This window comes from Homalodisca vitripennis, chromosome 2, assembly GCF_021130785.1.
Source record: "Homalodisca vitripennis isolate AUS2020 chromosome 2, UT_GWSS_2.1, whole genome shotgun sequence".
Taxonomy (NCBI): domain Eukaryota; kingdom Metazoa; phylum Arthropoda; class Insecta; order Hemiptera; family Cicadellidae; genus Homalodisca; species Homalodisca vitripennis.
In genome coordinates, this window is record NC_060208.1 from 147,084,473 (window position 1) to 147,156,561 (window position 72,089).

Consider the following 72,089-nt stretch of genomic DNA (forward strand, 5'->3'; position numbering starts at 1 on the left):
TAATCTTATTATGTATTTATGAAGAGATTATATCAGCGGTGCATATGACTAGATGGACATTTTGAAGGATAACAAAAGTAAAAATCTATTATGAAAGAATGTTCTACTTACATTTCTAAAATATCTTACATTTATAAGCAATGTCATTAGTCAGACGACTTCAATTGGACATTATTATTAACTGTATAGAATATACAGAATATAATAGAATTGTAACGTTTGGTATATAGTTTTGTGTAACACCGAGAGCAGAGAATGGAATAAATTCCTCATTCAATTTCCTGATTTGAGCATCGCTAAAATTGTATGCAAATTTCAATTTTGTAGCTAATTTCTTTCCCGATATGTCCTGTGTGCAGACTGGAAGACAATCGTTTGGCGAAAGTGTACGTGTTGTTGCAGTTAGGTTACACAGATGTGCTAACATGTCGCATGTTAAAATCCATATACTAATATTCTATTTGTTTAAAAATTATTTTTTTTAAATTTTCTCACCAACTTCTCCTCCATTACAATCCCCTTGGAATTTGGCTAAACGATTATGCGCCTTTCATTTTGCCAAAAAATTTCGAAAACAAACTTAGCTATCGTGGACCTGAAATTTTGCATGCGTAAAACGGCATACGGTGTGACGTGCCGTACTCCTACCTTACTTAAAGGGTTGTTATCCGCTTGGTACCAAAATAATCTATGCTGAGTGTATGTAATGAGGAATGTTTTATTGATTTAATACAGAAAATAAATTAAAGATACCATTTATTTGCCATTTAATCTGAAGGTAGATCTGGTAGACCTACAAATTTGAGAAAAAGCTTAGAAAAGAACTTAATTCATATTTCGACTTCTAAACTCAAATTGATTAACATAAAACGTTCAGAATTGTTCGATGGTTTTAATTTATAACAAAAGTTTTAACCATTGGGACATGTATTTTGTAATGAATTAAAATATTAACCTTTATTTTACATATACTATATTTTAATTTGTATAGCTGCTGTATTGGGAGTACTAAGTATTAGAGCACTTTTCTACTACTGCATTTGTTCACATTTAGATACATATACAATCCTGTCTTTGCTCTAGTCTTCCTAGATAATAGAAAGTATTAGAAGTATTTTTATATTTTACATTCAAAAACTGAATATTCCACTTAAATTATAGTTTCAAGATAACAAGAAGGAGGTCAAAATACCTACAATCGTAGTTTATATTCATTTTGTATAATGTTACGTCACTATAATTGTTTAAAAACCATGTGGGCCCATGCAGAACAAATGAGTGGAAACCAGCCAAATAGTAAGTTAACGTGTACTAATGACACAACGCCCAAGTAAGTAAGGGCGTGGCACTGAGGTGGCGTGTGCGAGAAGACCGAAGTTTTGCAATTAATTAACTCGCGGAAGAATTATCCCTCATCCGCCCAACCCCAAACTGCTCTGCATTATTTCAACCACTTGACTCCAAGGCTCTGTTCCAGGCAATGTCACGAGAGTCTCCAATTACGCAAAACCTTGGGACATTTTTAGATATTCATAGGCACCCTTCCTGACTTTGGATTGAGGGATGTGATTAATCCACGCGAATTTCGCACGTGTAGAATTTTAATTTAACTGAGAATTATTTTCATACATTTTAAGAAATACTATGCCCAAAAACCTGGTTAAGGAATTAAAAACTATACATTTACATGATAAAGGTAAAGAAGGATAGATAAGAATAAGGCAAAAACATTCTTAAACACCACCTATAATTTATGATTGAAGAAACAATTTTTTGTACACAAACGTATTAAGGCGCCATGAAGGTACAAAGAGCGACTTAAAATGGTGCCACCGTTAAATCACGTGACTATCCGGTTTACCCACGCTCCTTGCCCGTTAAGTGCGAGAAGGAAATTAATCAGCGATAATGAGACATGAGTTTATTCTGTTGGTACATTATAAAACTATCCATTGTTACTGCACTAATACTATTATATCGGTGAATTGTGTTTCTAATAAATCAAACAAACTGTCACATAAACAAAAATAGTTGATAAATTCTCAAAATTTGGGTATGTCACTTTAGGCATGGGAGTTGCATACAAAACTTAAAATAATAAAATACAGTTTTCAAAGTTTTTGGGGGTTAACTTCTGTGACAATTGTTTGAAATTCTAAAACTCTGCCCATCATTTTTAGGAATATGGATGAGAAATTAATTGTGGCTATACTGATCAACTTAATTTTCTGGAAAAATATAACCCCGGATTTGGCTGACTTGTTATGAGTTTATGAAATGCCCCAAGGCCAAAGTGCCCTAATTAAATTTGTATAAATGGCAATAGCTGAATAAAATTTTTTCAATTAGTTTATATAAGTATTTATATACTAATGTTTTAGTCTATCCATAACGTAATGTAATGTGTAAATAATCAAACATTTCTTAACAGTATAATAAAACAAACTTAGCCGCAAATCAAAACACAAATATAATTAATAAATCAAACAGTTGTAATAGGACATAACACCCTGTGCACCTTATCTGGTACCTTACCTGGTATAATATAAAATTACATTTAATATTCTGCAGCAATAAACAAAATAATTATCTACTAATTATTAACTAAATACTATGGCAAATGTCCGGAAACATCCTGTTTCCTTCACAATCCTTTCATCATCAAAAATAACCTCCAAACAAAGTATCTACTTTAGGTGTTCTTTTCCAAAGTAACTTTAAATATAATAAAAATATTCTTGACTGACTTATATAACTAAATACAGACACCGTAAATGCAAAAGGCTTTTGAAATTGTATTTGTACTTACATAAAATGGCCAAACTTACAATTTTATTTTTATGTAATAAAATTATATGTTTGAACAAACTAAAATCATGTCAAATTATGCAAAGAGGTCTGAGGTGTATATAATTTATCTTTTTTTATATAGTATATCATATATGTCATACATTTGTTTTTGGATTTTATTGAATAGACTTAAAATTGTATTTTTTCTTCCATCAAAACTTAAATAAGTAAACTATATAATTATAATAAAAATCCATAAATATGAACTTAACTGTTACGTTTTTTATCACTTTTCAATGGTTTCTTTCTTCATTTTCCCAATTCTCCAACTCCACAGTTACATCACAGAAAGACGATTTATATTTACTATTTAGTTCCATTCTTAGCAGTCAGAATGGCTTCTGAATCATTAATATAATTACTTTTAGTAATATATTTGTTAAATGTACATGATGTGTTTCGGCATTAAGCCATATTCAGAGTGTACCTAAACGTTGAACCTATTATAAAACAAATAAATATCTACATATGGAACACTCACATGTGCGTTAAATTTATATATAGTATCATACCTGTAGTTGTAATTTTGGTCTGTTCTTGTAACATTTTAGGTTTATCAAAAATTAGTTTTATGTTGTTTTTCAGAATTATATTAAATATTTTGAGGCTCTTGATAAAATTTAAATAAATCTGTTATTTTTCCTTTGTATTTAATATTTCTCCATTCTATTAATTTCTAAATCCCCATGTTATTTTCATTGTTTTAATTATGGTTAGCTCCTAATAAATGTTCAGCGACATTTGATTCTATTCAAAGAACAATATAACAAAGCCAAAAAGTGTCTATGTATATTAATTATATCTTTAAAATGAGAGATCTCCCATCTAAGACCAAAAAGAAAAGTGTTGGTGTTTGGAGGTTAAACTTATGAGGTAAACTCAATATTCTTCACTGTAGCCGCTTGTAACAAGCAACAAAAAGTACTAAAGTACTTTTAAAATTTGTTTGTTTTAAAATACAATTAATTGTTTTCCAACTTAATTTTTAAAGTCATCAAGAAACAACTAATTTTTTATCTCTTTAATAATTTTATCTAATAAGTCAAATGCACTAGGAAAACAGACATAGAACGCTTTAGCAAAATCTCCACCATACTCAAAGGGTAAGTTTGATATAACTGAAGGATCAGGGTTCAATGCTCCAAAAACAAACAAAATTCAAAGTGTTTGAGACAAAACAAACACTTTGATGGCTGTAACATAAAACTGAAAGGCATTCCAGTGTACAAGTATTTATTCTAATTCTTTAATGTGTATTCATACATAATTTTGTAACTATCAAGTGGTTAGCAGTCAATATTAATAATAACTACTATCAGACCACACTTGCAGTGGTGACTTTTAGAACCATATTTGTGAACATCTGTGCTAAAAATTGTGTCTGACCACATGCAGCTGAACACTAAGTACTATATTTATATTTTGAATCACACATTATGGTCATCTATTGTACTGTTGGCCACAATTAGTTCTTAGTTTGGATAATCTTGGTAGATAGTGTAAGATAAAATAGGCTACTCAAACATTGTGTTAGCTGGTAAACAGAGCACACTTAAAACAAGATCTGAATTTGGTGTCAAACAACAAATAAAGCATTATAAATAATAGTTGATAGAGCAGCTGTCAATGCTCATTTTCTATTTAAGTCAGCAAATCCTGTACACTGTAGAATGATTGCCTCAACAACCAGGCAGTCAGTTTTTTCTTTAATTGCTTCCATCTGGTATTCCAGATTTTTTTCTGGCAGCTTGTTGAGGATTTTGCAGTGCCTTGTATAGTGTTAGTGCATAGCTAATTACATTTCTAACCTAGCAGTGTGCCTACTTTGATGTCATGAGCCAAAGCATGCAGTACAGTCTCCAGGATATGAAGTGAGGTTGCTGTACGATTCCTTACGTCTTTAAAGGCTTGTCTCCAACAACTATCTCTTCTGCCTAGACCAGTCCTTCCAACATTATTTCATAGGGTAACACACACTTCATATTCGTTATTATTCAACCTCCCCAGATAACAGTTAATTCTGTGCTGTAGCCAGGCCGTACTCAGCTTTGGCGAGCCCTGGAAAAGATATTCAGCCGGGCCCGTCATGTCTGTTACCCGACTCCATACAAGTATGGTGGGGCTGGTGTTTATATGTCCTCCACTTAATATAGTTAATAAAACATTCCACTTCAGATGGCCTAGAAATCGGGTAAGAGCAACCCTTTTTTATTACTTTAGATAAGGTTGACAGCAAACAAGAATGGCCTGTACTTTGAGAGTTCTAACTTGCCACCCTGTTTGTGTTAAATTACACCAAAGAACAGGGAGATGAACAGTGATAAATAAATATTTGCCTTTCAGGGCTGATAATAATACTCCAATGAATGATACTGACACTTTACCGGGGACGAATATAACTGACTCACATAAATAGCCTTATGAGGAAAACATATGTTCCAATAATGTTCCAAATAATAATTCCCTTAACTTGACAATTAAAAATCTTGGCTCCACGAATGCTGATGACCAAGAAATCCTTGTCTCAACAAAAATTGTTGGCCACTGGACAAAGCTCACTGGAGGACAATTTTTATAGCAGAATTCACCACTCTTAAATCAGAAGTTGGTGTTTAACTCCATTAAGTTTATTTTATTTTTGTGGTTACTACACAAGAGTAACTAATTGTTTTTTCATAAAAATGTCTTTACAAAGTTTTGGAGGGGGGCATTGCTCCTCCCTTTCATCTGCCACTAAATGCATGAGTTCCGGGAAAAGGAAGACAACAATGTTGTATTAGTAGAATGCTTACCACATGCATAAGTATCATACGTTTCTAACCAAGAATCTGGAAAGTGATAAACAGACCAGGCAGATCTATAGATTGAAGAGGTCAGATGTAAAAATCAAAACAAATTATTTTAAAATGAAGCTTTACATGTGATAAGGAGGACTATGGCGCTATTGAAGTGGAAGGTGAGATTTATAGAGGGAATCATCCCTTAAACTCATCGCCCCAAAATGTGATCAGAGCCCCTTCCAGATACTCTGTACAATAATTGCTGAACCTGTTTTACCCAACGAGAAATAGCTGAATTTCTTTTACAGAAATACAGACCATTACTAGGTGATAACAGAAACTACAGCAGTGAACAAAGAAAAGAAGGGAAATTTTAAATTTCAGCCTTAGACTTGATCTTACAAATAAATGTGTACAGACACATCACCAGCAGCAGCTAATTTAGTTGCACAGAACAGTTTTTAGACATAGGCCACAAAATAAAAAGCTGACACAGATCATGACATTGTAACAACCATAAAGAAGCACATAAATTACTGTTTCCCATCAGCATGTAGACAAAATTTCGAACAACATAGAAAGCATAAACCATGAGCTTAGTAGTATCACCAGACATTAATATTCTCACTGAACATTGGATGCACAATTACGAGGGTACTCTCTTGCCAGCGACTATAGTGCTGAGTTACCAATAATTGCCACCACATACAAAAATCATGAACTGAAAAATGGACATATACAACTCTGAATACCAAAGTCAAAGTGCCTCCATATTCTTAGTACTCATTGGATAAATAGCAATGTTGACAAAGCCAAGAAACGCTACTAAAATGATCTTCGAACACAAAGCAATCAAAAGATAATCATGATCAATGTCAATATAGACTCTCTCAAAGAACTCCCTCAATAGACTGTGTATGTACAACCATAGCCCAACATTGTATTGATATTATCTTCTACACAGGCCTTTTAGAGCATTCTGGGCAGTATTGCAACATTAAGATAACAAAACATAAAAAAGACACTGACCTCTGATTGTACGTATATACTTCAGAAACAGAAGTCTAGGAAATTACAAGCAGCTTCTGATACAGAAGTGGGAAAGTGTGACCAAAGTGACCAAACTTGCACCAACCTATTCAGTACTATAGCCTCTGCACTAATACAACATGTCCTTATAAAATCTCTGCAGGGCACAGTAACCAAACTGGAGTACTGCCAATCAGCTGCCTTACCCTTACTTGCAGTCCTGTTACTCCAATGGTAGCATGATAAACCTTGGAGGCTGAGTGCTCAGAATTCCATTGAAACCCCAAAATATATTATCTTTTATTTTAATAGTTAAGATAATTAATATTAGCGAATTACAATAATTATTTTAATAATAATGTTCAAATAAAACATACATATCACAACATATTATAAAACAAAGTCACTTTCTCTGTCCCTTTGTATGCTTAAATCTTTAAAACTCCACAACGGATTTTGATGCGGTTTTTTTAATAGTTAGAGTGATTCAAGAGGAAGGTTTATATGAAGTAAAGTATAAGAAAAGTTACCTGAAATATTTTGAAATTCAGAAAAATGTACTTTTTACGTTTCATAATCCAAATTAAACTGGCACAAAACAGCTGTTCACACCTTCAGTTTTATGTCGATTAGCTGAAACATCTGCTTACATTTAAATTCAATCCAATATTAAGTATACAGTGCTTGATCAGTTGTGTAATGCAGATAGTAAATAAAAGGTTAATATCAAAATTTTACTCCAGATTGCGCCAGTGATGAATTTAAATCATCTAATGCATTTTATATATTATTTAAACACTGTTATAAAACCAACCTTAATGAACAAAGTTATGAATGTTTTCACATACATTGCTTTAAACTGGTGGGCTTCCTTGACATTGTGATATGGCATTTTAACAGTGGCTTATGGGAAAACAGAGACATTATTACTAACATGCCTCGACGTAACAACTTTTATTTTGAATGTTGCGTAACCCTAATAAGGATTTCTCCCTTATACTGAAAGTACATAGGAAATGGGTAGGACTTCTCCCTAGGCCGTAATAGGTCCTACGTATGTGTATATTTTCTTCATTAGGACAACACAAAAAACCATGTCCCTGGAAATATTTTAAACTGTAAATAGATTACAAAAGCCGATAGTAGACGATTTTGAAAAAAGTAGATTTCGGAGAACTGAATAATCGAACTATCTAGAATTTGATCGAGGAAATACTGCAAGCTGAAATGTGACATAGTAAGTGAATTAAACGATCTGAAGTAGGCACTTTTTAACCGAAGTAGGCTTCTCGGTCCTAAGTAAGTATATATTTTGTCTTGGTCAGGACAAGGCAAACTCTACTATGGTACTGGAAATATCTTAGACCTGAAATATGTGATAAAGGCTAGAAATTAGACGCTTTTTGACCGAAGTAGATATCCGTGACCTGTGTATTTGTATTTTATTGATCAAAATAATAATGCAGGTTCAGCTGTGACATTGCAAATATAATTAATCAATTTGAACCAGAAATGCTCTTCCACATGCAAAACATGATACATTAATTAAATTAAACTCTGATAATATTCACCATAAACTTAAATAATATCTACTTGATGTATCCCTACTACCATCATTTAACATCATAAGTGCTTTTACTAAGTAATATAAGGACTTCGGTTCTAAAGATTGCATGCGAAGCCGTGGGTAACAGCTAGTATAATAATAGAAGGGAAATAAAATCTAGTTTTTGGCCATTACATTAGATTTCCCTCTTGCATTCACTGCTAAAATATTTTATATTTTAATATTTTTAATCAAAGTACATTATAATAACAGTAAGTTACATTAGGAATTTCACTGGACAAAAAGTAAATGCATTTGTTCATACAAAATAAATACTTAACTATTAAATTGAGTCTGTTGTTTTTTGTTTTTCTTCACAATATCACGAAACAAACAAAACATTATTTCAAATTTTGCTTCAGACATCCTACTATCTTAATAATATTATAAATGTTAGTGCTTTGATTGTTTAGCTTTCACACATAAACCATTCACCCAATTGTACTAAAATGTTATACATGGACATTGTTAGGGTTCTTAGTATGAATATAAACCTATTTTTCTTTTAAAAAAAAACCACTCTGGGCTACGCTAGTCTCTAAAATAGCAAAAAATCCCATCTTGATCTCTAAAGTTATATAATATGAATTGAAAGAACCTGTAAAATGTAATCAACTGTTCTGTGTAAACATTGGTTTCTAACAACAAAAACATATGTTTAATTAATTTAACCACTACTTTCTATTTCATTAAATTTATAGTGAGTAAATTCTCTAAGAAGTAACCATTAGTTATCACTCCGTTTTTAGATTTCAGCGTTTAGGTAAGTACTCATCTACCTTATAACTCCACCTCAGAAAATCTTCTAAAACATAAGATTGTCAGAATTTGACTCCGAAAACTCTCTTTGAATTTGTCCGCAAGAAGTACACTAGATTAAATATCACTGGACTGTGATTTGAACTAATGTAACAATGCCAGCTCTAAAATGTTCTAAAATATTTTTCAGTTTACAGTCAAACCTTAATATAACGAACCTCAATATAACAAATTCCTTGATATAACATATTTTTTAAATCCCCTAGAAGTCTCCGTAAGAATCAATGCAAATTTCACATCTACATAACAAATAAAGCATACTCACAACCTCGATATAACGAATTTTTAGTAATCTTGGAAAAAATAAATCACCCTCGGTATAGCGAATTTTTCGTTATTAGAACCTCTTGTAGCGAAATTAACCTCTATATAATGAATTTTCCACGACTCCATCTTGTTATAACGAACATAAACAAACGTCATAAACATCGTTTAACAGTTATGCTGGGAGCAAACTGCACAGGGACTCATAAATTAAAGCCTTTAGTAATTGGAAAAGTGAATAAAAACCACATTGTTTTAAAAACGTGAATGAACTTCCTAGACTACATGGCGAATACAAAGGCTTGGATGAATCGTGACACTTTCAGTGCATGGCTTCAAAGTGTTAAAGATATGAATAAGAAAAAGAAGAAAATTCTCATTTTCAATGATAACTGCACGGCTCATGGAGACATTCCTAGGCTGAGTAACATTAGGGTCGAGTATCTTCCTCCAAACTGCAACCGCTTGACCAGGGCATTATCCGAAATTTTAAAGTAAATTATGAAAAAGAGGTCGTACACAGTTCCTTAGACATGGAAAGCCGTTTACCTACAAATATCAATGTCTTGGCGCCATGTGGATGATCACAAAAGTGTGAAGTAAAGTTACAGAAACTACAATTTGTAATTGTTTCAAGAAGAGTGGATTTACTGTCACAACTCAGGAGAATAATTCAGACCAGCCTCCTACACAAGAAATCAACACTGCGGAGGGTTGGGAATCAGCCAAAGAAGCATTAGAGCTAGAGAAGGATGCAGAGTTCAAAGACTGTTACTTTTGATGACGACGTGGCTGTGTGTGGAGAGTTGACGGACGCTGACATCATTTCTTCTGTGACCTCTGTTCTGGACAAAAATGTGGCTGCCGAAGATGACGATTACGATGAACCAGATTGTGTAATGCCCGGCCCGAATTTAAAAGAGGCTCGTGAAGCCGTTGGTGTTCTAAAGTGTTTTTTTCTTAAAAAGGGTGGTTTGAGTGAAAGTGTGGTAAAATCTGTAACTGAATTGGATTGCTCATTGGATATTATCAACATCACATCACAAAAGCAGAGTACTATTACTAATTTTTTCTCTAACAAAAAGAGCGAAAACAGCATCAATAATGATGCCATTGAAACATAAAATGTAGATTAGGCCATTTAACCTTTAACAATTCGTAATTTCCAGTTTAGTAATACTTTACAGTAAGATTACTGTATTTTATTTTACTGAATTTTTTATTATCTTTAGTGTAGCATAAGATTTTTAAGTTTTTGTTCAGGTCATGTTTGTTTTCCAACTTTTTTTTAATGTGTTTTCAAAGTACATAGCTACAGTATTACACTTTTTCTGTTATACATACTGTATTCTTAACTGAAACACAAAATTAAAATAAGGTTTCATTGTTCCAAATTAAATTCATTTTTATTTCATTTTACACACTATTTAAATACAGTACAGCATACAATTTCACAACATTTTAACACGATGGTCTGTGAACCTTGATGAAGCGGAATTGTACCTAACATAACCTCAATATAACGAATCTCATTATAACAAATACTCAATATAACGATTTTTCTGTGTCCGGTCCCTTGAGGTTCTTTATATTGAGGTTTGACTGTATAAAGAAACAATCACGTATAAATTGTGTCATTATTAATGTACTTTTAACTGTACATTTAGAAAATATGAAGTATTACAAATTAAAGACAATGTTACTATCTAACTTTTACTATAAATCTAAAGACTGTTATAAAACCCTTCTATGTTGCCTTTTGACAGAAGTAGGCTTTTCTGATCTGTGATATAATATTTTATTGATTGGGTAACAAAATTAACAAAAAATACTAAGAACAAAATAAATTACAATGGCCATAAATAGTGTATATTTGAACATATTTTTTTGGGTGTGTCAAGAAGGCAAACTCTACACTGACGTCAGAAATATAATTCATTCCAACCAGAAACCTACAAAATTGAGTGTGAAACTGCGGGGTAACTGCTAGTATTAAATATTCTTCCCAAGGAAGGGATGAAAATGAATTATCAGGACTTCTGCAATCAATTGTTTATTACAATCAATTCAACATAATTATAAAATACATTATGTATTTACAATAAAAATAGCTCACAGCATTATTTATCATCCTTAATTGAATATAGAGATTGAGTTTCTCAAGAATCGGCACGAAACACATCACACAATGTGACAAATAAGACTTGTGCCACTCCTTTCAAATTATTCATAAATGTATTTGTCTTTACACCAATATATTTTTGAAGTAGAACTTTATACCAAAAAAACCTATAATTATATTTTATATGTAAGCACATAAGAAATTATGTTTGTGGCACACTTCAGTTTTTTTAGCTGTTATATTTCTAAAAATAATATTGTCTATTTTCTTCAATAAATTACTAAGTATAACAGCATTGTGTATCATCTTTATGATGTTCTGTAAGTATTTGGAAAGAAAAGATAATTTCTCTGAAGTTAAACATAACAGTTTCATTAACAAATAAAAACTGCATTTGACTATTCAGAAGTGAAAGTGTAAAACTGTTTCAAGGCTATCACTCATGAACAGACCTAGGTGTTTAATACAAGTGTTATGCATTAAAATACTCTTATTGCACACAAACTGAAAACTAACCTAGTGGAATGTTTGGAATTGAGGAAATTGTTTTCATCTAGTAAATTAATTATAATCATCAGTTGTTAGTAGAATAAAAGAGAGATAACTGGTAAATGACAGTTGAAGCTGAAAGAATTGTTTTAGAAGATAAATGTTGAAATTTTAAAAGAATTACAATTTCCATAATATAAAAAAGTTGTTATATTAAATAAGTTACCATAAGAAAATTATTTACATTTTAATACAAATCATAACACAGATATTGACCAAATAAAATTATTTGAAAATTTTTATAGTTTTTAACAAAAAGAATTAATTTTTAACTTAAAGAAATGCAATGAAAAATATCTTTGAATTTTAAAGCATCCAAAACTAAAGAGATGTCATGATGAAAGTCAAAACAGCATCATTCAGTATGCACAGATCCAAGTCCATCCAAATACTCCAAATGAAAACAAAGTCACTCCTCACAGGACGTGAGGACATAAGTACAAGAGTGTATGTGCGTGTGGAAGGAAGCTAAGTCAGGAAGGCAATACTGAAGGGTATTATTTGTCTTTCTTCGCTTTAATGGCAGCCTTCGTGGAAGTTGTCGTAGTAGCAGGGGTGGTGGAAGGCTCTTTGCTGTCAATCTTTTTCTCAGGATGATCTTCGTACCTGAAATTTTAATTCTTATTAAGTAACACATATACATACACTTTTCTGTTCTTTCAAACTTTAATTTGAAAGTGGTTGAAGATATGATGTAACAAAGGTTTTGTGTTTAAGTAAAGAAGACATTGACATGGTACACCACTACCCCCTTCTTCCATACGTCATGAGAATTACAGTAGTTTACATTATTAATACGAGGTGGTATCAGAACATTACAACGGACTATACTTGCCATATTTTTTTTAAATGACTGTATAAGCCTTGCGTGCCTATAGCTTCTGCCGCAGTAGTTGCTGAATCATTGTGCTGAGTTTCGTTGTTGTGAGTGGTTAGGTTATGTCTACAAGTTGTGCTTTGTAGTTGTGTGTTATCATTACAAAGCAATTTTTGTGATATCTGATAAATTTGAGCAACGGGTTCCACTGTAAAGGATTGTCTGAAGAGTAAATGGACATGTTCTACATTGCCCTTCAGTTTGCAAATGTACAGGCAGCGTGCTTTGGCCAGCCTTCCTCTCTGTCTTAGTTCCAGCTACCACTTATTAGTGTGTGATCATCAATTAAGTGTCAAATTATAAAAGTAAAAGTAGAAATAAAGTGTGAAATTTGCTAAGTAACAGCACTGGTGGTATTCCACATGGATACAAAATAAAAAGGTTTATAATGAAATAGTTGTTAACTCAGGATAATTTTTTATGGTATGACAGTGTTTAAAGATAGATGAAGATAATAAGAAAAGTTTATGACATTATCTGAAACTTGGTGAATAGGAATTTTACCATCTAAATAGCAAACATAGAGGAGTCTTTTAAAATATAACAATAAAATTGTATTATATGTTCAAAAAAATAAATTTAAAATTTTGGGATCAAGTCTGAAATAAAATTAAAAATTAGGGCGTAGGAAATAATTTCTTCAATATATTGATATATAATCATGAAATACATAAATACATGGTGGCATACTTTGGGGCTAAATGTGTGAATGATTTAAATGGAGGATTAACTCATTTGTTACTCATTTTAAAATCATTATGTTGTAAAAATTACTTTAATGTATTATTACGCTTTCGTTATTATACATTATTATACCTTACATTTAATATTATTATTTTTTGTTGTCAATAGGCTAATTATATTTATTGTATTTTGTTCAGTTATCTCGTTCTTTTCAATTAATTTCTGTATGTTTTTAATATGATAAATTATACCGAGGTTAAGTGAAAGAGATGACTTTAGAATCCTAACTTCTCCTTTAATAAAGCCAAGTTACTCAACTGTATATTTATTTTGAGTGTCAGAAGAGCACAGCTTTGTTGAAGAAAGGCTTTGCAAATAAAATATGTTACATTATATTACTGTATTGTTTCATATCAAATTAGTTGATTAATAGGTAGCATTTTTGAAAATATGGTTGAGTCAATGTTATTGTTAGTTTTAACTATATTTGCTTATTTAACAACATTTGCATTAAGTGAATTACAGTTAAAACATTTTTACACATCTCCTGCTTATGTTCAAACACAAAAACTTAAAAATTAAACAAACAGGCAGTTAAGAAACAAGGCAAAGAGGGTTTGTCATACAAGGATATATTATTCGCAAAAGTGAATTCGTCCACTGCCCAAAGCGTTGTGGGCATTACAATTTTGTATAGTGGCCAAAATGGACTACCCACAATGCAATGTGGGCAATTGTATTGCTCAACCAAAATCCAAAGCAACTCCAGTCCTAATAGTTGTGGGTATGGGTAGAATTTCAAGCAGTGGTCAAATTTGGCTATTGTAAATATCAGAACACCTTGCCTACAAGCTTGGGTTTGTTAGACAAATATTGGTATAACACATAAAACAAGTGTTATCAAAAGATCATAAGACAGGTTCAAGCATTAATAAATCAGTATGTTAAATGTTCTAATGCACTGATAGGAACTTTGAAAAAAAAAAACTTATACATGGAGTCATCAGGTTCGCCCAAAACCACATTTTCGTTAAGGTCATCACTATCATCGTATTCTTCATCAGGATGGTCAGCATATCTGGAATCAAGGGCTTCTGTACAAGCTGCAGATAAGTAACATTAGAACAATAAAGTCTACCTATTATTTTTATACAATCTTGCATAGTTTATTCTAATATAATATGACCTCTATATTCTAGAGCCCAAGTAGATTTAGTAAACTGCATAAGCATGTACAATAACAAAAGTCAACAACAAAATGAAATGTTATTGCAGCTATGAATGATATTTTGATAATCTGACTCTAGACATTTAAATGCATTTTCCTCATGCTAAGAAGTAGTTTATGAGAATATGGACAAATCAACAGAATTCCAACCAAGAAGGATCAGAATAAAATTCACTAAAGTAAATTGGACTTTCATTGAATTTAAAGTAACCTTGAAATATTCTAATTCATCGCTTTTCCTGATGTTCATGTAATTTCTATTCCCATAGGACAAATCCCAATTTACAACAGAAATGATGTACCTTCTAACTCATTAAAAGTTACAGTACCACTTCCAATTACAGTGCCAGTTTTGGAACCACTCAAAGACGTAGCTAAAAAATGTGTACAAAGGGATAGAGATTATACCAGGGATTGGTTGTATGGAATACCTCTCAACATCAGGGGGTGCAGGAATAAATTCCTACAATTTAATACATTTAACTCTGAGAAGATATTCTTAAAATAATAGTGTGTGTACTAGGCCTTAGTAGTGTTTTAATATAGTCAAGTCGCTTATTGCTTATTACCGTAATGTATTTTTGAATTCATTATTGTGATTACGGCAATAAACAGCCAATCAATACCATATCATATATCATAAAATTTTATTATGGTCAACAAACAATAAACTATAGCATTAAAGATGTTAAAAATCTGATTTTAAAAAGTATAAATTTGTAAACATTTCCAGGGAGGATGCCAGACCCCTGTTTTGCTAGAGGATCAAACAGTGGTGTCACCTTTCACATTTAGCACTTACCAAATTCAAGTCCTATACATGACACTGGAATATCAGCATTAATTAACAAAGGAATTCAAACTATTTTATTGCACACATAACATAGCTATGGTGGGAAGATTTGATTCAATGTAAATGTTGAGTTTAGCTCTAGTTCACCTTCCTTTTAATGCAGTGTCTGAAATCTGACACTTTTGCAGACTTGACTCATGTTCAGTCAAAATATAAAAGAAAACTGGTGAGGAAGAAGATAAAAAAACTCTTTGCCTTGTTTTGTATAACAATGTATTAGTTTACAGGACATTGAACCTGTATAAAGAATATTTCAATATAATTAATTGGATCTGTTGAGTAAATCTAGAGGAAAATACCACACATAACAAATTGATAAAATTGACTCTTTCAGTATGTATAGGTTCCAAACAATTGTTTTGGCAATTTTAAAATGAAGTTTTGGGTATGAAAATCTGGAAATAACAATAAAGGTACCTACAATAAAATTAAAAAAATTATTTCGTAATAAACAATTTTATATTTAACCCTTTTAGAACCAAGGATTTTCAGATTTTCTTTGCCAAAAAGGCTGACTAGTTTTGAACAATAAAATATTCAAATGACTCAAACCTTTTTTACTTGCATAAGCTAGGAAACAATTACAAAAATAAATATTGTGATTTTTCAGTAAAAAATGTTTGACTACACATATTTTGTACCGCAAACAATATTCTTTATATGAAAAAATTATTATATTTAATTAACAAAAATTTGGAAAATATGACAAATACCAGTCAGATTACTTAGTACACATATTTATTTACAGGTTATTTACAGATACGTTGTTAGAAGATTGCAAGTTATTTGAACAATATTTATAAAAAAATTGAGGATAAGTAATAATATCAGTACTAATCTGATATTAAGAATTTTTAACAAAAACTTTTAACATAGAGATTGACTAAATTTTTAATATTTTCTCAAATTTCTTTTAATAATTTTTAAACATTATTATTCGATGTAGCCTAAACATACAAAATACAGCATAATCAAAACTAACAATGTTATGTTGGAGTTTGGGTGATTTTTCTAAAAAAAGCAAGAATTATCAAACCCATTAGTTGACTGAATGTTAGCCAAGGAAAACAAGAGCTGCCAACTGGGCAATTACTTTTTGTACATTGTCAATCTTAGTTATTGCATGATAATTCACTGTGAACACACTATGACATAAACAAACTAAAAACAATATCAGGCAGCTGGCTATCAGATGTCAATAACAACAGGAAGCAAACTTGACTAGATGTTGTGAAAGCGAGCAGTCCAGTTACACAATTTCTTCTTTCTTATACTGTTGTGGAGTAAATCATTACTGAATCCAAAAACATGTTACCAAACAAAAACTATAAATAGGGTTGGATTAGAATTTTTTTAATAAAAGCCAATTATTAATTTTTTTAAACTTAACCCATTGGGGTAAGACATACAAACTGGTTACGTAGTCTATGTTTAGCCATTCTTTATTGTTATGGACTATTCTAGTTCCAAAATATGTACTAGATATCATTAGCATGGTCTTCATTGGTTCTTTTACTAAGAGGAAAATGTATTTCATTTTGTTTTGTTACTGGCAGAGCACTGAATTGCTCACCTGTTTATTCGAGTGATTTGACATTGTTTGCAATTGTCAGCTAATACATGTGAGGTTAGGTTAGTTGTGAATTGATCGAAATGGAATTTCAAAAGCTGCGTGATTCTGACATTACTTTTAATACTATACATTGATTATAAGTACGATTCTAATATCAGTGACAGTGATGAAAATGAGGAAGATATAATTATTTCCCACGCTCAAATGCCGGATATTCACACAAAGGTAGAATACTAAAAACAGACAAAATATGTGAATATTATGTTTTTATTGTTATTTTTAAAGTAATTTGTATATAGTGAATCAAAAACAGAATAATTACCAAAGAAACAAGCAGTTTGAGAAAATGTACACAAACTCTTAAAAAAAACACTACTGGTAATATTTTTTACTATTTCATTTTTAAGCTTATTATTTTATATCTGTGTATGAAAATTGTTATTTCTGTTTAAACCATTGTCATATTTTAACTAAAGTATATGAAAAAGCTAGTTAAAAAATAATTATAAATTAATTAAAATGTTTGTTTTCAATAATATTAACATTTTTACATACATGTACAAAATTTAATATGTTGCGAAATAAATAACTGTATTACACATATATGGTATGTAGTATATATTCAATGAAGATTTTACTGTGAAGACAGTGGTAAAACATTTAATGCTCAATAACTACTTCTTCAATGGGTTAAAACTCGAACTACCGATATATTGTAGATTGTCTTTTAGGTGAAGGACAAAACTTACAAAATATTGTTAAGGATTAAGACAGGCATAAGGGGAGGTAGGATGAAGTACAGTAAGAAGAACACACATTATCTCTTATACTTATTCTTATAACTTGACTGAAAATTGTAAGTAGGATACTTACTGAAACATTGCTGCAATGTCCCCCTTAATGAGAGCTAGAGAGAGAGGTGTGCCCAGACAAGCGGGTACAAGATATAGCAAAGCTGGTTGTGCGTGTTTGAACATGTGCATTACAAAAATGGTAGCCACCAGCCCCAAGAAGTACGCAATGAATGTTGCATAGAAGTAGAATTTGGAGTTACGATTCAAGCTGAAACATATAAAAGTAATTACAATTTTTATTTGCTCAGAGTTCCCACTCAATCTAAATTACATAATTCACTGTTCTCTCAGGGTCTTTAGTGTCAAAAAAGTAATTTCACAGTCAATTCCTTTTCATAAACAACATTACAAATGAAAATAGAAATAAATATTAAATTTTGCCTTAATTCACTAACGTTGTCAATGATTCATGCAAGAATGTATGGACACATCTAAAATATACAAATCCATTTTAGGCTTCAAGTAAGACACAAGTAGAGGTTGGTATGCAAAACACTGATAAAACACTGGAAAAAGGTGTTGGCTGTGGCAGCAAAATTACTGGTCCTTTAAAGGTGGCTAATGGAAGTTTCAACGTTCTACTGTAATTCAAGTTCTCCTTCTCTGCCTTATTCAGCAGTGACTGTCTCTTGATCAAGTAACATGAATGAAGAACAATTTTTATTTTTTACAATGCCTCGCTGTTCCTTGCTTTTAAGGCAATGCAGAAGCGATTGAAAAGTGGCAAGATAGTTTTGAATACCCCATCCTTTTGAATCCCAGGTTTCTATCAGTTTTACAAACTGCTACTGCACTCAAATCATAGGGAAGATGCCAGATAAAACAAAAATTATTACCATATGTCCGAATGTTATTATCATTCAAAGAACACTAGTGGAATAGTAACTTGTTTCTTGATTCCACAACAAAGGAGTACACTCTACTTCTATTATAAACTGTTCAGTTTTAAAATCACAAGTTTTTAACAGTAAAATAATGTTAATAGCAACAGAACTGAAACAAAACACACCTGTATTCAAGTTGAGTTCAAACACAAGAACTAGCAACGGACAAAAAAAGTGCTGAATCCTGGGATACTGCATGTATTCGTGGCTAGTTTTAGTGTTAGAATTGAAATCGGCCACTCCGTTTAAAAGCACCAATGCACACTTATTGTCTGCAACTCTAAAAGTCCAAGAGGCAAGCAGTCAGCGTTTTGAGGAAGATAGAGCTCAAAAACATGAGTTTGGTATTTCATGACCCATGTAAAACTGGCCTTCGAAGTGTATTGAATAACATTACAGAGAGGTTCATACTAGCAAGGACAAGCAGGTTGATCATAGCCGATCGTAACCAACCGCTACCGATAATAGAATGCAGTCGACAGCAGCGACATAGTCCATATGTGGGAGCATTAGACTGTTCAGAGGGGCTATTAGTTGAGAACTGATACTGGTGGACGCTCGCTTCACTCCTATTAAAATATGAATGCTGGCATGTTCGATATAGAACCGTAGAAGAAATTATGAACAATTCAGTCATCTAGAATATCACAGTTAATTGTTTCGTAGCAATACAAATTATTAGGTAAATTATTTTTTACAAAAATAAATACTAGTTGTTATATTATTTTTACATAGGCATAAAAATATTGCATGTCAAAATTGATATCGCATTAGTAAAACATACAAAACAACTATATAAAAAATTACCATGTTTTTAAAACTAAAAATAGTACATTAATTACTCCTAAATTAAAGCAGATTCATAATCCCATTAAAATTGCAATATAAATGTATAAGAGTGAATAATAGACAAAAAATATTTATTACTCTTAGCCAACTAAAAATAAAGTTGTAAACAAACTTACTTAAATTAATTTACTTATTTACATGTTAAGCTATAAATAAAACAATTAACCCATTAGCCTACTTCGACGAGACCATCTTGCCGCTAGCGCTATGCATGGTAAAATACTTTGACGAAACCATCTCGCCACCAAGTAGTTCGCCTATTTCTTACAAGATGTCAGCACCATTCAGTCCTAACTTCGTTTCTGTGTTCTATGCAATAATGGGAATTGAATAATTTAACTTTACAGTTTGGCAACACTGCAGTTGGGGAAGGGGAACATAAATAGACGATCGGAACAAGTAAACAGCTGACTCGAGTAAACAAACTAAGCGTGTGTACAATGGCGCGACATGAAGCTTTACGTAGTAGTGAAATTGATCGTTATATTGACAATGACGGATTTATTTTAAGTGAATCTGATGGTGAAATCGGTTTTAATCATGTGGAAGAAGAGTGGAGGATTGATGGTGTTGAAGAATTTAGCGACGGTGAGTCTGACAATGCCCTCTCAGATATTGATTTTGAAGAGATGGACGTAGGCCTAAACAACGCCGATGATCCTATGAATGATTTACATTTACGGAATGTTGAAGACGTTATTAGCAGTGTGGCTTCTGGTGTAACTGGATTATGGAATTTTCCAATATGGAATGACGAGCCAAACGAACCTAAAAATATTGTGTTTTTAGGCAATCAGGTAGGAGTAAATATTCGAAATCTTGACCAAATAAAAACTGAACTAGATTGTTTTGAAAAATTTTTTACTATTGAGATTTTGGAGCATATTGTTCAGCAAACAAATGTGTATGCTACCCAATGCTTAGCTGATGAAACAAAGAAAAAAAAGGTTGATAATAAATGGGTTGAATGCACAGTAAACGAGATGAAAGCATTTTTTGCTCTGATCATACTTATGGCTGTAGTGCAAAAACCAACACTCCAAAGTTATTGGACGAAAAGGAAAGTAATTGAAACATGTATCTTTACAGAAGTTATGTCATTCAAAAGGTTTCAGCTTCTAATGAGGTTCCTTCACTTAGCAAATAATAATGATGAGACTGAAACTATTGAAGACGATCAGTTGAAAAAAATTAGACCTATAATAACTTTTTTCAACCAAATTTTCAAAGAAAACTACACCCCCGATAGAGACGTATCAGTTGATGAAAGTTTGATGAAATTTCGTGGGAGGCTATCTTATGTCCAATTCAATCGAACCAAAAGGGCACAATTTGGTATAAAGTTTTTTAAAATTTGTGAGTCAAAAAGTGGGTACTGTTCTGGTTTCCAAATATACACTGGTAAAAAGGTTGTTCCTGAAGGAATGATGGTAAGTGAGGAAGTTGTAATGGAACTCTTACAACCATATTTGGAAAAAGGTTACTGCTGCCACATCGACAATTGGTATTCGTCACCGAATTTATTTCTTAGGCTTTTAGAACACATAATACCTATGCAGTAGGCACTGTCCGACCTAGTAGAAAAAACATGCCTAATGAGCTCAAAACAGGAAAGCTAGAAGTTGGTGAGGCACAACGCAGAAGCCTTGGTGGGTTACTAGTAGTGAAATGGATGGACAAGAAAATGGTCTACTGCATCAGCACATGTCATACTGATATCGACTACCAACCAACTGGCAGGTTTACCATCCCAACTAGGAAACATCCAGAACGGTTGGAAATAATGAAGCCTAAGATGATCATGGACTATAACAATGGTATGTTGGCTGTGGACCGTCAAGATCAAGTACTGGCCTATGACCCGGTCATTAGACGGTACAGTAAGGGCTATAAGAAACTGTTTTTTTATATGTTTGACATGTGCCTCTTCAATGCGTATGTAGCATATTACCAAATAAAAGGAGGGAAAAAGCCACACTTTGTAGATTTTAAAATTGGTGTCGCAGAACAGATGCTTGCATCATTGGAACAGAGAGCTAAGCCATCACCTGGGAGACCATCTACAAGCAATCCTATGAGACTACAGGGCCGGCATTTTCCACAGTCCATTCCTCCAACACCGCAGAAGGAATTCCCTACAAAAAGGTGTGCAGTGTACACAGAGCATGGACTGAGAAAGGAAAGCAGGATCCAGTGCAAACAGTGTGTAGTAGGACTCCACATTGAGTGCTTTGAAGTGTACCATACACTTCAAAAGTTCTAGGCCCAAAAGTCATACAATTTTGTGTGTGTGTATAATGTATATAGTGTATAGTAAAATGTTTTGAGCTGAAGATAATTTGGACAATTATTCTATGAAAGTAAAAGGTATGTTTATTCATTCATTTATTCTAGTAACTATGGCAATGTAACAATAAGTATACTGTAATAAGTAATTTTGCACAAAAAATGCAATTTATGTAGAAATTAACACAAAATTAACCCAAAATTAAAAATTTACAAATACTGAAATTAAAAATTATATGATATTTTCTTGGAATCAGCTATAAAATATTTAAAACAATAAAACAAAATAAATTTGTCTACGAAATTTCCAAAAAAAAGATTTTTATTTTTAAATTAACTTAAAATTAACCAAAATTAACATTAACTTACTATTTTTAAGTCGACAGTATTTGTATACTTAAAAAATTGTAATAATAAATAATTGTCAGTAAAAAATAAAAAGTGTTCATTTTGTAATTAACATAAAATTAACATAAATTAACAAAATTAACATTAACTTTTTAATTTTTTTGTGAAAAATATAGTTTAGGATGCTTTTATTAAATATCCCAAGTTTTATTAAAATCTAAACAGTACAACTAGAGTAATGGAATTTTAAGTAAAATTCTCCATTTTGGGCCAAATTAATTGGATTTACTGTGGAGTTGAGAGGCTGGAAATACTAGTAGGCCAATGGGTTAAGATTAAACTCCAGTTATATCAATTTTTACAGCAAACACTATAAAACCGTACCACACGAAATTAGGACTGAAATTTAGGTGTAATTTTGACATGCTTCCCTTGGTAAAATAAATCATTATTAAATGCACTTTTCTTGCCAAGCAAAACTACTAGTTCTGGTGAGAAAATCTACTTATAAATTTGTAAAATAAATAACAATAATAAATTTTCATGTAAAAAATTATTTGTAATAAAACTATGGGGTTTTAAGGTGATGATATATCTTATTATAAGTGACAAAAGCAAACAAATAACAATAAATCAAAGTTTTTATTTATTAGTGCATAGATATATGAAATATTGCAAATATAAAACCATAAAATATTAACATATATCATAGTGTACAATAAGTAATGCTTATATGCGACCAAGGTATTAATACATTCATCGACTCCCCGCCAGCTAAATCAACTATCATCCATATTTCAAGAAGATTGAATGATGGATGATAGTCCCATCATTCCCCTGCGCCCACGAGGTTTCGGCGATCAAATGCAACAACTGGTAGCTGTCCAATGCTCCCCAAACACTACTACAGCTGTCTGTGGCATGTTTGCGATCATCGTGCCTGCACACTGCGGTCGCCCAGCTCTTGTGAACCGCTCCATTTGATCAGGTACATTACTAAATCGCACCGCAAGACAGATTGCCACAATTAGGCTTACGCAATTCTCACTCACGTGTGAACCAGGCCTAATGACATTGCCGTGACGACAAAACATGTTGATTCATTTAATTGCAAGTTGTAAAGATTTTCACTGTTTGTAAATTGAATTCATGGCTGATAAAAGGTTTTTTCATGGTAAACAAAATTCATATCTTAATCACGTTTAGGTGTGGACCCTGTATGGACCCTAAAACTCACATAAAGAAGTAGCTTTGTGATAACATATATAATGTTTCATGGATAATAAAAATGGACAAAAGATAAAAACTTAATAGTAAATTTATGAACCATTTTCATTAACAATAAAAAACATGATATCACACTTAACTATTCTGGTACAAATATTGTACTATTTCCAATATATAGTCTGAAGAGTGAATACAGCAGAGTGTATATATTTATAATTATGTGCATGTATGAATGGGAGAAAGAGACACTCACACTAGAGCTTCTAATTTTATTGCTTTCTGTACAATTGAAAGACATCAATAACATTGTTCATAAATATCGTATTGTGCAGTCACATGATTTAATCTGTACAAATTGGCTAATAAACTGCTTACCTGAGGTCAAATCGTAACAGCAGGGCTATGAAAATTCCAGGAACGACAATGTCTCCCAGCCCAAGCATGGCAAAGTTGTTGGCAGCAACACCTCTCTCCAGCAGGTCTTGAGGAAACACCACTAGAAAAAAATCAGCATATTATTGGAATAGAACATTTACATATTTCACCATACAATATTCAACTAAAAAGAGAGCAAATGTTTACACTGTTTTTAGTTTTGGATTTCGATTTTAGTTAGTTTGAATCTGGGCTACTTCAATCCATGTATGTTACTGGAATACTTTCTATCAGTACTTTGGATCTTCAGGTTATCTGGATCAGTTTTACAGAGTGGAGTCCAATTTTTAAAAACTAAACAATCTTTGTGAAATTTCAGCCTAATTTGTTCATTTGCGAACACGTTAAAAAGGAGGACTACCCTACAAAAGGAGTCCAGAGGTTTTACACAGATGGTTCACGCTTGACTCTAGGGCAGGATACGGAATATACAGACCAGGAGTTAACCTAGCAGTGCCCCTGGGAAAATATGCCACGTTCTTCCAAGCGGAAGTCATGGCAATAGAATCATGCGCCAGTAGACTCATACAAATGAGGACAAAAGGAGCAAAGTACTTGATACTATCTGATAGCGAGGCTGCACTAACGGCACTTGATACCTGTTCGTTTGACTTAAAAGCAGTCTGGGAATGTACGAATGCTCTAGCTGAGCTGGCTACGAATAACAGATTAACACTCAGTTGGGTGTTGGGCCATGAGGGCATTCATGGAAATGAAAAAAGCAGACATCCTCGTCAAAAAGGGAGCGGAGTTCATAATGGTGAGGCCTGAGCCAAGTTGCGGGATAGCTTTCTCCAACAGCAAAGCTCTTGTAAAAGATTGGGAAAAGAGGATAAGAAACATTAATTGGAGTAGAGCCTCAGGATTAAGACAACCTAAATCTGTTTATCATTCCTTATGCTAAAGGGTGGGCAGCTCTCCTAGATCAGAGTAAGGAGGATATAAGTCTGATATTAGGGAAGATGACAGGACATGGCCCCCTAATGAAACATCTTATGAGGGTGGGCCTTAGCCAGACTGACGAACATAGACTCTGCGGAGAAGAGAAGGAATCGGCGGAGTATATTTGGTTAAATTGTCCTGCCATATCAAAAATTCAGAAAAGATTCCTGGGAGCATATCTCCTCAGCCCCAAGGACATCAGAGAACAGGAGCCCTCAAATCTGATTGGCTTCTGTAAAAGCCTCAGATTCTGAGGATACAAATATAAGGAAGGCGCAAAGGACCTTTTTAGGACTAAGCGCGGGGACTGACTGTCTTTTTTTTTCCCTCATGATAAAAAAAAACACACACATGTTAGGCGTTCAGAATCCATACAAAGTAATAATAAATTATTAGTGTTGTAGCAGGGGAGGTTTATAATTGTAAATTTGGAATATGTAAATGATTAGCTTCAGACTTACAATAGCATCACTGTGATGACTGATATACAAATGTTATCAGCTGCTTATTTCTCAAGAATGATAAAAGCAATTCTAGTAATGAAGAACTAACTACAAGATTTTATGAGTAATTATTAATAATACCTTTATTATAGATTGTTTTCAGTTAACACTGCTGGAAAAGTGGAAGTCATTACAGAGGAATTCATTAAAAGAACAGTATGATGTGGTACAGATGGATCAATGTTGAATATTTTACTGAATGAAATTTGTACGATTTTTAAGATCATCCATGTAACCTGTGTCTTAAAATTTAAAATGAGACATCTCCTATTATACTATGATTGAAACTAACAACATAAAGAGTTTAACATTTTTCTTATGCAACTAAAATTAAGGTGACTGTTAGTATAGCAGGTTTAGTTTTCAGGACAATACTTATAGTAAAATTTAAAAAAGAAGTTATCAAATCAAATCACTCTTTATTTTCAAATATACAATAATTACAATTCCAAGCATACTATACTGAAAATACCGCCACATGGCCCGAGGCCTGTGTATGACGGCAAGCTATTATTTAACACAATTTTAATAGAACAGACTTTTTTTAAATATATCCATACAGTAAGCACAATTCAGCTCTCACATCAAGTCTTATAAAATGAAATAATAGTTACAAAAAAAAAAAGAATATCTAAACAAATGTTGAACATGCTATATATGCTGACACGATGGCAAAACAACTGAAAGTAGTTGTAGTAAAATGTAGTTAATAAAGGTAAGTGGGAGTGAGGAGGGACTCAGTGTTATCAGAGCCGACCATCCGCAGCCAGGTAGTAATTAGTCGTTTGAACAGACCAGTTGGTTCATCCCCCAGGTCCCTTATCACTGGAGGTGCCTGTACAATGAACTCACCACGTAGTATGCGTTAATTCTCACATCTCGATGACAGGGACCCACACGCCGCCCCCCTCCCCACCACTGCGGCCCTAGTAGAGTAGCTGTGAGTGGTTTGACCGAGTAACGCCTCTCTATGCCTATAGGTGTAGACCATCCATCACATTCCTGATATATAACTGACATATCGTGAGAATATCTGAATCTATAAACAACTGATATACATGAACTGATGAAAAACATTTAGATTATTTAGAGCTGCTTTGAGTGTCGATTTCTGAATAATTTTAATGGATCAATGATGGTTTTGAACATAGCCCTCCCCACACTATGATTCCATACTGTAAAATAGACTGAACATGTGCAAAATAAACAGTGTTTAATTCATTTCAAACAAACAAAAAAACTAAAGAATATAACATTGGGATTTATAATGAAAATATTGTAAAAATTATAACTACGTTATTAGCCATTTCCATTTAAAATGTCCTATACCCTTTTGTTTCCTTGTATTTGCATTTATTTGTATAGAAAATACTTTTTATAAAATTAATTGTATTACCACGTAAAGAAATATTTACTTATACAAACTGGCACTATATTGAGCACAAATTACTATTAACCCATTGCGGATCGTATGGCACGATCAGGCCATTAATTTACGAATTAATGGCACCAGCAGGCACGAATTAATTTACGGTCAGCGGCCGCACGAACAGCAATGGTGCGCCACATCGTATCACTCACTATTGTATACTAGAAAATTCAGCTGTGAAGGTATTCGTTCAGATGGAACATGGGCCTACTGGGGTATCCGTGATGTAGGAACGATAACACGCGAGCAAGGTTCCGGGGTGGCAGGGATGATGTCTTTAAATCATAGTCTAAATAAAGCGGCTCGGGCGAAGTGATTACAACATCCGGGCCATTGTCTTGACTAAACCCGCCAACATGTACGTCTGCGTCATTTAGTTGTGTCACTAACCTCAAAAGTATTATAATAACAACTGAGGAAAACACCCAATCAGAAGCGCTAAAAAGCAGAGTAAACTCATATGAATGATTTTTCAACTTCGACATACAACTGCGAACTGTATTTATAAAACTTTTGAAAACTCTAAACGTAGACCGTTGTTAAACACTCTTAGTTGACAAGTGAAGACGATCGCCCGATCTATCACACATTAATAGAACTATTTGGAGGGAAACTTAAAAGCAGACCGCTTTTGCTACCTGAGCTCGTCATCGTGCTGTTAGGCCCGCAATGGGTTACAACAAGGGGTTAAATTGTAAATTTATATATTTTTTTATGTAAACTAAAATATGAGAGACACGCTTTTATTAAAATTACACATCAATTAATGTGTTGAAATTGTATGTATTTTATTTATTTGTGAATAGAGCACAAGTATACAATTATAAATAAACTGTTTTAACAAGTTTTATTTGTGTTTCTAACGCACAAAATGCTTAATAAATACATACCTAATAATGTTATTTTTACACATTTGTTGAACTTAATTTATTTTAAAACTTCTCCAAATACCATATAAGCTTATTCAATGTTGTCAAAATTTCACAAAAGAGTATGAAAACATATTAACTAACCTGTGATTCAATAACATTATTTAGTAAAAACTACACAAAACTTATCTTACGAAACTCTATTGAAAGTTAGATATAGATTATTTTTAGTAGTAAACGATTTCTGAGTATTAGTAATATTGCAAACTAACTTTAATTATTAAAAAGAAATAACTAATCACAAAAACAACATCAATGTTATCAGCTGTTCCTATGTTGTAACAAAGATTGTACGCAACACTGCAACTTCACAGCAGGAAATAACATATTCTTCACTTTTATCATACATCAAGGTTACAACAGGTCTGGCCAATTTTCATAACTGGATTGACAAGTTAAAGTAATAACAGCATACTATAATAAAGCTGTATTTACATTGGATAGTCGACGTTGCACAGTGTCACCAGAGAAACATTTATATATGTACCTTCTCACTGGGTACTAATCCGGTCCACATTGCTGCATACATCAGCAAAGAGTGTTTTGTGTTTTGTTACACTACTAATACTACCACTACTCTCAAACAGCTCTCTTATCAGTAGCCTTGATTTAACTGAGACTGTTGCAACACTTTTCTGAACTGTTCCTTGTTTGTGACCTCAAGCTTTTATCTCATTATAATGCGTAAACCTACTGAATACATCAAGTTCCCATAATCTTTATGTTGATTTACTTGTAATCATCAATTAAGCAGAAAATCTCTTTCATTGTATCATGTTATAAATTTAAACAAGAAAACAGTGAAACTTTTTCAGTTTATGTTTATATTATACTTGCATTAAAAAGGTTAATTTTTATAGTAATGATCAATATTTATTGACCATTATTGGATATTAAACTCCCTAAATTATTTACTTCAAATTGATGAGGAAATCTTTTATGTTATTTAATTTAAGACTTCATGTAATCTAAGTAAACAGGAAAAAAGTATAGTTTACTTAAAGAAAATGTACAATTGTCCTGTACGTCTGGGCTAGTAAATCCATGCACAAAAATATATGAACAGTAGTAATATGAATATCAGTGTTAATTTTTAAGAACTTGGAGATACACAATAACACAAACAGTATGCCAAGACTATCACAATATTTTAACCCCATAACTGACACACCCATGTTAACACGGGTGATCCTACTTTGCGGTCAACTGTCGCCCGTTACGTGCCAAACAACTGCTTCACTACAAGACGTCTAGTACCTGTAAGAAGATACACATTGGCCTCTAGTAGTGTTTATGTGAACTACTACAAATCCACAGTAGTGCTGTTTAATTGCTACTATAATCTGATTGTCAACTAAGGAGATATTAAAAAAGCACATGTTGAAGTTTTACCTGGACATTAGAAACAGAAAGTTATTGTTGTATAGTTTTACAATGGTTTTTAAAGTTGCTAGTGTATTTTTCTTTAATTTCTTTTTTATTTTGGTTCAGTGGATATAGCAAGAATAATTTATATTAAAGATAAGGGACATTTTTATCAATGTTACATTTGTCCAGGTATGTTGGTGTGAGTTAGGCATTCAACTGTGTGTAACTTTTCTGAGAATTCAAAATTACATACATTAACTGTTGTGATTTTAGTGATCGGAATGTAGACTCAATTTATTAACACTGATCTGACATGATGAATCAGGAGATTCTGGTGGCAGATTAGTAAATGGCAAATAAACCCAATAGTACCAGGTAATAGCAATGTTGAAAACTCTGCACTTAAAAGGTTAAATGGATTTGCAGAGATTCATGGAAATGGGCATATTTTAAGGACTAAAAGTCATACCTGTTATTATCTGTTATTTTTATCTGATAGATTTAAAATAAGGGCAAAATGTGATTAAAATTATAATCATAATTAAATAATAAACTAAAATAAAAGCCTTATAATAAAATTTGTAGGTATAAATATGTATTCTCTTTTTCTACTAAGCAAGCACAGAAGTCTTAGGAGGTTTTTTGTGCACTCAAGAAGTGTATAATGAAGCCTACCAGTTTACAATTTTAGCAGTCACACAAAATACTGAAAACAACTGATCACGTCTTATTGGTGAAATTCACCACCATCGTCCGATGTGAGATTACTTATTAACACTCTAACCTAGTACAACTTCAGCAAAAACGTCTTTCTTGGATTTCTTTTATTTAATGTATTTGTTGCTAAAGTAACTGTTATGTACACCCACAGTGCGACTAAAAGACGCTTCATCTAAAGCAATGTGTATTATAGTGAACATACTGCATCACTTTATACTTTCTCAAATTTTGTCCTCAAGAAATGCATTACTCACATTTTATTGGTGCCTCAAAAGACTTGGCGACAGTGACCATGACATTGGTCCCAAACACCCAGAAGATATCGTAAACAAAAAGTCCACACAGCAGAATACAGCCGGTAACAACTTTGTTGAGATGGAGCAATTCTACACCATTTATGGCAAATGCAATCCCAAATAGATTGTTGGCTATCCAGTGCTAAAACACAAAAAATAATTACTTTTACAATGAGTAAAGTTTGCAAGATTTCAAAATACTATAATTAAAGATACATTTGATTTGACATAATTGGGGAACAATCAAAGGAACTGTTAATAACTAAATTCATTGGCTACTTGATAGCTTCTAACTCCAATGCCTTCCTTGTAAAACTCAACATAATAAGTACTGTACCTTCGTAATATGATCCGCTGTACATTTAAAAATGTAAATTAGCACTTACATTTTACTTCAATAAAATGTATAAAAGTTTAGTAACACATATTTTCATCAGAATCACATTTCTTTAAACACAATCTCAATAGCTACTCATTTTGTTCAAAATGGATTTCATAAGGAATTTTAATAACCTGAATTTTGTTAACAAGAACTCAAATACAAGTTTATACATACTCCAACAACTCTCTATAGCACAAAGTATGCCATCTTAAGTTCAGTAACATAATCTTACTGTCTTATATTGCTCAATAGCACAATCTGTTATTAGTTCCTTTGATATACATACTGAGTTCAATAATAAATACATATTATGTACCTTATCTGGATTTTATCTTCAGCATAGGAACACTTAATTGTGTAGTTCGTCAAAAATATGTTACAATTAAAATGTTTTCAACAGACTTTTATTTTGTTTCAATTATACTAGTAAATATTTTAATGGTTTGTTAATACAACTCTCTCAGTTCTTATATTTATGAATATATTGTTTATGTAAGAGTGTTAAATTTGAAACAAGCACACAAAAATTCTTGATCCTTTTCTTCCTATCGGATCTACCCAGTTATGTTTAATTTCCTTAAATGGATCCAGTAAATTAAAACATAGCTTTGAAACAACAAATGTTGTGAAAAAACCATTAGGAAGTATTAAGTAAAAATATAGCAGTGTCAAAACCCAGAACTAATTAGGACTAGGAGGTTGCTATTTCCAATTTATTCAGTTTTCAAACATATGCCAGAAATTCCTAGTTACACTAAAATGGTAGGATAAATAAAAATAAACACTTTATGTAGGTACTTACATATGTAAAAATTGCACTCATTTTACAAAAAAATAATAACTTCATAATTACAAATTATGTATATATGTATACACAAGAAAATAAACACAATTGTATGAAATTACTAAAATATTTTAAGATTTTGAGTTGTGTGAATTTTCGAAATTCGTTATCTGCCAGCCAAATCTTTTATTCGCTTCAATCAGAGCTGAACTTGACTGCATTCGGGCTGCCCTTCGTACCACGACATCTCTGTTTCTAACGACGTAAATGCTTCAGAACGTTAAGGTACAACGTCATCTGTTGCGTCTTCTTTGCAGTCATTACTCTTCATTTAAATTAAATTTGTCGTTATGATCCAGAATATCGTAGCCCATGTCATTTTTATTGAGATCCAACTTTTCCACAGTATTAGTTTTGTTGCATTCTTGAAATCTGGAATGAACTGGCATAACACACTCTCAAGCGTTTCAGACTGATTTTCTTCGGTGTCAACATTTAATTGTTTATATTCTTGCCAAAGTTTATTCTACACTTTCATTACATTTTCTTTTGTTAGCAAGTCCCAGGAATCTGCTAACATGCAGCATGTGTTTTTTAAGTTCTACTTTTTTGAAAACTGAATAACACTTTTCTCATTATCTTCCTCCAAAAGATGCCTGCACAGCACTTGTTTCCTGTATATTCTTTTTCAATAACACCCTGATCCATTTGGCTGAATCCTGTTGGGTGGGAAAAACATCTCTTCAATGGAAGCGTATGGTCTCCACTAGCATTTGCACAGACTATCCCTGTATATAATACACTCCTTACTAATCTTTAATACTGGAGTAGCAGTGGATAACCAAGGGATTTTCGCAGTACAGCCTCTCAGTTTATCACAGTTGTAAACATCTTCTCTCTTCAAGCCATTGGTAGAAACAAAATTCATAAATTTAGTTCTGAAATCTTCTTCGGCAGAGCTGTAATTAAGTTATTTTATTCCGTGTTGAGATTTAAAAGTTTTAGCCAACCTGTGCTGGTTTTAAAGTCACTTGGATCCCCTAAATTTTGTTAAAGTAAAGAACCACAAGGCTCGGTTGTAGGCCCTCTTCTTTTATGATTTACTTAAATTACTCTCGTTGTATTCAATGCAAACTTTAAGAAGTTGTTTGAGAACTTCAATGAAATCAAGCTGATAGTTTTTGTACAAAAAATCTAATTACATACCGTAATTCTAAACTGACAGAATTTTGAATTGCAACGCACATTTGAGATTACACTGGAAGAAATATGGAATGATTATTATCTTGACTGGACATACACCTTTATTCTTGGGTACTGAGTCACAGAATCCTAATGCTAAGGTGGCGGTGGTAATCCAATCTACACTCCTACACCGTGACAAAGTAACATCTAGATGGATAATTTACTCATATTCATACAAAATTTATAAAATAAAATTCAATAGGCATAATATTACTGATGATATTTTAATAACTTGACATGTACAATTTTACCTTTTTAACAATGTACCAAGCTCCTATAACAGAGCAGCAGGCTAGACACACTAGATCATGTGATGTGAAGTTGTAGTCTACGAGATACTCTTGCTCCTCCCCGCTGCCCTTGGTGAAGCGCAGATGGAATGGAACATTGGGTATTGCTGCAGGCACCAGCGAGCTTATCAATGGACTAGAACATACCCACTCACTATACATCATGTTTCAGGCTATGTTACAATTACTATAGGAAAGATGTTTTTTTTTCTTTTCTGTATAAAATAGTAGACTATCAAGGTTATTTTGGGTAAAGCTCTACTTGACTGAAAGCTGTGTTTTATCTGTTATAAATACTATATTCAGTAAGTTTAGTTCCATTTTTTTTAGTAATAGTAAATTTATTACTAATAAAACAAAATTATTATTCTTTATGCCCTTTTTAATACTATTTTAGCTTTTTTTACTAGGGAAATGGACTGTACTTACATCAAAACCATGTTTGCATTTTACATTGTAACAAATATGATAATAGTTGGATTCAACATTGATATATTAACAACTTAACCCCTAGGCTTACGCAGTCCATTTCTTACTTTATTGTTAAGTTTTCCAATTCATAATACATAGACAGTCCTTGAAATATAACCTATAAACTTACAAATGAAGTAAGTTAGTAAGTTATATAGGTAAGTAAGTATCTGTTTGCTAAATAAAAACAATCTAAAGGATGGAACATTACATAACTAAATAAAAATGTATTGTTTATAATTACACAATCAGCAGCTGCTGGAACAAAAATAAACCATAAAAGTCACAACATCATAGCTGGCTATTTTCTGCGGCAGATTTGAAAACCATAACAAAGATTCACAGATTTGCATGTAGACGGACCAAATTCTTTCTTCAAAGATACAAAAGGGCTCCAGCAATATACATTTATCACGTAAAAGTATGTAATATACAATACAAAATAACATAAAATAAATCTGGTTTTATGCTCTGAGAAAAGCTTTATTGAGCTACCAATGAGTTTGTGTTCTTAGATTTGCATGTATTTTCCGAACTTTTACGTTTTCCACAAAAATACAAAACAGCTCCAAGATGATATATATATACCAAGTCAAAGTACACAATACACCTAAGTACTGCATTATGACATAATACATCTGGTGTTATGCACTGAGTTTTTTTTATTAGGCTACCAATCAGTTTGAAATCTTAGATTTGCACGTAGACAGTCCGAAATCTATAAAACAAAATACAAAATGAGTCCAGGTTAAGACATATACCACATAAAAGTACACAATATACGCTACATTATGACATATAATTAATCTAATTTTGTGACCTGAGATTTTTTTTATCAAATCTGCTGCCGATAATAGCCAGCTATGATGTTTTGACATTTATGGCTTAATTTTGTTCCGTTATAAACGATAAATTTATATTTAGTTATGCAATGTTCCTACCCATAGATTGTTTTATTTAGCAAACAGATTTCATTAGTAAATTTATAGGTTAGGTTTCAATGATTGTCACTGTCACCCGCCATTTTCTTCCCTCGCTTCAGTTTGTGGTGGGAACTGACTATAAAGTACAGTGGGGGTAGTGAGAGGAAACTCCTTGGTGGAATCCATTGACAATTTCACACCGGTGTCACTGCCAATCACATGCTTCCTCAATTTGCTTTGCTTATATATCAAGGACGTATAATTGCTTATATTATACAAATACCCTTACATTACATAATTAAACATTCATAACGAAGAGAAATATATTTTGCATCCTAAAGTTCTCACAAGCATGTAGTAGCTTCTTTTCTGATAAAAGATAATTTTTATTAACAAATATCAAGACACAAAAAGTATTTTCTAACTAGATTAATATTATAGTAGACTCTTGGAGCAATTGGAAAATTCTTTAAATATTATAGTGTTATAATAGTGTTACTAAATAGATTAATATTAATATAAGGTACTTTTACCGACATAACACACATCATTACAACACAACATCATACATGATGTGATAACATTAGAACTAATGCATCTCATTGTTTTCCATATAAAAGAAATTATAAATATTTATATTGTCATTTCAAAGCCTACCTCATAAGATGACAAAGTGCAAAAATTCCTAGGAAGAAAAAGTATCCTGTTAACAGTAGGTTGATATATTCCTTAGAAAACAGCTGAAACAAATACATTTCATTAGGGAATGGCCATTAATGAAGAAATTATATTAGGCTATAGTGGAATATCACTTAACCAGTTCAAAATTTTATTAAATGAGTTTTTTATGGTTTTGTTTGATATAAATCCAATAAATTAAAATCTTAATAGCACATTACTTGACCTGGACATAACACTGGTGTAAAAGTCAATGATTCTAAAATATAAAAACTTTTCAATAATTTTTACAACTGCTAAGTATCAAATAAGAAATTTTAAATAAAAGTCAGATAAAGAACAGTCAGCCAGTTGTTTCACACAGATGAGAACATAAAATGTCAGTAGACACCTTCTTGGGCACTCACAAAACTATAACACAAAAAGTGATTGTGTCTGATAGGCTCTTGCAATGAATGCCAGGATAAAGCAAAAATAAATATATCTTTTTCCAGAATTAAATAAGAAACTTGTGCAATACTTAGGTCTTCTGAATTTTTTGGCAGGGACCACAAAAATATTGTACTGTGCCATATTCAAAGTAAGCCCTGGTGTTACTTAATTTTCCAATCCAAAATTGTTCAACAACCCCACTTCAAACAGAAGAAGATGGTTAGAAAAAGCCTAGGAATTTACCTGATGCTTTCAATCTTACATTCCACTTTTTATGAAGAAGATAAATTATATAACTTTTTGGCCTCCTAATCATGTTTCAATCAATACTAATACAAAACCCCACAAGCACTGCTAAAACTCAAATATTTTCGTATATCAAATACATTTCAGGCTATGAAATATATTTTGGAAAAAATACACATAAAAGTATAAGGAAGTACACTTATGTTAAGGTAAGGTTTTCACATTATGAACCCGGTTTCCTAAATTACTCAACCTGACCAACCCAATACATATTTAGATGCATTGCTTTCTGGAACTACTCTACAATTATATTTATACAGGCTATTACAGTTCATTTACAATATAATTAACTTACTGACATGTTATGATAAGACTGAAAGTCCGGGTAGCAGTATCACAATTATGATGTGAAAAAACATTTTCACCTGAAACTTTGACTAGGTTGTTATCTCTTTCTAATCTTATCCATCATAATAAATTACGTAAAATATTACTTTTTATGTAGCCAGCTGATGTTATCATGTGGGTGGGACTCGCAGCTCTAGTCAGTAGGATGTAAAATGGCAAGTATTTTTAGCAATGAAATCTAAATATCGTTTATGTAGCTCAATCTAATTGTGAATAATCAAAATAATACTGTACTGTCTCCCAAGAAACATTTTTTTAGGTAACACACTATACTCATATATTTTACATGATCCTATAAAAAATATTTTACATTCTTACAGACTCTGTACCTTCGATGTGAGACAGCCCACGAGTATTCAGTACATAATTTTAAATGTAAGCATAGGTTTACATGTTTTAAAGGGATGGTCAAGCATTCAGGATGGTCATTCTTCAGAATGACGCAAACCACATTTCAAAAGAATAGTTAAATTTAAAATGCTGATTACTCAAAGATTATTAAAATAAGCTGAAAAAATTTTGGAACCAGTCCAGTGTTATTTAACAAAAATTATGTAGTTAAAGCTAATGATTAGTTAATTTCTTTATTCAATAATGTTGATAAAATATTGTTTTTAAAGGTTTTCTTCCCTTTTGAACTACACTGAAATTATTACAAGCAAATAAGCAATGCCTTATTCATAAAGGGATCATTTGGATCAAGAGACCTCAATGGCCATCATTTTGTTATTGCTAATTAATTTAGGAGTTACTAACTAATATGGGAGTCACTACCTAAACATTGGAAGGTTCTCAGAGATTGCTTGTTTTTTCTATCAGTAGAACTTTGCCCATTAGTTGAACAATAACAACACATTAAGGTTTTGCCCACGTCAGAAATAAATTTTTCTAGCTTATTTTGCCTTTCAAACAGTTTTAACCCTTCCCACGCGGAATTTATCTTTCAATTTTGACTCATAACGCGTAATTAACTTTAAAAGTTTTTTACATTTTACCATCTCTAATTTTTATTTTAGTTAGTGGTGGCTATTACGAATAAAAAATAATACAGTATTACAAAATAATCAGACCCCTATATTTTTTAATAAATTTTCAAATTTTACAAAAATCGTCAGGATTCGCCATTGCATAGAACAATATAGGCCTATAACGACACAACAAATAAAGTAATAACAAAATAAAAAGATAATATAATGCTAAATACAACAGGAACACGTATAGTAAATAAGAAAATATGGCAAAACAGCGTTAAACACTAAAATATCCCGTGCCGGGATATATCCGTTTACCGCAGACTGAGGCTAAATCACGCCACGAGAGACAAAGCCACGGCCTCCCACCACTGCGACACGCCAATGAGGTTCAAACTGTAACATCTGCTTTTCGGAACAAGTATTCAACACTCCCTTGAACTCTAGCAGATTCCACGGCAACTACAATTTATTAAATAACACAAAATAGACTTTGAAGGATATATCCGTTTACTGCGTTTCGGTCAAAAATAGACCTAACGGATATATTCATTTGTCGCGTGGGAAGGGTTAATACCTGCTATGACCTGCTGTCATATGAGTCTTAACATTCACAATAAGTGATTTTATATTCATATGATTACAAACCACTTTGTAAATGTAATTTTAAATAAAATTAACAAATGCAAATTTCAAATTTTCAGCTTAATGTTACGGCTTATTTCCAAAATCTTTGAATAAACTTTTTTTTTAATGAATAATCCTTTTGAGGTTTGTGGCATTCTTCTTTGCTTGACCAGATCTTAAAAATGATGTGCAACCTATGCTTACATTTAAAATTATCTACTGAATCCTTGTGGGCCATACCTCATCGGAAGTTTGGATTGGAATTGGTTCTTTGCTCCACCACACCATCAACCCATGATGGTGGTAGATGGTTATGAACGACTGCGGAATTATGATTGGAGAAGTCACTGATGATGTTAGCATGTCAATTGGCTCATGCCATGCAAATTTTTTCAATCATTTTGCGTATGAAATGTATTGCACCAAAATTGTTAAATTTTGAACAGCAGTTGATGGAAGTTGTTCAAGAGTCACTAAATTAAGTCAAGGACGATAAAGAATAATTGAAACATGTTGTAACAGTGAAGGAGGAGCGTGAAGGAGGAGCTCTTCTTATTGGAATACACAATTTTTTATTAATTGATGAAAGAAAATTTTATAACAGGTTACAAAACATGGGTTTATGGATATGATGCTGAAACTACGGCATAATCATTCCAGGAGACATTCTGGATCGCCAAGACCGAAACAGACTTGACAAGTGCAGTCGATCATGAAGGTTACAATCACTGTGATTTTCGATTTGAATGAGATAATGCATCATGAATTCTTGCCACAAGGTTTAAACGGTCAATGAGGAGTACTATCTGCATCTTACAACCGTTTGCTTTAAGTAATATAAAAAACTCCCCATTTTGTGGAAAAAAATCCATGGCTTTTGCATCATGACAATGCACCTGCCCACACTTCATTGTTTGTTCATGAATTTTTTGGTCAAAAACAGTACTGTTAAGATGCTTCAGCCTCTACATTCTCCAGACACGGGTCTGTGTAACATTATTTATTTCCAAAATAAACAGAATTCTTAAGGGCTGTTGTTTTACAAGCATAGATGACATTGAAACAAAGAGCTAATAATAGAAGAATAAGTGCTGACAGAAGTGCATAATATTTAATGGTGACTGTTTGAAGGTAACAACATTAATGTAGACTGAAAAATCTTTTTTTCAAAAACTTAAAATTTCCATTCATTTTTGAACATACCTTGTATATTATATTCTGTGTAGCTGATCAAAACAAACTTTGAAATAAATAATTGAAATTTTTATATTCACCTGTGACTCTTGGCTAAACCACAAATATTCTGATAATAATAATAATAAAGGAAAAAAACAACTACTGTTGGTAATATAACTAACCTTAAAGAAAATGTAGAGACCAAACAAAGCGGCACTAGCTATTAAAGGAAACATGGCAGCGTCTTTATGTGACATAGTCTCAGGCTGTTCTCCTGATTCCTGAAACAAACAATCAAACGTTTTTTATTTGTCACTACTCATTCAATTTTAAAACGCTTAAACATTTACATTAATTTTAAAAAATTATGCTCAGTTGGATGATTGTTACTTGCATTCCTAAGACCAGTATATAAGGCAGTAGGTTTTCTTGGACAAAAATTGGTAAACACCTAGAAAATTATTAAACTTCCAATTATTCCCAATATTATTGTTATGAAAGGGTATTTTCAGTCTACAAAAACTACATTAATGGGAGAATCGGTAACCGAGTGGTCTAAGGTGTTGGACTTTTAAGTTCAAGAAAGATAGTGCAGATTCAAATCTTGCTTGAAGTACTGTTGATCTTTTAATATAAAAATCCACTCTCCTTGTGTTTGAAAAAAATCTCACACAGGCCAGTGGCACATGAAAACATGTAGAATAAAGCTGAAAGAGAATCGGTCTCTCCTTTTTTCTATATAGAAAAGAAGAGTAACACCTGAACAGTACCAACAATTTTTAAATTGGTTATTCTGAAAAACTTTTCAGAATACTTCATTGTTTTAAGATTTGAACAAATATACACTTTACAAGAAAAATATCAGGGATAGTGTTTACTTTAGCCACATTACCTAAAATGATATAAAACCACTTTTAACAATTTCTTCAAATAGTATAATTTTATTTCCAGAAAGATTTCTTAGGGAGTCACATACATTCATACATTGCAAAAAACGTGTTTTAATTTTAGGTTATATCTCAAAGTTATAGTGGGGTAGGTAAAACAGGAGGGCATAACAGGGTTGTCAATATTCACATGAGAATTTGAGCAAAACGATTAGGTATACCAACTGAATTTGAGGATAATTTAAGACATTTTCAGAACTTTTTTTTCTGTTTTTCGTCATTTAGCCCAGGATTTCTACCTCTACAGTGAAATTTATTCATCCTCCGTGGTGAAAATTATTCATTGATTTTTCCTTTGTTATTTTGGTCCTATTGGCTATTGCACAACTTCTTTGGGCATTTAAACGCTGTTTTTCCTGATTGGCTAGAGAGTTGGTGGTGTAGTCAAAAATCAGTACCTACTGAATCAGAATAGTTGTTTATCTCTTTGGTGGTGCTAGTGATTCATGTTTTTCTGTGTATTCACAATGTAAAAATTTGTGTTGCGAGTGCACCTTAAAGTATAACACTTATTTTTAAGAATGATCAGAAAACACAATGTTTTTTTTAATTTTACTTCGTAGTGCTGTTTAAACTGTTTGTGCAATTGTACAGTAGCGACCACTGTCATACTACAAAGAATAATATGGTTAGGTGAATTTGAAATATTTTTCTGCTGCTCTCAACCAGCATTAGTGATCAGCCATATGGAATTTCATATTTTGCTGATCTGCACTATCTTGTACGATGTCTTTCATTTATTGCTATCAGGCGCTGTTGTAGCCTGTGCTGATGGCCAGAGGCATCGTTGGCTCATTTAACTACTAGTGCATTTTACAAGATTATTAAAATACTGTTCAACCTTGCAAAGTCTAATTGTTTTCTGTTTTTTTTTTTTTTTTTTTTTTTTTTAATGTAATTTAAAGAATTTTTCTTTTACGAAAACAACATATATTGTGAAGTGGATAAAGTAATCATTATACCAAAATTACGATTTTGTGAGACATAATTATGGTGAGAAATCTTCCATAATTCTACAACTAAAAATTTATATTGGTTACTGTATATGTCATAGATAGGCTAACTAAATTACTATATCGCCAGTACAAATGATAGGCCTGTGTTTTATTCAATAAGAAGCACATTTCTTAGTTGTTACAACAAATGTTTTAAGAAACAAAACCTCTAAAAGATTTGTCAGAAAATGGACACAAAAACATGTTTTAGAAAAACATTTATAACAATCGAACAACTATTATAAAAAGGGGATCATTAAACCCCCTTCACCCCCAAAAAAGGGGAACTTTTTAGATTTAACCAACATGGACATCTGCAAAACAGCTATTATCTACTATTTCTTATTAGGGTATGCATACTTGCGTTTTATAAATATAAAAACTTAAAGATAACCTTTACAAGCACCCACGTGATCTAAGTCTGAATTTGGGTACTACATTGAGGGATGTTTTTCTTATTTTACCAGAAGGGCAGGGTGATGCAGAAGGTGTCACCGAAGCCCGCACTGGTGGCCAGGGGCATTTCTTATCTATTTGCCCGATCCAAATCACGTCCTAGATCGTACAACGTGATCTGACAACGTTGGAGAAGTTAAACAATCTAGGACTTGATTTGAGGTGGGGGAAATACCAATCAGAAATACCCCCTGGCCATTAGTACGGCATTCAATGGCATCCAACACTTTTGGCAAAATAAGAAAAACATCACTCGAGATGGTACTCAAATTCTAGCTCAGATCTTGTGAGCGCTTGTAAAAGATATGTTTAACATTGGTACTACTAACATGTTTACGATAACCTAATCTAAACCTACTTATATCGCATAATAACATTCCATAGCATAATAGTCCATTCCTAGCCTAACTTAGTTGCTTGCACGAAATTGCCTCTGCTTCTACTGGTTACAAGTAACCTAAAACCAGAGAATCGTTATGGTAACATCAAATCATCCAGTCCAGCTGTTACTGAAATAACAGTATCCAAGTGATAGGTTACCACTGATATACTTGTTACCGGCACTAACTCTGTCCATGTGTAGTAATTACAGCGTGTACAGTGATTATGTACATGTTTTATTTCTGTCAGACACAGCTTACCTTCAAAATAGTAAAAACTGAGTAAATGTAAATTGTTTCATTTGTTACATTTTGTATTTATAAATATTGATAGCCTAGATTGTTTTTTATTCACAATAGTGTTATAATAACTTCATACTTAATTTGAAATGCCTATAACTTAATTTGGTTCCAGAAGTTATATTGAGGATTCTCTACTCATGAATATCAATGATTCGATATTATCGATCATTCAAGTGTTGGATGCTTATTATACTGCAGCCCTTCAGTATATATCAACACTGGGATCAAAAGGTTTAAAATGCAAAGGGGTAGGGTACGATAAGCGGACCCGGTTTTTTATATCAAAATTGGAAAACAATATTACTTAATCATAACCTTCGATATAATCAATCGATACTGATTAATTATTTTGAACAATTAACTTTAATCTGTATCAACAGCTGTAAACACTTTAAAATAATACTCGTAATGTAATATTTCAATTTTTATATAACTAGCCTAACATTTTATTATTAAAAATGGCATTAAATTTTAGAAAACTACATGACAATGCTTTGAAAAATTATAAGACATATTCTTCAACATGTTGGACTCGTACCGAAAAACGTATGTGAACTTTGTGGGAAACAAACAACTGTAACTGTGAGAGGAGCAAATATGATTGTCTTCAGTTTTCCTAATTTTGGTTATAATAATTTGTTTGATCACTGTAAATATTAAATTCATATTTTAATTTAAAACATATGATTGTTATTGAGGACTATAGATACTTTTATATCGATTGATAGTCTAGGATTTGAGATTCGAATATTATGTATCGATGACTACATTCTTCGATATAAAAAACCGGGTCCGCTTATCGTACCCTACCCATGCAAAGTACTGTATTTGTTAGCTGAGACTTTCAGCTTTAACTTTTAAAACTTGTTTTAATACACAAATTACAACAATCTTTAGTACATATAAATATTTAGTTATACCTATTAACACCCAATTGCATAATTACATTAGTAAAAATGCAAAATAAATTAAAGAGACACATAACTAACTTACCGCTTGTTCCTTATGGTGTTTGACAGATCTGAAAGACCCAAAGAATATGGGAAGAAGAGCCATAATAATGAGACTACTGTATGCAACTGCCATTCCTTCCGGGGTTGCTGGAATTTTTCCGGTTTCGTTAGCACTACTGTTCGTTATATTTTCTGTTAAATTAGCCACGACATCTTGCACCACGTCTGCCATGTTTTGGTTTGATTTCTAGTAAGGGACAACGTGAAAGTGCGACAGCAACGGGTCAACAACAAGAGCAGAAAAGATACGACACGCACACGACTACACGAATGAAAGCAGAAATCAAGACAAGCTGACGTAGCGAAGTAGTGCCAACTAATGAAATAAAACATTCCTTAACTTGTACTGCAATAAGGTAATTTTAAATGCTTCCTTTTTATACAAGAAATAATTTATCCCAGCGGCCGAATGCTACTCCATTCAAAACCTTTCAACGTACTGAATTAAAAAAATATTTCCTCAGTATAGTTTCAGGGCTTATCAGATGTTGTTTGTTCCATAACTTATTTATTTCGTTGTATTCGTTGTGTTTTGTGATGTGTTCGTAAATTTTAAACTTCGACGACTCCAGATTGATAATCCTTGCTTTTAATACAGGGTGACACAGATTAACGGGAATTTTTAAAAAATCTAAAAAATAAGAGTGATGGAAGAAAATGGTTTTATTTTGTATTAAATGAAACATCAAAACTTGCCATTTATGAAACACTGATGGAATTTATGATTTTTTTAAAAACAACATCCTTTAGGTGGCGTCCTTGTCTACGAATGCATTCTTGAAATCTGCGGTGGAGATTCCTCATTGACCGCTGCAACATCTCAACTGGAATACTGTTAATTTCATCCCGAATTCTCTGTTTTGAACTCATTTACAGTTCTTCGTCGAGTTGTGAACACTTTAGTTTTGAGGTAGCCCCACAAAAAGAAATCGCACACGGTCAAATCTGGCGATCTAGTGGGCCAGGAAACTTTTACGATCTTATTATTTATTTCAACGGCGAGAAAACCCAATACATCAAAAAATATACAATGAAAAATTTTTTTTTTTTTTTTTTTTTTTTTACAAGTGGGTGGCTAACATGCATAAACTAAAGAATTGACAAGGAGCTACGTAATAACTTACAAACAAGAACATAATTAAATTGATATTAAAACAAACATCCGTAAAGTTCCCATTCAACAACAAATGAGAAAAATAAAATATTTAGAAGAAAAAAAAAGATAACAGAATTAATATCTATGAAAGGATAACAATTTATATAAAAATCTTGAAGTTATAGGAAAACGATAATAATAATACATTTCCAAAGAATCAAAGCAAGCGCAATCTACTACATATAATACATAGCCTACACACACCACACACACCACACACACACACACACACACACACACACACACACACACCACACACACACACACACACACCACACACACATTGATAAATAATAATAATAAACAATAAATAATATCTATAACAAAATGTCGCCTAATAATATATTAATTCTAACAAAAAATCAATAACCAATAAAATTGACGCTTGCAATTTTCTATAATACCAAGACATTTACAGATTTTCTTCTTGACCACAGTGACCCACTATCAGCGAAGAAGTCCACGTGAGGAGATACTATGTTTCCAAGGACGTTGGATACGTTATGAGGGCTACTATTGGCTTCAATAGTTCGAACCAACGTGACGTCAGCCGAATAGTTCTGAGGCTCTCGTTACCCATTTGGACAGCGAAAGAAAACTCCCTCTCAAGGATCTGCTGGACAAAACAATGGCCCCGCCAGTGATCAAGTTAGTGCAGAAAACAAAACCCCTTGGATACCTCCTTCTGGTTTCCAGGGAACAAGAGTCCCAATTTTTACCTCGATAAGCCGCAGCGGTACGTTCTCTGTAGGCGAATCCCAGGCCTACAACCAAATAGAACGGATGAAATTGTCTTGTATAGATTGAAATCTGGCGCACCAAAGTTTACATTGATGCGGAGACCACATGACACAACATATACTCAAGTAGAGGTCGAAACTAGTTGTGCAGTATAGCCGTCCCGAAGTACAGTAGGATCCATGAAAGTCTCCTGGAAAGCGAGTTTATGAAACCAAGATGCCTTAGCAGCTCTGGCACAAATTTTGTTTAATATGTTCTGGTGGGGGGTTAAGTTCTTCACTCAGAACTATGGCCAAGAATCTCGGACAATGTTGCTTCTTGATAATAGGGCACCGTCAAGCGTAAAATAATTGAAATATATGGGAGACTTTTGGTTCATTGAAATGTGATACAAGAGCTTTTTATTTATATTAAAGCGTCATAATCATTTTTGACGACACCAACTCTTGACTGCATCCAGGCCACAACTGAAGATTCAAGCAATCGACTTCACTTTTCTACAGAACTGTATAGTTTAATGGCGTCGGCGAAAAGAAGAGAGAGTCCACCTCAAAGATGTAAACACAATGTCATTGATGAAGATGTTTAACAATAAAAGGGGCCCAAATGCGAGCCTTTTGAGGTACTTCCAATTAACAACGAACTCAGAAGAAAGGGATCCAAAAAGATTTTACCAACAAGTCTTCGATTTTAACAGATAACCCTGCCAAATTTCCCATTCAAGAAGGTAACCGACAACACCGTAAGCTTCCAATTTTTTGGCCAAAAGATGGGAAATGATTAACTCTGTCGAAGGGCCCCTTCGAATAAGTCAAGGAATAGATGGCATCGAGTTGTTTTTGGCGTTTTGCTAAAGGCCTCAACAAAAAATTTTCGTTTTCCAATACAATCAGATTAGTAGTTGTAGATTTTCCCTCTGCAGAAACCATGTTTTGTTTGGTGAGATGACAATTAAAAAAGAGAGGGTTTTGAGTTTTCTTCACAACGAGCTTTTTCGAAAATCTTGACAACAGCTGACCTGGATTTACTATCGGACGATAGTTTTGTAGCATCCTTTCCTAGATCCACCTTAATGAAATTGGTACGACATAGCTCAGCTTGAGGACGTCTGGACGGGAGTAAGAAAAAGATTCCATCATGGAGTGACTTATTGAAGAGAGCGTGCAGAGGGTTAACAAAGCAGTACCACTACAGTATCGGAAGGACACACGATGGAATAAGGATCAGGGCCGCATCCCCTTTGGTAACATCAAGTTCCACCAGGGCATCAAAAAACCCTCCGAGGTTTAGTGAAGGGACAACTCACTAAGGCAGAAGGGAGTGTTGAATCTGTAACTGTACTAACGATTTGAAGGTGGCGAGAAACACAGAAGAAAAAGTAGCTTGCGAATAAAATCACACATCTGCTTGGCCTCAGTTTCCTAAGATTGATCTCTCATACTTAAGAGTAGAGGGGCAACATATCAAGTCGTTTGTTGTTTTTCCTAGCAAAGTTTTTCCAAAAAGCCTTCGGATCAGAGGTAATTGCAAAACCCTTTAAACATACGTAATGGTAGTTCCGTAAGTAGCACACTCTTTAAAATTACCCACATTGATTTTGATTCCCCCGAAAACCAGCGGGAAAAAATTTTTCCTCGAAAAGAATCCCTTTTTTTTCCTTGTTTCCTTTTTTGAATTGAAAAAAACCAAATAAAACCGTAAAACCAACTTATTTTATTTCCCCATTTCCCCCAAAAAAATTTTACAAAAAATTTTTAAAAAAATAAACACCCCCCAAATTTTCCCCCCCCTGGAAACCAAGTTTCCCTATTTCCCCCACACCGCCAAAAATACTTCAAAGCCGGCCAATTTGCCAAAAACTGGGCACTAGGAAACCCTAGGTTTTGGAAATTTTAAAAACCCGTCTTTTAAGGGGCAATAAACAGGGCGGGAAAGCTGGGACAAACAAAGGGGGGCAAAGGAGATGACTCTTTTTTTACAAGTAAAACGGGGGCAAATACAAGATCAAGGAAAACTCCCCAGAGTCAATAAAAGGTTTTTTTGCAATAGCCCAAACATCCCTCCCAAAATCCTTGAAACCCCTGGCAGAGGCATAAGACCACAGAATCATCAAACCCAAATCAAGCGGGGCATTTTGAAGTCCCCAATGAGGACTACTCCATGAAATTCACAGACTCAGTAACATACATCCCAACGCAAGACAATAACTTTAAAACACACCGAGGGGTTTAACTTTGGCAAAATTAACACATTCAACAGAAGCTTCATGTTACCATTCAACGTAATAGAAAAAAAATATGTTTTCAAAAGGGCCTATTTTGGAGTAACAATTTGACGAGAGGAGAGGTCCTTTCCATGCCACTAGGACACCTCCACCCCTGGGGTTTGCACGGACTCTGGAGTCTGCACCTGAAAAGTTTTAATTAACAAACCCAAATCGCAATCTTGAAAGTCTGGATTAGGTTATCCCCAGTAAGCATTACATATTATAAGTACATGTAGCTAACAATAATCTTGATCATTTAAATTATCCTCAGTCCGTTCACATTTTTATAAAAATAGTATATTGGGTTTTCCCGTTGAGGTTTAAAACGTTTTTTTTTGTTTGAACAATCTTAGGTTTGCCCTTAAAAACCTGATGGTAAGCCCAATTTCACCCTTTTCCCAAAGCGATCGTTTAAACTCTGATCGCAATCCGCCAGAAAAATACGCTCGCAGGAGTCTTGTCAAAGAGATGGGCATTTCAGATAGTGAGGCCCTTAACCTTAACAATAAAAACCCCGCTTGAAATTTTTTAAAGGGGCTTGATTTTCCCTTTTTTTTGCTCACCGGGAAAATTTCAGGGGACGATGATTAGTACTGAATTTTTCCCAGGCGGGAAAATTACCAAAACTTCTTCTTCAAATTACTGGCTGCCAAGATACTTTCAAACAGGGCTTTTTCATGGGTTTTCTTTTCCTGAACATCGCGACTGGGCGACTCTGGGACCTTAAAGAAAATTACATTTCTTGCTCTGAAACTGGGGATCATTAATTCCGCTATGACGTTTTTCATAATTAGCCGGGTTGGGTTTGATTTGAACCAACTTTTTTGGTTTTTTTTTTCGAAGCAAGATTTTAGCTTCAACTGTACTTAAAAGAGGTTCAAAAACACAATCTGATAACAGAGACGAATATTCCTTTTTACCTCTTCAAATTCAGTTTTGAATTCGTCCCCTTGGTGGCCAGAGTCAAACTTCGCCACAGGCGGGGACGTTTTCCGAAATCTCTAGTAAGGGGGTCTGATTAAGAGGGTAGCAGTCGCTCGTCGCAATTCCATTTTTTTTTAACATCGTTGCAATGCGGGAAAATTCTGTTTTATTCAACCCAAACACATTCGGGGTGAAAACCCCCGAGAACAATCACCGTCACATGAATAACCCCGATTGATAACCAACCTCTTACAGTGAGGGCAAACACCTTATTAGTTGGTGCCATAAATGTGATACAAGTTTTGTTACAAATAATCAACTATTAGGATAGAATTCTTCCATAAGCACCAACCACACAATATAATGAGATCGAGAAAGGGCCCTGGCTTTGATGCAAGTGCGTGATCACTCACAAAAAGAAATAAAAAAATCAAAGTCAAGCAGCAAATGATCATGAAATGTCCAACTTGATGTTAGGTTTTGAAAGAGTATAGGCCAATTAATCTATTTGTAAAAAATGGTTAAAAAAGCTTATACATGCAAATGCTCATGCTCAAAGATTCTCTAAAAAAAAAAAAAACCACTGTAAAAATACTGATTATTACATACGATAACTCACCAAGTTTTTAAAGATAGTAATACTGAGTAGAATGTTTACACAATCACGTTAATGAGAAGACACGATTTTTGACACGATGAGGGGACCGATTCTTGAATGAACGTTACCAAACATTACTCGCACAGCTTCCTTGACTGTCCGGGAGTGTTGATGTCGACCATCCTGTTGAACCCCCCCCCCCCCCCACCCCCCCCCCCCCCCACCCCCCCCCCCCCCCACCCCCCCCCCCCCCCACCCCCCCCCCCCCCCACCCCCCCCCCCCCCCACCCCAAATTTTTTAATTGTATTTTTTTATGTAATAATTAACTTAAAAATATTAGACTTAAAGTATTTTGTGCAATGCAGTTCTTGAAAAGTTAGATTAGGAGAAAATATGAGTATCCTTTACTTCTTTCTAAACAGTTTTTTAAATGCATATTCAATTGTTAGCTTGGAATGTAAAACATTTAGGACTTATCTGCTTAATTTTTTAATTTTATTAAAAAATTACAAAGAACATTTTTTAAAATGCGATAATAATCCTGCATCGATGGAAACAGAAAAAAGATATATATAAGACTAGATGTGAGATGTCCAAAATAACATTATTGTGGAAATTACTCAAAATACCTAGAGTATGGTGCCACTTTAAAGAATTAGAAAATTTCTGCAAATGATATTTTTTTACTAACTCCGTATAGGGTCCAGATGTTTTTTTACACTTACAGTATGTCCCGAAATTAAAATGAAAAATATTTCTTTAACTAGCATATGAATGACCCAATGTTACACATTAATTCTGTAAGAAGAGACATGTCCAATTGCAGTTGAATGTATAAAACAGACTAAGAAATGTCTCACAATATAAGTATGTGATACATGCAACCACTGGTTATTAAGATGCTAAAAATGTAGTGAATAATTACAAAAAATATGGCTATTTAGTAAAAAAACTACACCACTACATTCTGAAATAACATAAAAACTACTATAAAATAGCAAAAAAAAATAAAATCTCTTCAAAATAATTAATTTTTTATTGTATTGACCTTCATTCTGTTTTTAAACAAAATCTCTCAGATCGAAACAAAGAAGACCTTACAAAACAGCTTTATAAAGCACTCAACTATTTGTTTCCTAACTAAGGCATCATGTATCTGGTTGTACATGCCATTTTTCATGACTTACTTGTTGGCTTCTCTGATGGTTTCAGAGTTAATATCTGTCCAAAAATATGCTTTTAGATTATTTTTATTAAGAGCCAACTTTTAGATCAAATGTATTCCTGAATTTTTTTTTTTTTTTTTTTTTTTGTTCTCTCAGGACAAGAAGCTTATAAATTGCACTTAAGTCCTGTAAGGACCTTTGCGCTGCTTCCGCGGAGTGATAGGATATTCAGGATGGGTAAGGTTAGGGAGTAGGGGCCCGCCTCCTATCGAGATCCATGAGGAAGAATTAGGGCACTACATCTCAAAAGTCATCCCGGAAGAAGGGAGGCCAGCTGTGAACCAGCCTCTCCAGTCAAAGTAGCAGGGGTGGCACACCTTGTTGAGGTTAACAAGAAAGCCTCTGAGTAAGGGAACAAACCCCACCCAACTCCACAGCCATCCTCCACAGTAGATTTAGACCTATCGAATTGCCCATGAACCCCAGAATCTCAACATTTGCGGTTTAGTGATGTGCCGCTACTGGACATCCATAAGATTGCCCAGATTGAAGTGGCACATCGGTTTTTTGCTGTGCCCCGTGGTGGGTTCAACTGGTAGTGTATAAACCAGCCAGAAGTGATCCCTGCTGGGTGATTCTGAAATGTTGCAACAGAGTTTGTTTTTGGAACAAACCAAGCCAATAACATCCTAACAAGCTGACGATAGACATAAAATTACAATGGGCCAAAGAAGAGCTGACATGCATGAAGGGGGATACGTTTGTGGAAGTACAGTGCTCATAAATAGAAATATTTTTATTCTTCCAAAGATGATGACATTTAGGACATATTAATTAATTATTCATAAAACATAAATAATGGAATTTATCTAAACTAAGTATTTATGTAAAGATTATATAAAGTAAAAACATTCCATGCATTTGAGTTTAGGAACTGGACCTCCAAAAATATTAACATTCTTGTAATATAAAATAATAAAATATAAAAGAAATAGTGTTGTTGGTCAAAGAAAAAAAAGGTGTTTCATGGAGTTTGTAAACAAAGTAATTCTCTTTCTAAAATCGTATATAGTTTTAATTATTACTAAAACTTAAATTAACAAATCTTTGTGAGGGTTACAAAATAACACTGTAAAACTACTCCACTACAATATTAAATCAAAGATTGTTTCATACCACAAAAATACATGTTTGCTTTACTTGAATTCTTTTTATACTCTTTAGAATTTGAACTTCCTTTTTTTGTTTTTTACCTGAATTGTATAATGTCACTTGCTCTAGAAACAATAAATAAATAAAAATAATTGCCTTATGAAAACTATTAATTAGGGCAAAAAATAGATCTAAGCAAAATCCAATTAAACTAATGCTCTGACTAGGTCAGAGGGATGGGATTTTGATTCTTGCCATTTTTGGAACTTGGGCCTTGGTGAAGTTAATAAATAACTGTCTCAAATTCTTTCACATCCTTTTGTACAATACCACAACATGTTATAGCAAAGTGCAGCAATTTCTTCTACAACAAGCAGCATAACAAGGGTTTAGCTTTAGGGGAATGAATATGATAGAACAAACCACACTAGGGGGATGGGGGAAGCAATAAATGTAAATAAATATAAATTTAAATTAACTTGGCTCAGTCTAAGTAGTACATTTAAGCTACTGCATTTAAACCAAGTTGAACGCTGTGAGATATGAATATATTAAAAAATTGTATAGAGCCTTTTTTGGGGGGGGGGGGAGTTCTATTCCCATTATCTCTCCCTCAGTTTCCCCACTGACTACATCCAACTTAAATCGTGTTTTTTCAAGTAGCCACCTTTCTCTTAACAGCTTTAAACAATTCATTATTAGGTATAAAATATCTTTATCAAGAAGTAATTTTCTCAAAATGCATAAAAAATACTAAAAAGGTATATTAACTTGGTTTGCATACCATGATCAATCTTGTGTCAAAGTCAAGCTATTAAGCCTGTTTATGGAGAGCCTAAAAAAACACTAAGTACACCAACTCCTTATAGGTTCTCCCAAAAATTAATTTTTCATGGACTTTTTACTCCCCCATCTCAAACCCTAAATGGAATTTGAAAAAGAACATGTATGGACATAATTATGTAGATATTGAACATTTTAAAACAATCAGCTTAAAACTGTCTTAGATGTTCAATTCCCAGTGGTAATATATTTTGTTATACTATATGTCAGTGATTAAATAAACAATCTTGGTAAGTATCTGATCCAGCAAAACATTATTTGCTTTAAAAAACACTACCTGCAACATATTATATTTGTCACCTGTTTATAAAAACATTCAGAACTTTAATTGATTGCTATTGTATTGTTTTAGATAATCATTTTTATTGATACAATTCGAACATTTAATCATCACATCGGTCAGATTGAATGGAAAACCAGGGACGTTTTAGTGATTCTGATGATGATTTTGAACTTCCTGAAGATCGAAGAATGACCAGGGTTCTCTTTCACCAGATGAAATCCAATATCCTAACAGTAAGTTACTTGTTTATTTTATGCCGATGCTAGTGGCATTTTAAAATATTTCTTGAAAGGAAATATTTCTAACCCCCCTTTGTGAGATTAATGGTTTATAAAATGAAGGAGTATATCCTGTGTAGTTCTATTACCATCTAAGGCTAAATTATCCTCAGAAAAAATCATTAATTAATTCCTCAGTGACCAGGAAAACTAATGGATCTATAGAGGATAGTTTGTTTATTTGTCACCCCAATACTTCCTTTTGACAGTCTCCCTGTTAGAGATAAAGAGAAAAATTTGGGATTCAGATTCCATCATGTCCATCAACTACTTAAACACCAAATTTACCTTTATTTGATGCTGTTCATGTCCCTGCAGCTCACGATGAGTTGTTCAAGAACTCTCACAGATAAGACCAATAAGCAATTCCAAAAAAAACATCAACCAGATTTAAATTTGTAAAAACTTAATTTGAATAGTAAATTTGTATTTTAGTAGAGTAATGTAATTCCAATAAGATTTAGTTTTAGGATCAGCAAATCTTTTGTGTAGAATAATAATTTGTTAATGCTTATTCTCAGAACAAATTGCTTTGAGTCTGCTTTTAGGAAACAGCATTTTTAGGTTTATTGTAGTTAGAGATTTTTTTCAAGAAGATAAAGCTGTTTGTTGGTCTAGTTTATGAGTTGAGTAAAGTAGAACAGTTCCATATTCCAGTTCCAAAAAGGTACATACAAATCTCCTCAAACCTTTGGCAAAGCTAAAACAAGTGACAGTTTTCACATGTGTTATCATCTGGATTCATGCTCAGGTTAAATTATTGGAAATTATTAGTGATAAACTGGACCATAGTAAATATGCCGTTTGAACCTTTTCTTAAATTGTCTGGGCAGTTCATAAAAAGATGTATCCCCAATGAATCAGCTAATTTTTTTTCTTACAATGCAGCCAATCAAGTCCACAGTAAAATATACCATTTCAAATTTGTGTCATTTGTAGGATGATTTAAGTTTCTGGTCTGTTGAATCGGTTACTTTTGCTGCCTCACATAGGAAAGAAGCAGTCGATGGTGAAGGGGCTAGACTCAAAAACATAATAAGGAACCGAGTCGAGAATGAGACTATACATTCAGATCACTTTGCAGTAGCACAAGAAAAAAAATTCATGTCTTTGATGATTTAGAAATAAGATGGCACCCTCCATTCTGTTCTTTTGTGAAAACTCCTTTCTGGCTTTGTCGTTTTGCCCAAATTTTTCCCTGCATGACTGCTCATTAAGTAGGGCATTAATATTTCACCTCTCTCAGTATAGTCACTTGAGGAAGTGGGTCTCAAACAGCAGATGAATTACTCCATTATACGTTTCTCCTATCGGGTTAATATATTTCGTCTGTAGGGCTTTTCTATTCTTTAGTCTTGTGGAAGATCTTACAAGTCTCCGACATAATTTTCTCTATATTAAATCAGTTTACTAGTGTGGTCCTCCCCAGTTTATTTATTTCACCATTTCCCACCATATCTGCCAAGCATACCACTCACTATCTGCTATTTGGTGAAATATTGTGTAAATAAAAAATATGCAGTCTTGTGTTTACAGTAATAAAGATTCAAAACCATGGGTATAATGCAATAATTTAATGAGTGTTAGATTAAAGATTCTATTTTTATGCTTAAATTGGTAAATTAAATATGTATACAATGTAGAAAATCAACAATACTGTAATAATAATAAGTACAGATCAACAGAAGGACTTGAAGATCATTTCCCAAAGAAAAGGTTGAAATTATGTTACGCCACCAAAAATATAAAGTAAAAGGAATTTACACTCCAACCAGATTGGACAGATTTGGTAGTCATTACATAAAATTCTGTGGGTGTTTGATTAATAAATAAACTTCCTACCGATTAATAAATTTACTGGTAACAACTATAGAGTATATTTAGATATAGACTACTAATACAATAACTTCTAGATAGTCACTGCTGATGTGAGGTGTTAAATAATAAAATTACTTTCTTAAGAATCGTGAATACAAACTTTAAAAAAAGTAAAAATACACCCAAAATATTCCAACACATTAAAAAGTTTATATAACTGAAATGCTTTAAAACATACTTTTGTAGCATGTCAAATTGAAGTGGCTATCTTTATGAATCTGAATATATCTTAGGTTTTTGAATACCCAAAGTGTGTCTATTGTCATCATCAGCAACTCTAAAGTTACATATCCAAAACAAAATGTTAAGAACATGTGAGCAAAAGAAGATGTAATAAAGACCAATTTAATTGGCTGTGGCTTAAAGTTATTGGGGGGTGAAGCAGTAAGCCAAGTGAAAAGAGAGCACAGCAAACAATTTTTTACCCCAATAGATGAAGACCAACCATGTTTTATTAAACTCTTAAAATAGCAATATAACTTCCTGGTTTGTCAGTTCTTGTATTAAGTTTTAAATTTAGGCTACATATATTATAATAACATACATTTTGAATAAACTTTATAATTTTGTGATTTGAATTTATAATAATAACACTTTTGTTTACATTAATAAGATATTGAATGAATATAATTTATGTTTAATTATTTATTAAAAAAATAATTTTTTTCAATTTTTAATAGCCATATATGGTGTAGTGCACTCTTAGAGAAAGTGAATTGAACCAGGTGGTTCAGTGCTCGTAAGTTTCAAAATACTACATCTTATAAACTGAAATGGAAGTTTACCAGAATCTTTATGCCATTTAGCCAAAAGTTCTTGATTTATTTTTCAACTGCTATTTTAAGAACTCTACAAACACTTTACCCCATTCTAATTCTGTTCAACTTAAATTTTATAAATAAAATGCAGTATTTATGTACTACAGTATTAGCAAATAGAGAGTATGGCTGAGGAGTCAGGTATCCACCTTGCACGCACGCACGCACTACCATACTCATGAGCACAGAGGGTTGGTGCCAATCCGGCACTTGCCGTTTTGCGTCCCATCAATCACCTAGTGTTACTGACCGGGTTATTTAGTACAATCTTAAACTCATGACTAAGCAGTATTATCTCTCCGGTCTTTATTTTATGGACAGCTTTTGTTTACAAGGGATGTCGTGTCACTATTTTGTGAAGTTGAATTGTTTATTTTTACAGTGTATGCCAAATCATTATGGCTTTCCTTGTAAGAGTGCCAATAAATCATTCACATGCAGGGAAAATAATAATGCATGTAATCAATTATTTTGAAAGTGAAAAAAACAATATAATGTGTTCAATTTACATAAAAAAAGTATTACAGCCAACTGAAGACGGTTGTAACATTTTTTTAGAACTATCCAGAATATAAAAGCAAACTTTGTTAGGTAACAAAGTATACTGGAGTCTACAGTGTTCATATATAAATACAATGTATTAGGTGAGTCTAGGTTTAGATTTACAGCTGGAACAAGGTCTAAAATATGATGTATTTCTAAAATTAATTCATTACACACATTTTGCAAAAGGTTGTTTTAAAAAAGATCATGAATAGTTTCTAGTTTTATTATTTACGTTCATTATGTATATTTACAGGTGATGATGATACTTACCTAGAAAATACTCATCATCCCCGACAGAATTCACCCAAGACCCGAATCCATGTGCAAGGCATTGGAAGGGATGACATCCGAACAAGTACAAGAGCTCCTTCACAAGTTGCACATCAGTGATGAATCCAGTCAAGATGAAGCTATTCCCCCTGAAAAAGAAAATGTTGTAGAGCAGACTGGATGGAAAAGACCAAGTAAAACTTAAAAAGAAGAAAAGCTCCAGCTAAAAAAGTCACTAAAGGAAATACCAAAAATAATAAAACAAGAATTTTCAGATCAAAGTGCTGAACAGATAGAGTTACCCCCAGTAAGAAAAATGTAGCTCTAGAAGAAACTAAGACAAAGAAAACAAAGCGAGGAAAGAAGGATATTGCCTGCTCCAGAGAATGTTTCTGTGCCAGCATCAGATCACAATATTACTATCAAAAGTTTGACAAAAAAGATGTGGATGAAGAAATTAATATGAAGAGTAAGAAAAAGGTCACAAAGAGTAAACCAAAATAGTGCTAAGGAAATAGGTTCCGAGGATCATTCTGTATTACCACCAAAAGAGGAAAGTAATTCTCAAAACGAAGACAATAAACAAGAGTCTGAAAATGGCAACAAGACTAAAAAAAACCACCAAGAAAGGAAAACAAACAGAAAATGTTCATGCAGATGAACCAAAAGAAGATGATAAAAAACAGCAGAATACTAAAGTTGTTGCAAATAATGGAGAGAAAGAAAAGCCAGGAAGACTCTTGAAAAAGAGTAAGGATGAACCTCCTGTTGAGAACGAAGTTGAAAAATGCCTCAGAAGGAAAGAAAATAGGTGAAAACAAATTAACAAAGCAAGCTAAGGGGAAACAGAAGAATGCCAATGGAAGTTTTGAAAGGAAATAATGAGTCCAAGGAAAAAGAATCTGACAGTATTATAGCTGAGGAACCCAATAAAGGACGAGCTAAAAGGAATGCAAAGAAAGAAACTAAAGACGTTGAAGTCGATGAACTTGAACAGGTAAAAGAAGTTCAGAAATCAAAAAAGAAAGTAAATTCCAAACAAAAAGAAAATGAAGATCCAGATAAAAATGAACCAAAGAGTAAACCAGCACCAAAAACAAATTCAGCAAAAGAGAAAAAAATTCCTACGAATAAAAAAGAAGATAAAATAAAAGAAGAAGAGGTACCTGCAACTAAGAGAGCTACCAGAAGAAACAGTAAAATAGTAATAGAAAGTTGCTTAGTTAGTCCCACTTGGTCTATTTTTTTTTAATTTTAACGTATTTAGTGTTAAATTTCATTTATTCAAAATAATTTAATTTTTTAGGCTTTAAAATAATTTTACTAAATCAGCTGAACGATTTTGTAAATACAAAATGTTTACCTCCTTAGCTGATTATATATTATTGTAATCACTTAGATTTTATGATAGCTTTGGGAATTTTTTGTTGGTATTTAAGATATAGTTTTTACATTGTGTTATGTACAAAACCAGAATTTTACTGGTGGAGCTTAAAGCAAAACATTTAAGATTAAGTACATTAAAAAACTGTTTTTTGTTATTAAATAAAAATACTAAAGTTATTAGCCAAAAACGTTTTTTAAGTAAGTAATTTATTGTTGTATTACTGTCATTATGTTATGTAAGTTTTACACTATTACATTAAATATTTTTACATTAATATGTGTGAATTCAAATTATTTTTAACAGATATGTTTTACATGTACACCTTCCTTCTCTATTTTGTGAACTCCACAGATCTATAATCTTATAAATAGAACATGACATTTCACTGAATGCTTTCTCTTGAGCTCACAGCTTTTACCCATTACAATAAAAAAAATAAACAATATAGATGATAAGAAACAAATGATACTCTAGAAGTACATGTTATTAGTACATTATTTGTCAGCAGATCATCCAATTTCAATGAAAAAACATTTAAGCTTCACTTATTTTTACATCCAGGTAGGTATAAAAAAATACTGAACACTCCACTCACCCATTAAGTCATACAAGTAATTTAGAAGGTGCCAGGTTAGAAAAGCCCTGTATGTGGGTTGTAATTCTACCTTCAATCACCTTGACATATTCATTTAATCCTTCTTGATATTTTGTTTTGTCAGAGATATAATATGAAATGGTGTTATAGTGAATCATGATAGAAACCAGAAAGACTATACCATTAGTTTTTTTATAAATTCTAGAATGTTTACATTTAATTAGTGGAATTGCAACTTATGGTTTGGATAAAGAAAATAATTTTTGGTAGTTTTTTTATATTGGTGGTAAAACGCTGTTTAAAAATTTTATATTTTAAATGTTATTTAACACTATAGTATTATTTTTGTTTTGACAATGGAAGGATTGCGAAGATAACATGATTCATTTTAAACATCTGCCATCATTGATTGATATGAGAATCAGTAATACTATGTTTTTCAAGCCATTTACTATTGGTCTGTGTCAGTTGTCAGTAGTTGGTCGTTCAATGCAGACACATTGTGTGATTTGTTTTTAGTCCAGTTTTAATAATTAGTGTTTTTGTTTTATTAAGTGCAGTTTTATAAATATGAATTCGTATAGAGTTAACACACTACATGTTTATTGTAATTCCCTAATTTTTTTGTATGTCACAGACACCCGCTCCGTTATGATTTACTTTAACCAAGATTGTAGTTATGTGTTAGGTTAGTTATTCACCTGATTATGAGATCGGATTGCATATCTCAAAATGTAGTGTTACTGATTTTTGAATCAGTGAACAAATGGCAAGTATATGAAAAATCCTGTAACCTTCACTTATTATATAATAATTTGCAAATGGAAGTAACAGGTGTCTTGTCATAAAATACAAGAACACAAGATAAGGGAACCATATCCTCACACTACTATGGGATATTCTATCCCCATTAGACCTCAAATATTAGTGACAGTCTAACAACTCAATCCTGGTTACACCTATACTTTTGTTTTATTCACATATTTTTAAATAAGCAGGAACAGGGAATCCATGTACCCTTAAAATGTTCATACCTTTTTAATGTATTGCTTCAAAATATTCCACAAAGTTTCATATTGTCAGAATTTTAATCAGAAATTTAATTTTAAATCACACCTAACAGATTTTAATTTCATTGTAAATTATTACCCTTATACAAGTGTAAAATATCTTACAAAATTTTTTTAGTGGTGAAGCTATTTTCGTCTTTAAAAATATATTTTTGCTTAATTATTATTATTTGTTGAAACAAAATTTAAAAGAACATCTATTTATGTGTTTACTGCTCTAATTACTTTCTCAAACTTATTTTTTGGAAATATTGTTCTTAAAGGCAATATTCAAAATTTTTTTTTATTTTAATGGAATTAAATTTTCATGCCAAACATTTTTTTTACTCAAAACAATTAGTGTTAGGATAAGTTTAGATAAAGTATTGGTCATTCAGATGGTGAATTCTCAAGAGGAGTAGAGTATTTTTATTTTATTCATAAGTGTAATGAAAAAAAAAAGATAAATTATGTTTAAAACTGTTGAAGGTATTTTAATACAAATATTTTTTTTCAATATTTACTCCAGTGCAAATAAGATTCTTCCTCATTAGGTTTTTACAAGTACTTGAGAGGACTATAAACAATCATTTAATGTATTTTGAAATCTAAAAAAAGATTGCTGTCATGTAATACATTATTTCAGAATTTGTATGATTTGTTTCATATATGAACTTTCCAATTAATAATATATTGAATTAAATTTTAGTTCTACAAAAAACCTGTTATAGGAATTACTGAATGCATTCAGCTGTTTTAAAAATAGTATTACATGCTCTTGATTAAATGATGTAACATTTGGTCATTCATCACTAGTTCAAAGCAACCATGTTTCATACTGAGCTGTAAAAAAACATCTTACTTGACTTAGTCAAAAAATATCATTTGATAAATTTCTAATTCTTAAAGTGCACATACTCTAGGTATTTTGAGTAATTTCCAAACATAATGTTATTTTGACACTCACATCTAGTCTTATTATATCTTTTTTCTGTATCCCATCGATGAGGTATTATCGCATTTTTAAAAATGTTCTTTGTAATTTTATTAATAAAATTAAAAATTAAGCAGAGTCTAAATGTTTTACTTCCAAGCTAACATGAAAATGCCATTTAAACTGTTTAAAAAAGAAGTAAAGAAAACTCATATTTCTCCTAATCTAACTTTTCAAGAACTGCATTGCACAAAATATTGTTAAGTCTAAATTTAAGTTAATATTACATAAAAAAATACAATTAAAATTTCTTAATGGCAATAAATAAAAAATATTCTCTCTAAGATTTACCAAAATGGCATTTTACAATGACATACAAAAATACTTGTGTAATTGCTATTTTTAACTACTACTTGATCTTCACATATTATATATTATTGCTTTTTAATTGAATCAGTGTTCAACACTAGATAAATAGTTATATCACACCTTTTAAATGTGTAACCAGTGTTTAAAAATCACTGAATTTTAAACATTCCCATTCTCTGTTCATTGGCTTCAATATAAAGTGCTCTTAATTTAACAAATATGCATAAAAATGATTTTTTGCAATAGTAATAGGCAAAGCTACCAAATTTCAAGTATATTATGCTGAATGTGTCTTATTAGTTTCCAGTGGTTAAAACCATTATTAGTAAAACTTGTATTTTATATAATTTATTCTTTTATGTTCACAGCAAATACTATAATTTGTATAGAAAATATACATTTCAAAAGTAATTTTGAGAATAAAATGGGTTTAGAAGACTTCTAAATGCATTGGAAAGAGAAAAAATTGCAGTATTAAATTCAATATTCCCTATGTTGAAAGTTTATGTAAACATGTCTACATATTGAAAAATTTTAGAAGAATATGTTTTAACTCTGTTATACTATAATATAAAGAACATTGCCTCGCTCATTAAAATTCAACAGAGATGAAAAATCGGGCCGTTGCATATACCACTGTATCAATACTGGACACACTACATCTTAAGAAAACCTAAAGTATTAAAACACGTTAACACTCCCAGATATTTAAATGCATGGGAATCCTATTAACATAAATCAAGCAAATACAGAAGATTTATTAAATCAAGAAATGGAACAATACATAATTCAATACTATTTTCACAAAGCTTACAAAAATAACATTCCAAAATTCATTTAGTATAATTCCAGTAATGATTTTATTTTATTTTACACACTACGCCATACAGGGATAAATTGATATCTATATATTATTATTATTACAAACAAAATTTTACTTTTTGTGTTTATTTTTGTTATATGTTTGATGACGATAGCCTTGCTATTGAAAGGCCTCACAAAAATAAAAGTTTTCAGTATTGGTGATTAAGTTAAATGTTTAACTGTAATAAATGTAGGAGAAGGTCATAATCTGGTTTTTACAAGTCAAAATGTGCTACATTTTAAATTATTAGTTTTAACTGGTTAGTGAGAGTATCCTCTTAATAAACATCAATTTTATGATATTTTCTAACAAAATTTTAATTCATAAATAATATAAAATACAGATATTTTACTACATTGTAATTTGATTCGAGCCCAAAGAACAAAAAGGGAAAAAATTAATAAGACTGGTGTGTACTGGAATATTTTGTTTTATATTTTTAATTGAACTGTAAAAATAATATAGTTGATAAATAATAAACAAACAGCTAAAGCATGATCAAAATAACAAATTACAATAAACAATTAATAAATATATATATAATAAACTGTAATAATAAAACTCACCAATTAAACTCTCAAGTTGTCAGCTTCACAAACTTTTATTACACTGGGCTATCACAAGACATTGACATGAAGTCAGATTAACTTGCCAGAACTTGCAACGAACAGGAGGACGTTTTAAAACACTTTAACCTGTAAGCTACTTTGAGACTATCCTGTTACCAGGGGTGTATTCAGTGGGAGGGTAAAGAACCCCAAACTTTAAAATTTTAAATTTAAACTGAAGAATATAAGTTTAAATGAGGTGTATTTTTAGATGTATTTGTATGTGTATTGTACTCTGATGGTAATAATTCACATAGTGCCATTAGACATCTTTATTTTATGTATTAAATATTTTCACATCTCCACACATTACTATTTTAGAGTCCTAAATCTACTTTTATGAAGCTGTTAAATGCTTTCAATGGAATTTTAAATTTTAAATAAAAGTTTATTTTTGTGGTGATGTGGGTTTACAAAATTTGAAATCTATTTAGATAAAAAAATCTTATTAGTAAGCTATGAATGGTAAAGATGTAACTTAGATTACTTTAAAAAAGTATTAATTTAATTAGTATTAAACAGAATAATGGTTTAGATACAAAATAATAATTTTTAAAAATCATGAATTAGACTCACTTACCACCATCAAAATTTAGACCATCCACAAGCATTATAACAATATGAGATTCATACATTATGGGGATTTGTAGCTGTATTCTTATTTGAACCATTCTATATTTCTTGGTTATCTTCAAAATGAACAACTGCCATGTAAATTCCACAGTAAACTATTGAGAAATAGCATCAAATAGCATTATTGAGCAAATCACAAATTTTGGTGATTATTCGAAAATAATCTATTGATAGATTTTTACACTATACATACATCATCTATAACCATACAGTTATGTAGGATGAATTAGTATTAATACTTGAAAGTCATATTGAAATTTTAGACTAAGTTAAACCAAATTCGGTGAGGTTATTTCCCCATGTACATATTAATTTATTTGGTTTAAATTCATCATGAATTACAAATTTTGTAGCCTAGCTACATGTGTTTCGATGTTACAACATCCCATGCTTCCCATTGAAGACAGGTTATGAGAAGCTACTTATTTGTTGTAAAACATGGTGGAGGTAATCCATAAATTACTATTTTTTATGTTAGGAAGCATTTCTGTGGCTAAAAGACTGTTAAATAAAAATATATTTATTTTAATACTAAGCCAGATTGATGGCACGCAAATCAATCTGTATATATGTACTACTTAGATCATTCAAAAATTAGCAGAAAAGGCACAGCAGTCAGCTGGGTATTACAAACCACAAGGTTTGGCAATCATGTGGTTTGCACATTTACTACAAGCTTATGAGTGGGTTCTCTAAACTCCACAAACCAGGCTGAGGTTTGACACTGGACATTTTTAGCCTTTATAGCGTTTTCAGGATTATTAATGGCCTCAAAGCTTATGAAAGTTTTCCTATCAAATGGCATCTTACCTTTATACAGTGAAAAGTAGGATTCACTGTGACAACCTATATATATAATTATATAGTTATATAATTGGTAATTATATAATAACATCAACTATAAATTATAATAACTATAATTATATAGTTATATAATTATATATATAACTAATATAATTATATTGGCTCAACGATAAATTTCTCTTAGAACAAGGATGACAGGGCACAGGTATGCATATAAACATAAGAAGACAGAACAACCTCTAGTGGCAACATGGTTTTAATACATAATTTAAATTTTGAAGACACATATTCAGTGAAACCAATTAGAAAAATATCAGAAAATTTAAGTACAAACAGTCTAAGAACCATGGAACAAGCCCATCAACTCGTCACTAAATCAAAATTTCCAAGTGGATATTTGAGGTGACTTAGTCAACAAAGTGGAATTTATAAAATTAAATCATATGTTTACCATTCTACATAATTCATTCTTAATTTTCATTTTCTGTGTTGATGTTTTGTTTTATTTTTATTATGTTCTTATAGCCCTATTTATATGTTTGTAATTTCCTGAAGACGGCTTAAGCCGAAATATAGAAACTGTTAATACATTTGAAGATTTCTTATTGAAGATTTATATAATATATATATATATATATATATATATATATATATATAAACATGTATATATACTGAACATTAATTGCTAAAATTATATTTTTATTACAATTTTTAATTTTCTTATCTGGATATTTTATTATTCTATGATAAACAGGGTAGCAGAAAAGGTTGATATAAGAACTGATGATACTATCAAGTTTACTTTGTACTTTCAAGAGCATAAGTTTAGCTAAACAAATTGAAAATTGTAGTTAAATTAATTAAACATTTGATTGTACTGTCATAAAACCATATTTTTCACAGTACAGTTAATTACATTTGATAAGCTCTTCAAGTAAACCCTTTATTTAAAAAAAATCTTAAATTCACAATAAAACAATTGACATTTATTAATGGAGATAAAAATATCCCACCTTTTAAGTTGGACCAAACAGGCTAATCTAATGTTTATAATTAATACTATAGAAATTTAAAATATTTTAAAAGATTACACAATCATAAACAACTGTCATATTTACCTAACAGGCATATGTTGAAACTTTTGGAAGACATTCTCACTTATTACGCATTGGGGAAAAATGAAAATGCATTTTATAATCTTCAAAGCATTTACAACTTTTGTTCTTAAATATTTTTTTATGTCACATAAAAAAGTAGTCTTATCAAAACAGCAATCTTACAGACATTTGAGAATATACAACATAGTAGCAATACGAGTAAATTTGAAAAATTTAGTTTATAATTATTTAAATTAGCTCCATAAGAAGAAACATATACACATCCCTTGGGTAAGTTCCTTAGTCTGAACAAATTAAAATATTAACACATCAACCATTTTATCTGTGCTTAATTGTGAGCTCATTCTCAACAGGTTGTGGATCCAGAGAGAAGCGATAGAGGGAGACTCACAGATAAGGCTATGATGAACTTTTCCATTTATTTCATTCTAGTGATGCGTTATGAGAAGGCTAAATTCAAAACATTCTACATCGGTAAGTCCGGGTTTTTAAAGCTATCACATGTTGTGGAAAGATCTTTATGAACAATGTAATCCTCCTTACTGACTCGTCGTTTTATGTCGCACCGACGCGACGGAGTATCAAACCGATACGACGGAGTATTAAAAGACCCGCGACGCGACGTAACGTAAACAGAGTTATCCCACAAAGGGACAGACAGACGAATGGATTGACCTTTTACCTCTTGCCTTCACTGATTACTTTTGTGATAACTCATTACTGTTTTTAGACATGCAAGGGCTGATACTTGGAATGCCTTGAAAAAATGTATTCATAATACAAGACATATGCTGTAGTTTCTTCTATGCAGATTATCCATAAAACAAAGTAAAGCAAGACAACAACAAATTGAAATCTTATTAAGCCTGTAGCCTATTTTTGCCGAAATAGGCATGTCCATGTCACAAATAAACTGTGTTTTAGTTTTCACGTTGTAACATGTGGTTTATATCAAAATACTTGAAAACAGTCTTAAAAATCTAGCCTTTTTGTCTTATCATGTAAACTAATCTAGTACAAAAGATAGTCCATTATATCGTGCTTTATATTTTTACAGATGACTCAATTTGTATTCATCTAAAAACAAATTGGATTCTGATCTTAGTTGTTGATATTTTGTCTTGATTTTGAGCTACCGTGCTTAAAGTACCGTATATAATATATTAAATACAGCAGTATGCATTGTAGGATGCTGAATGACACACTGAACATACTCGTATGTTTCAGCGAACAGTCGTGGAACTTATGGCACATTACTATGTACTTAGCTGTTATTAAAGATGTTTGAGACATTAGTGATTACGGCTCAATAAATTGACTTACATTCAAGTTCCAAATACTGGTGTATTTTTTATATTCAGTTCTAAATGCTTTATCAATAAAATGAAACTAGAATAGGGTATACGGTCTCAATATTTGTGTTTGTAAATTTAAAATGTCCTTTCGGAACAGTTGGAAGAAAGGTAGATTTGATCAATGGATGCAGTTTTTAAAATACATTAAAGTTACGGAGTCTTTGGCACCTGAGGATTTTGAACGGCGATGAAAAAGAAAATGTTTAATTAAAATGAGGGTAGTTGTGTTTTTGTCCGGGAAAGACTTCCATGAGTCAACTTATATATGCTAGTACAATATCACTTTCATCTGTGTAAGTCCACGGGGTCAGTATCGAAGCAACTACTTGATCTACTCCAAATTCTGGGTATATATGGGTTAAAAGCGCGTTATTCCACAGAAAATTATTTTGTTACTGAACAAATAATTAAGTTTAATAAATTACTATTCGTTTAGCAACATCTCCCTCCCCCTCAATCTAAGGGCTCCACTGAATGAAAATCCTGGCTACGGCTCTGCAGCGTGAGTAAGGACAAGCGTAAGTGTCCTTATCAAACGAGTCCAGGCGGATCTGCTTGAAACAACGAATCAGATCATAAACTAAAACCGGATGTTTATTAACGTCGGGAGAAACAGTTCCGGTGGTCTCCCAAGCGGATCTCAACAGTCTGGCACTTTCTTTCTCTCCCTCGACACAGGAGATGAAGACGATTAGGTCCTGTACAACGAAGAGTCGGATGCTGGTAGCCGGCATCCTGTCGACCGGTTCTGAGTCTTGCAGGATCACGGACTCTTGAGAATGTTTCAAATACTGTTGTCTTATTGTTTTCATACTGAATATATCTGTAAAAAAGTGTAACAATTTCGTATTTGGAACTTGTAGAGTTGCATTCATTTTTTTATGGGATGACACGTTGTAGACTCGTGTACTGCAGTTATATTAAGTCTCGCCTGTCACTTACTTCCTACGGTTACAGGAAGATCCTAAATGTTTAAATATAATAAAACAAAACAATTATAATTCACCTGTTAACTAGATGTAATATGAATAAACAGTTATTGCACAGTAGTTTAATAGCTGTACCCAAGTAATGGATGAAGTATTTTGCTTTGGTGAATAGTAGTTGTATTGAAACTGACCATTGGATGGATAGTATTCTAAAAATAATTGCACGACGTTGTAAGGTGTGTAAGACGCTGTAATCATTTACTAGTCTACTGTAGTGTTGCTATATATTCCACTACAATAATAGGTACTTCAATTGTTATAGTTACTTACTGAACTCTAACGTTTTGAAAACGGTGATCATTCAAATAATAATAACCTTACTAATATAAAAAATGTAAAAGTTTGGATGGCTATGTCTATGAATCACGCTAAAAACTACCAAAACACTGAGTTGGTATTTGCATTTAAAATAACTAAATGACACATTATTTTAAACTGTAGAGTCCTGAAAGTAATAGCACCCCATTCCGTAATAGTTATTATTGTGAACAGGAGCTCATCTAGTTAAGTAGTTTGGATGTTCTGCTTAAAAAAATATTTTAAGTGTATATTTAAAAATATATAATGTACCTATAGTTTGTTTTTCTAAAGAAGATCCCTGACGGAGCCGGGTCCCGGCGACCTCTCTCGCTAAACATATCACTTCAAATGTATACAATATTAAAATATACACCTATATTACCCTCGGAAATAATTTTTTACTGATTGGGTGGTTTTCGCCCTTGTATCCGAGTAAAAGAAAAATATTTTGTGTGTAATTGTGAATTTTGGTAACCGAAAATATCGGTGAAAAACATGGTGTTCTGTTTTTAAGCTTTCTCCACTTAAACTCATTATTATTCTAAAAGTAATGACGGTACAAAAATTCTTATTCAGCATTTTCTTTTGAAGAACGACATACCAAAACTTGAGATCTCTAAGTTAATAATTAAAGGCATAATTCACTTTTTGTAAACCCTTACGAAATCGGTTATTAGTTACCTACCTATCCTATGTGTTAAACAGAAAGATAAAATATTGTTTTCACACAAACAAACAGCGAAATGCTCAAAATTAACACCTGTTGACCTGTATGCTTTTAATAATAGCATATTTAATTCAAGAAAAGGCCGGACTGCTCCTCTGGATGAACTGAACCGACCTAGCCTCCATATATATTGTTTAGTGACAACGCACTACATGTTTTAAGAAGTCTATGAATGAATGAAAAAGACCTATTATGTATGGATCCTTTCGTGAACCTTTCAAGAACGTAACATTTCTTAGAATCAGTATTCCTAGTAGCTGGACAAGACAGCAACGCTCCGTTTGGTCAATATGGTCAATGGGCTGCAATGCCTCTCGCCCTCAATAAGACACATCCAATGTCCTAGTGAAAATATGCTTTCAAACCATAGAATGACTATTCTGAAAACCCAAATGTTTCAAAGTTACAGGCATGAGTAAAACGCTGTTCTTTGTAGGGCTTCTACTATGTCTTAAATTTGCCAACCATTCTCTTCTGTTGTACTTTGGACGTTACTAGTGATTTAGTGTTTTATTCATATAGCCTAGGTAGGGAATAACAAGACCCTGCCGATCGCTATAAACATGTTTCAGACGCAGTGTGGGTATGAAACCCCCAAATTAGACAGCCAAAGTAACGGAATATCTTGCTTGGTAAGTTATATTTAACTTTATATTTTCTATGTCTATATTTGTCCATCGCCGACCGTCTCTACGCAATAAACGCTTTGGACGTCAACCGCTCAGCGACGTTAAAATACACACAATTACTAATTTCATGTCAATATTTTTATTAGGGTTAGTATAGTTTGAAATAAAAAAAAACATTTAAATACAAATTAAATATTATTTAAGTAATAGGCCTACAACTACACGCCCATTTTCAAGTATAAGATATGTGTCCTGGAAACCCATTTTATAATTTATAAATTCTAGGTCAAAGATGGAGAATGTGTCTTGTAGTTTCTTAGTATATAGCCTTTTTTCCCGAGCCTCTTCTGTTCTTTATAATACAGCGTCGGTGTTTTTTTGAAATCCTTTTGTGTTTTCGAAAGGTGTTCGAAAAGTTAAGTTTTTACTTATGTTATAGCCTTTTTTGTATAAAATATCTCAAAAATCGAGTGAATAACTAGGGTCATGTTTTGTTTATTTCAATTACTGATTCGTTGGCATATCACCCCTTTTAATATTATCGTTGATTTATGTTTATATTATATATGATATATTATATATATATTATATATATATATATATATTATATATATATATATATTAACGGCTGGATCAATTTCGCTAATTCCTTTTGTATAATAATTTTTTTAAATCCAAAGAAGGTTTATACAGTATAATGAGAAAGTTTGTAACAATTCCTGGAGTAGGCTACTTTAGAATTTGTAAAAATAACATAGTAATACAAAAATGATATTATTTATGTTACATAATCCAAATTTAAATGACGACATTTTCAGCTGAAGTTTGTCAAAGATACTTAAACGTATTATCTTTACATATTTTAAATCTCAGAAAATATTAAGTACACAGTACCTAATCAATAGTACTTAGAAAATATCAAAGAAAACTACTATCTAATTTATACTCCAGTTTGCGCCAGTGACGAATTAAAACATCCAATGCATTTGAAATACTATAAAGACCGCCGTAATGAACAAAGCTGTGAATGAGCACGTACGTACGGTACTCGAAACTAATTGGCTTCCTTGACATTGTGATATGCCTTTTTCAGTGGTTTGGGAAAAATCAGAGGAATAAACATTAATATGTCTCAGTAAAACCATACTTTCACAGACTAAATTCTGAAAACATTACTTCTATAAAGTTTGTTAGACTTCATAAAAACAACCCAGGCAAGAAGTCATATTTAATCGTGGCGTCATAAATTAACATTAATAAACATTAAACCTAAAGTGAATTTAAACTGCAGGAATTTTTTTGAATTTTGACGTGTAAGGCTTCTCAGCCCTACGTATGTTCTTCTTCATTGGGACAAAAACACAAACTCAAACTATGTCACTAGACATATCTTACGAGACCGGAAGTAGACGCCTTTTTACCGAAGTAGGTTTCAGAGACCTAGATATTTCTATATTTTTTTTAGTAGAAGCAATAAGGCACGATTTCAACTGTGGAACCGTAAATATATTAGATCGGAATTGAATTTAAAACGCCATTTTACAGGGTTGAATAAAACGCCAACCTGTAGGTGGCGTTTTCTTCAACTCCCTTCCAAGTTTTTGAATACAAACTTGAATGAAGGCTTCATTACAAAACTTTGATATAATTATTCATTAGTTTTAATTTGAAGTAAAAGTTTTCTCTCCGTAGTTTTGTACACGGTGATGGCTAATGAGGGTAGCGAAAATGTCGCACCGCAAGATGTTAGTTGTAGTCAGGGAGTTAAATATGATTTTGTTAATTTTGGTTATTTTTCTTCAATTAACTTTACACTTCAGAAAAGACAATCAAAATATTAGTACTTAAGCTTACACGGCTGGTGCTACAACCAACATCTCGAAACATTGCTTACAAAATTAGATTCTTAAAATAATTTCGGCCTTTATACTTAGCCATCTTTAGTCAACAGATTACTACTCCGGTATAATTGTTTGCTAACACAACAGACTACTTTAATTGTGTAAGCGATGTTTTGAAGTAGTGTTAATTGAACAACTTAGATATTTGTTTAAAATATAGCTCGTGTTTAAGTATTTTTAGATTATAATTATAGTATCAAGTAGGCTATGTCCAATAAGTGTAATATAACCTTTATACTTGTAAATTCGTGTGAAATATTCATTCATATATACTCGTATATTACAGCCCACTACGTCACAGATAATGAATCTTTACACACGGAGGGTTAATAGTTCGCCAGTGGCGTGATATACTCTATGCACAATAGTTTAAGGGGGGGGGGTCAAACTATGCCCAGAAACAAAATGTGATATGCACGGAAATATTGCATTAATATAGGACATCTTCGCTGATTTTAATGACACAGACACATCGTGTGTGAAAACAACACATATATTAACGTATCTATGGTAGAAAGGGCTGATTTTATTGAATTTTGAGTTTAGCTCCAGTTCACCTTCCTTCTATTGCAATGTCTGGTATCGATGTAAATGCTTCGTTTTGAGCCTCTTCGTCGTCGACTTTCTTCGGATCTCTTCAGACGAACATGACTCCAGATTCCAGGAGTCGAGTCTTAGACAGCGTCAGATACCAGACGCTGCAATAAAAGGAAGGTGAAACTGGAGGTAAACCCTAACTTCACATATATTATCAAGAACAACTCTGGCTTTATTGTTGCATTTTTAATATACTTTGTTACTCTAGATTGACGAAACCGAACAAGTAAACATTCCATTCGGTCATTTCACGCTTCACAACCATCCTAAGTCCGTTGTCCTATAGAACGGCATTGCATTGTCTCCACGTCACGCAAACTATCAGTTAATAGCCTGTAACATGACAGCGCAAGTAAATGATCGACTATCGGTTCATTATCGGGGTCTGAGAAGAAATGAAGAACCGTTAGGGCATGATTGAGCATCGAGTAATGTTGGCATGACAAAAGGAGAGGCGCGGCAGGATGTTGGTGGTGCTGGCTGAACTTTTGAACCAGCACTTTAGCTTGATCAAAGAGACCCGTTACGAGAGGGTTTCGTGCAGCACGAACCAAGAAATAACATACGCCGATGAGATTAAAAAGCCTTCCTATTAGGTCAAGAAAGATTTCTTGCATTTTAGGAAATTTAACCTTTGCTAGGTATTCCTTGAATGAACTCTAAAAGGGAGTCGAAACCGGTGTTTAAACTAAGAGATTGCGCAAACTGGTTGACTGTTGTATGAGCCAACACATTACCAGAAGGCCTGTTTCCTTTTTCCCCCGGGTGGGACCTTCTTGGAGTAAATCTTGATCCTTGTCTTGTCTTACCTTTTAGGCTCACACGATGAACCATGAAGTATGAAACTTCCCAGAATTGAAACACAAGTGGGTTTATTGAGGTGGAAAATTGGAGCCTTGTTAAATAGTAAATACTCAAATTAAAACTAATATTATTTAGCTTACGACGCTCAAATTTCATAGCTTCTTGACTAATGTTTAAGAAAAATTCAGTAACTTTGTAGCTTTGGTTTAATAAATAAGAGTGGGTTTGTAAAAGGTCAAATAAAAATCTTTGGGATTCTTGACAAAAGTTAGGTATTTAGAGTACAGATTAAATAGAATTTTTTATAAATTTAGTCCTATGTCGACCACAAAATGGATTTTACCTATATATGAAAAATTACTAATAAACAGTATAATACGACCAAATTATTTGCAATATCCAAAATATTCTATAATAAGCTATTAAAATAGTTTATCATGATTCTTTTGCATCGGTGAATTTCAGATATTATAA

The 72,089-nt window shown here is 32.4% G+C and overlaps 1 protein-coding gene and 1 long non-coding RNA gene across 3 annotated transcripts; one reads left to right on the forward strand and one right to left on the reverse strand.

Moving 5' to 3' along the window:
- Window positions 1–11,385: 11,385 nt before the first annotated feature.
- Window positions 11,386–43,302, reverse strand: LOC124354863 (minor histocompatibility antigen H13). Of its 2 annotated transcripts, XM_046805622.1 has the most exons (9): window positions 43,012–43,302; window positions 39,120–39,218; window positions 35,057–35,139; window positions 32,967–33,141; window positions 30,263–30,446; window positions 24,058–24,178; window positions 18,108–18,296; window positions 14,575–14,658; window positions 11,386–12,625 (listed from the first exon to the last, which is right to left on the reverse strand). In XM_046805622.1, the coding sequence occupies exons 1-9, from the start codon at window positions 43,201–43,203 to the stop codon at window positions 12,517–12,519; spliced, it is 1,236 nt and encodes a 411-aa protein (XP_046661578.1). In that variant the 5' UTR covers window positions 43,204–43,302; the 3' UTR covers window positions 11,386–12,516. The 2 variants fall into 2 exon arrangements, with proteins under 2 accessions (XP_046661578.1, XP_046661579.1); XM_046805623.1 differs by lacking the exon at window positions 14,575–14,658 and having other exon boundaries at window positions 43,012–43,299.
- An 8,878-nt stretch (window positions 43,303–52,180) lies between these two features.
- On the forward strand, window positions 52,181–57,612 carry LOC124354864. Its single transcript, XR_006921718.1, has 2 exons — window positions 52,181–52,394; window positions 55,935–57,612. It is a non-coding gene; the product is annotated as an uncharacterized LOC124354864 (long non-coding RNA).
- The last annotated feature ends 14,477 nt before the right edge of the window (window positions 57,613–72,089 follow it).

Bases quoted from the DNA above. Each gene is read 5' to 3' on its own strand.
- LOC124354863 (XM_046805622.1), bottom strand. From the start codon at position 43,203: ATGGCAGACGTGGTGCAAGATGTCGTGGCTAATTTAACAGAAAATATA. The intron at 39,219-43,011 runs GTAAGTTAGTTA...TGTTTGTTTCAG, and splicing joins AACACCATAAGGAACAAGCG to GAATCAGGAGAACAGCCTGA. The intron at 33,142-35,056 runs GTAGGCTTTGAA...GGTATGTTCTAG, and splicing joins GCACTTTGTCATCTTATGAG to TCCATTGATAAGCTCGCTGG.